Here is a 71398-nt window from a genome sequence, read left to right on the forward strand (position 1 = left end):
CGGAACAGCCATCGCCTGAGCACACAGCGAACATTATCACATGAGTAAGACCATTAATTTATAACGTCACTATGGAACTGCTTTAAATTACGTTCACACTTAAGGCTCTTGATGAGTCAGGGCTGTAGCGTTTTAGTGCTCATGGTCAAAAATTACCAAGAAGAGATTTGCAGGGGAGAACCGAATCCTTCCCCCCATCTCGGCCAAGAGAAAGCCAGGCTCCCGGGGGGGCAGGGAAGGGGCGAGGGGAGTGCGGCACCTACTTGAAGAGCAATTAAGCTTCCTGGTCAGGCGGGTGCTATCGCCGCTGCCGGCAGCCCCAGAGATGTACACATCTCTGGAACAGGTTTGCTCCTTGTCCTGCAGATTGCACCTCGTGGCCCTGCCTGAGCCTCCCAAGTCCAGAGCGGAATGGGAAAATTCTGAATGCTCCTCCTGTACGTTCCAAAAGCATCCTTCAAAATGGAATAAACGGGCTCTCAGAGGAACCTGACCGAGGTAGGCATCCAAACCCCACTGAAAATTCATTAAGAGTTGGGCTTCCTTAAGCTCTTCTGAAGAGCCCGATGCACGTAAGTGATTTCTGAAGCGAGGAAAGCGATGCCCAGAAGTTCTGCAATACTGCCAAGAGTGGAGCATACTGCCAGTTTTTCACGCCTGCTTCAAGCTCTGGCAATCAAAAGGGACAGGTAATGTTGTTACAGCGAGATTAGTTACAAATTTAAAATTACTTCCCCTCCCCCATTCTTTTGGCCACAGTTTGTTTTGAAAGAGAAGGCTCTTTGAGCTTGAGTGTATAAATTCCTAAGGACTCACCTCAAATGCCCACAATTTGAATTTCAACGCTTTAAGACAGATGGCAAGTTTAGTTTGTTCATAAATTGTACGTGGAATCCTTCTATCCAATTTCCTGTTGTTTACTGAAATGTATGGAGAAAGGTCGATGCAAAGCTGAGTAGATAATTATTGGAATGGTTGGCCATTGGCTGAGGCACAACGCGGCAGAGAACGCGCGCACCCGCGCTGCCCAGGCTGCATAGCGATTCACATCAGTTAATCTTTCAAAGGAAAAATCAGTATAATCTATTTAAGGGAAAATGAATTGTGGTTTGGAGTTGTACGTGTGTCAAAGAATGATCAAAACTAAAAAAATGGTGCAAAGCGTGCAGAAGACGTACTCATCTTCAGCCTTCGGGTACTTATGTGACTGGATGCCGTCCGGGCCACTGTTCCTCACCGTCTCCCCACCAAAGGTCTCTGTCCTGGCAGGTGGGAGCTAGAGGGGCTGTGAAACCGCGTGTTAGCGTGCTTCAGAGCGTGACCCGAGTCAGCTCAGGTAACCCAGAGGAGTTCCCTATGTAAAGATTTTATAAAGTTGTAATACAAGGATGGAAGTTTCAGCAAATGGTTTGTTAAGGGTTATGGAGTACGCGGGTTGCGCAGTGTCTTAGGAACTCTCTGGCGCTACAATTTATGGTAACTTAAAGCCTTTTACTTAGTGCCTTTTACCACCCAAATGCACATATTATTAATATCCATTTAACATTTTTAATGTGTTGTAAACTACTTATTGAAAGATTGTTAACATTAAGTGAGATAGATGAGTCTGGCCACAAATAATGACAAAGGTAAATTTGAATGAATCTAACATTTAAATATCAGTAAGGAAACAAAGGCGCTGCTGACAAGGCTGGTTAATGTTGGGCAGTGCATGTTTCTCAAGTTGTCTTTGTTGGTTTTGTTTCTGAATGAGCGCTCTTTGTATATTTATGCCTTTGCTTTTCTCCTCCTCTCTGTTCCTGCTAATCAGTGTGTATATCCACCCTTTAGGACAACTGATGAGTCCCCGGAGCCAGCTGAGCCTTGGCAAGCAAAGTCACCTGTGTTAATGAATACTCATTTGAAATAATTTACATGAGAGATGCAATTTACAATATTTTCTGTGTAAATTGCATGAAAATCAAGGATAATTGGGCGTTAAGTCATTCTTCTCAGTTCCTCAGGGAAGTAGCTGCATGAGAAAGGTCTGTAAATGCCACCCAATGCAGCCAGATGTTCAATTTATGGCAGCTTTGTTAGAAAACTTGTTAAACTTTGGGTAACAGTAAACAAATATTTTTACTGATGCATTCTACAGTCAGAAACCCTGACTTTTTTGCATTGCTTCTGAGTGACCTGACATAAAGTTGAAATTAACCCTTTGGCAAACTTTCCCCGTCTTAGACAATCTATGCCTGTGCTGTATCCTGGTCCTCAAAATATTTAACAGCAGCAATATTTACAGCCCTTGGGAGGCGTAAGCACGTGGAATGAATTCTCATGCTATGGCTGACCAAGCCCCTGGGAAATCTCAGAAATCATTCAGTCTTTGCGACTCCATTCCCGTTTATATACCAGAATTGCTGGCGCAGGTTAGCAAGAGACGAGGAAGCACTGTGGCTGAACTCAGACACGTCCCCTTGAATCTTCAGGAAGACTTTAACTCCGTCATCAGTGCAGATGCAATTAATAAGTGGTGTCTCACAACGAAAGGTCACAAGTGATTCAATTTAAGGTAGCTGCAGTTGCTGGGCACTTTGCAGAAGTTTACAAAATCTATATTCTACACAGAGCCTTTGGTACGTGGTGTTACGGAGTCGTGCAAACAGCTCTCATCACTTCTTGAGCATTTGCGTTTTACCACTCTGAAAGTGTTCATAATATTTTTATTTCAATACTGAAATATCAATTCCAGATCTGTTTGCGTGCCAGAAAAAGAATGACTTACTGTCCTGGTGTCTGTCTTACTTGAGTTAGTCTTTGTTTTATAATGGCTGTTTTGAATTTCCACCTTCAAAGTTAGCAAAGAACATCTGTAAATTTAGGCTGCCTTTTCAAGAAAGTGACACGCAGGTTTTCACGTGTGAAGCGAATGTTTCCAATTGCATGTGCAGGAGGGTGATTGATGCAGGCTTTTAGAGCTGATGTCTCAGCTCCAGTTAAGGAGGGTCAGAAGGTACATCTTTGTCCTTGGCTATCTTTTCTGATACTCTGGTGTGAAGGTACTGTGATTCAGTCATCATTCTTTCCTAGTAATTTGTCTTGCTTCTAAAGGGAAATAACTTGCTTTAGCCTTTTAGTGCATTGCAAAGCACAACTCCTCTTGCATCACCTCCATGCAAAGGGATTGATATGGTGGGAGAACGACACGGAGAACAAAATCCACCCTTCCCGCCTCCCCTGTGCAATAGCTCCAGGGCGCTGCCAGAGCTTTGGCTTTGCCTACCTGCAAGTCACGCTGCAATGGGGAACGGTGTTTGTTTTCATATTCATCCGTTGATTCAGGTGCCCAGTTCTGGTAAATGCTTATGGAAATTTAACCTTGCAACTGCACAATGAAATGCTAAAAACCGGCCCCCAAATCTACTGATTATACAAGGCAGCACATAATATCCAGCTCTGCGTTGTAAACTGACATTATTTGTTATCTTTACCAAATGCCATCTGCAAATACTATAATTAGAATATATACTTTTTTCTAACTCATTTAACAGCAACAAAAAGATCAGAAAACTTTCAGGCATAAATTTTCAGTAGACATGCAGCAATAAATGCTTAAATATGCACGGAGTCAAGATAAGAATTTGCCTTGTAGACGTATTGTTAACACAGACATCAAATTAGCTTGGCATTGGCTCAGTAATGAGTATTTAGGGCAAAACAACGGAAAATAAATTTCACTGGAATCAACCGGTATTGGGATATCTATAAATATTGAACATTGAACATGATATCTATAAATATTAGACATTGAAGTCTAATTTAGAAACAGCCACTCACATTTAAAATTGTGATATAATGTAAAGAAGCTTCTGTTTGAATTCTCTAGTGAAACCCTTACTTAACATTTGGGTTTCAACTGAAACTTAGCTGGTGCTTTTCTTGCAGTGTGATAATAGTAAATTATTTATTTAAATACGCTGTAATAGCAACCGGCATCCTGTTACAGCGCTGATGCGGCACACCGCAGCCTGCTGCTAGCAGTAACCCCACACCCTCTTCCGAGACACCGCTACCAGAGACAACGCTTAGGTTCCTACAGAAAGTCCTTAAAAATTTCAGATACCATTAAATATAAGCCCTGGCTTCAATATTTCCCTGGGTACCATTAATACTTTCCCAGTCAAGTTCCTTTGTGAGCGTTCAATGGGCAAAATGTCCGTTTATGATATGATTTCTACACCTTTCCTGCTAAATCTCACAGCTCGGCGTTGGCAATTCGAGCCCCGAGATGCCCTTTAGCAGGCGTGTCTTCCCTTCCTCGGAAAGTGCTGCCTTCTCCCACAGGATACTGGTTTTACCACCAGTGGTGGCAGGTCCCGTTTTGAAGGCTCTCTTGGAGGAATGAGTCAACGTGCCATGGGGTTTGGCTGGGCCAGCTCGGTGGCAACCACGCAGGCCCTGCAGTGAAATCCGCCCCCACAAGCAACACGGTTACGCCCAAACACACGGGCAAACGTGAATGAGTCTCTCCTGTGCACATGGCGTGATCCGAATTCAGCTGTCGCTGAGGTCTGAGCCTTTGGCGCGGCTGCACTGCCCACTCACGGCTCGGTACAGACTACAGCCGCAGATTTTGGGACCGACTCTGAGATTAACGTTCTCGTGCTGGCTCGGACGGGAAATATCAAACAGGCAGTCGGGGAAACGGCAGTTGCGCGGGCTGGATCCCTCCAGCTCTGCCACGGCCAAAGATCGGGGGCAGCTGCCGGTCCCAGGGCTGCGCTTTGATACACTGCAGGCTCTGATAAATTACCTACAGGAGAAGGGAGGATGGATGGTGACCTTGTGACCCGCTACTCAGTCCCGCTTCATCCTTCCAGCCGTGTTGTGCAGATTCAGGCAGGTCCCTTGATGTACGTCTTCAGGAGAGCGAGGATGAAAAAGTTGCTTAAATGCTTGTAACTGTCACCGAAATACAAAGCAAGCAAAATGAATGTTGGGTTTTTCAATAGCTAATATTACCCTGGATTCACTTTGCTTGCAGATTCACTCAGCATATATTTATTTCTATCTTAACATTCGCTGTGTTGACAGTAATTTTGTTAGGGACAAAGTATTACAATCAGAACCAGAGTTTCCCGTAAAAGGATGCATTTCATTTGCTGCTTCCCCCCGCCCTCCGCTATCTTCTCTGCCTCTCACCACCTTGGTCTACACGCAGCAAAATTAGTCGAATGAATTGTGCAGAGGCGAGGTAATTTCAGTGCCCGATACTGCAATATTACTGTGCAAAATGACACGTTAGCCTGGTTAATAGATTATTTATTTTCATTAAATATTGACTATCAGTGGCTTATGCTGGCAGGCGCTTTCCTGTTTACTGTGCAAGTAGCTATATACCTACATTCGGTTATGGTAGGGCTTTTGTTTTTTTAAGTTAACTGTTCAGTCTCATGAATTTGCATGTTTTGGCACTGACCGACATCTGTGTTGTAATTCTGCCAAGAAGTTATGTGTGCATTTCACTAATGCGATTTTATACCTAATGTATTCAAAAATCCCTGGAGCGAATGAGGATGTTTTAACCAAGGGTCCTGCCCTCACTTCACCAGGGAAGCCTCCTTTAAAGGCTAGCCCAAATTTTAGGAAGGTGCCCCAAATTCCGTGACGCAACACGCTGCTGCTCTGCCTGACGGCTGGCAGCGCTGGCCATTGCGCTGGCCATTGCGCCGGCAGCCTCACTGGCGTACTGGAAATGGCCAGAAGAAGATGGAACAGCAGAGAGAAGTATCCGAGAAATCATTTCTGCAGAATTCATTCACTCAAAATCAATTAGCACAACGGTACGTAAAAGGAAGAGAATTGCTGAGCAGTTTTGTACTGTGGATCGGGTGTATGGTTTTGCATTAGCACCAGCGGCCGCAATTATAAGGCAAAACTAATCAAACCTCTGCATTGTGAAAGACGTAAATTCAGAATAGACTTTTTTTCTTTTTCCAAAATTAAATATGGCTGGCCTAATGATCCGAGGCAGCACTATAAGTTTGGCTTTGCAAAAAGGAGAGTAAGGGATTTCAAGGTTTGCCATAGTATAGGAAAAAAACCCCACTTTTTAAAAAAGAATGACACTCTTATTTTTGCTCATTATCTGCTGCATTTCTTTGCAGCTAGAACTAGTCCAAATTCAGAATTTCCATTGCAAAAATCAGAATGAAATGTGAAAAATGTATCTCACACCAAAACAAAATTAGACATAGGAATGCCAAAAAAGCTTTTCATGGAGATACTGTGTTTGAAATACTGCATTCCAGTAACCTCAAAGTACTTGATAAGGTCAGAACACTTCACTGTTACGTTATCATTTCTGAACTACTCTGAAAAAAATCAAAACAATAGTGGAAAAATGTTGTCATCTTGACCTTATGGGAACGAAACGTTATGGGAGCTTTTCATAAAAAACATATTGATGCATGTTATACATTTCCAGAAAATCATTTCAGGGTGATCAAATGAGAAACTTTTTTGTCAGGAGATGCTTGACTAGTACCAGCTCCATCTGTTCAAGGAAATAGCTTCCCCAGAAAATATCGCTTCCTTAAAATGGCCTCTGCCTTTTTCTTAGTCTTTAACTTGGTAAGTCTCAGAGATGTTTGTCAAATTTTGCCTTTGGACTGTGATGAAATAATATCACGGACACAGGGGATGACATGCTGCAAACATAACAAGGTGAACGGAACTTGTTTTTAAAATGTCAGGTTGGCATTTCGACAAAAACTGATACCTTCATTTTCAGTTATAATGAATAACAGTGATTTCTGTTTCCAGAGCCCTAAAAGCAAACGAGCTCATTGTAGGGCAACACAATGATAGTTATTATGAGATTAGAATATAACAATAATCCACTTAAATTATTAACAGCAGGCTAGTACTTCAAAGTGACCCTTGACTCTTATCTTCATAAGAAATAATAGCAATCACATTGTCATTAAAAGGAAAAGAATTTGCATTTCAATGAAAGCTTATTAAAAAGGTTTTATACAGTTTTGAATATAGATAAACATGTGCAGCATTTCCTTATGGGGAGTGCAAATGGTCAGCAGACCCCTGGGGAAATGAAAGGAGGACTCCTGTCAAAACAATGAGAGCACACATTTGCATCGGTATTGAAAACCTGGTAAACAAGGGTTTTTTTCTAGTGATAGTATTGGGTTGAAAACCTGAACAATGAGATTTTCTGGCACATTCTTGGAACATATTGCACACATGGGAATTAAAATGCATTTTCTCTTTGAACCATAGCGTGTGTAAGGGATTTATGTTGTTCAAAGTAAAAACGTAAGTGGACACTAATATCCTAATTCATCAAAGAATAAGCCCAGGCTTAAATCCACCTTTACTTAGCAAAGCTCTTCGGAATGTGTTTACCTGCAAGAATATGCTAGTGGCTAATGAAACCGTCTGTATGTGTTTGCAGGTACTGGAAGGGATTAGAAGAAACGTCTAAACTTGTTGAGAAGACATCTAAAGTGGCTCTGTAATTTGTTTCCTGCTACAAATGCCTTTGAAACCAAAATAAGTGCTGGGTTTTTTTTCAGGGTTTAGAATATACTTGATGCTTCCAGCATTAGTATTTTTATGGTGCTTGAGGTAGATTGTGAAATATATTTCCGCGCTGAACGCACACCTCTACACAAGATGAAGCAGGCTGGGTGCTTTAACTTTTCTAGCTTTCGACCAGCGGTGAAATCTAACGAAGGGTACTACGGAACCGATGTTAACAGTGTTCTTGGGGCTGTACAGTATATTTAACAAAAATGCATTACTCGGCAATTTTGCAGTGAGGAACCTATGCTTTGTAATATGCAACTTCTGTTTTGATTTAGGGTCCCATTATCTTAGAGGACGGACTTGTCTCAGAATATTCTTCTCATTTCTGGCATATTTTGGTGCACGGGTATGGAAGTTTTTGTTGTTTCTAGCTGAAGCTGTTCTATTTTATGCATTCTGTAACATAGTTCGGTGAAAAGGAGAGGGGAGTGTAAAATAATAAAGTAGATTGAGGTAAGGACTGCAGACTTGTCTCCTTCATCCTAAGTGAATTAGCCCTTCAGCTAGAGAGTCTCACACTCTATCTCTGTAATCCGCTCCATCAATTAGTATTTCGTAAAGCCTTGCAAAGCCTAATCACCACTTCAAGCAAGAACTGAACGCACCACGCTGTTACCACAGCAGAGCAGCCACCATCATTTTTGGCTGCTCCTAAAATGAAGGAGCAGCTACATATTTACACCAGAAAGGGGCGGCTTTTACCATAGGTGAGTTTTGTAGTCGTTGAACGGGTAAATAAAAATGGGCATCGCTTCCCCGTCGCCCTGCGCTCAGCACAGCTGCGAGGAGCCCTTTCTCTGCTCTGCCTTCCTCCCTGCTACCCCGCTTGTAATTTCCGTGGCAGGATAATTCTCAAAGTCATCTATCTGGCTGACCTCCTCCTCAGACTGTCTATATTTGTAATGCTATTAAAAGGCGTTATGAAGAGATGAACGGTCCCTCTTTCCAGGACGTAGTATTTATAGCGTACCACTAACAGGTAACCCGTGTAGAGCAAGCGGAGTTGCTGGAGCCCCTCTCTCCTGGGCTCGATGCGTACTTGGCAATATTTGCATGTTCTTGGAAGAGGAGAACTCAGGGGACGCAGAAGGCAACCCCGGGGCCCAGTGCCAGGCAAAGTCTTTCCTTGCTGCAACCGCGCATTGCCTAGAAAATGCGGCATATGCGCCTGTGACATTTCCACGACGTGAAGTGCCCCATCGGACAACAGCTCAGGTTACCCGTCTTCAGAAGGAGATGCTTCTGGAGCTGCGCCACTTGGCAGACTCTCAGGCACCTGAAAGACTTTCTGGCAAACCCGCCTTCCTGGAGCAAACCACAGGTCAGAGCCTCAGCGCCACACGGGGCAGATCTGATTATTCCCAGCTGAGCCACCTGCAGCTGGAGGAAATTTATGTGCTTGGTCCGACGCGGGGAGGCTTAGACCATTTAGGCGGCTCCCGGCAGAGCCCGCGATGCTGCGCCCCGGGGGCGAAACTCAGCGGTTTGCTCCCCAAAACTGACTTTTGGGGAGCGAGGGCGGTCGGTGTCCCTGTCCCCCCCCTCGGGGCCGGCGGTGGCTGGCAGGAGGGCCTCCCCCCGGGGCGGCGCGGGGGTGTCGGAGGGAGGGCGCGGGGCGGGCGCTGCCGGTCGGTCCGTCCCACCGCCGCGGGGTCGGGGCGCTCCGCGGGGCGGTGCGGAGCGGGGCGCGGCTGCGGAGGCTGCGGAGCGCCATGCGGGCTGGCTGAGCGGCGCCGGCCGCCTCCAACTTTCCCCGGGAAAGGATGGCCTCCAATTTCAACGACATCGTGAAGCAGGGCTACGTGCGCATCCGGAGCCGGCGGCTGGGGGTGAGTGCCGGCCCCCTCCGGGGCTCGCCCCACGGCACCTGCCTTCGGGGTTTTATTTATTTTTATTATTCTTTTATTTTTTTTTTTCCTTCCCCTCCTTTGTCCTCCTCTTTTTGCCAACTGAGCTCAGCGGGTGACAGGAAACAAAAAAGAAATGGGGGGAGGGGGAGAAGAAGAAAGGCACCTGAAGGCGTGTGTGTATATATATATATATATATATGCATTATATAGATATGTGTGTGTCTATATGTATTTCTCTCTCCCGTTGGGAGATGGGGTCGCTGCCCGCCGGGAAGGCGGTGCTGCCTCCACCTCCCGGCTCTGCCCTTCGCAGGCAGCGCCCGGGGCCGGGCAGCCGCCGCCAACTTTGGGCTCCGAGCGCGGCCAGGCGGGGGGGGCCGGGGGTAGCCGTGGCCATGCCCTCGGGGCTGAGGGACCGGGGGTGCGGGGGGACTTCGGGCAGGGGCGAGGGCTGGGAGCGCTCCGCAGCTGCTGAAGTCCCGGGGTTCCTGGGGAGGGGGCTGCTGCGAATCGGGGCTTTCGGGTGCTGAGTGGGACAGGTGAAGACCTTTATGGTATCATCAGGGCTTTTAAGTTCATTGCATTCGAGTTGCACAAAATGAAAATCCCCAAAGCCCCCTTTAGCTCCTTATTTAAACTTATTTTAAGTCTGTTCTTTTACGCCACGGTGCGTTCCTAGTTTTGGTTGTAGGTACTAGATAGGCAGCAGCGGTGGGGCAGTGTTCTGCGGTCCCTGGTTTGGCGTGTGCCCTCCTGAAGGACGGTGTGCGCCTGCGGTGCGGGGGCTGCCGGTGCCCGCTGCCCTGAGCAGCCCACCAGGGACGGGACCAGTGGGCTCCCCACCTCCTGTCTCCCTTCGTGAGCCAGCCTGGCTTAAGGGGGACGCAAACTGGAGGGAGGCTTTGTGTATATAAAGCGCTTTAATTGATGTATCTGCCTCTCGGGACAGGAACACAACCCATTTTTTTGTGTGTTTACTGGGAAGTGGTGGGTTGGCAATTCTGAATTGTTCATAGCATGAGTTTTGCATCAAGGCTTATTATGAGGGGGTGGGCATGGCTTTTGCTGCCTCATTGCAATTATAGTTTCATTCTCTTGCTGTATCCGTGTTCAATGGCTTCTCTATAGTTTCGGTAACTTGCATCTCCCTGACTTGTTTGGAAACTGGAAAGCATTTTAAAGTATTCCAGCAGGCTATTTTTCTTTAAGAACAGCATGATTCTGTGACAGATGGAGATAACGTCATCATGAGAGAACTTGTAGTAAATTTGGCAGAATTAGTGTATCATAACTATTCTTTCATTGCTGAATGTGTGTTAGTATTCAGTTTGCTCCAGTATAAATGAAGAGTAGAATAAAAAAAAAGCCAACACTTTAACGCATCTTTCCATACTGTAACAGTGAAGCCCAACGGGCGTGTGAATAAGGCGCATCTAACCGTGAGATAGGTGTAAATTCTGTTAGTGCCTGTGCCTTTCCTTTATGGAGGCTTTCCAAAGCACTTTGAGGGTGGTGGTGAGGAAGTGTTCGGTGCCCTCTCAGCAGAAGTGCATTTGACAGCTGAATGCAAAAATAGAGGGAGGCATGGAGAATGGCACCGAGTCCGTGGAAATGGAACAAATGTTAAATGTTTTCTTTGAAAAGACAGTTTCTTTATGTGATCTCATTCCTTCTAATTCCAAAGGTTTGTATCATCATCACTGGCTGGAAAGTGTGAAGTGGTGTTGTGAAGAAGTCTGAGCAAAGACCCGGAGGGTTCCCGTGGCTGTAGATTTGTTAAAATGAAGAGCCCTGAGTTTGTGGCCCGAAGCTGCCCTTGGCTCCGGGCGTGCTGTCCCATCACCTTTCCAGTGCTGCGGAGAACACTCGGAGGGAAGCTGGTAGCTGCTGAGATGTGGCTGTCGCTGCTCTAGGTCTGGTGACAGAGGCCTGTGCTGTGAGGGAGAGGTGACCTATTCGGATCTTGCTGCTCCGTTTGTTTGGAAATAAGTAGTTCCATCAGCAGTAATGCTTTTCTCTCCTTGTAGTTTTCAGTTTAGAGTATTGGCCCACTACTGAAGAACAGACGGTTGAAACACGGCTGCAGATTTCTTCCTGTAACTTGCATTTTCTATAAGCTGCTTAAAAGCCCGGCGCCCTGATTTACGACACCCCAGTAGAAGTGGCTCATTACGATTAACGCCCGTTCTATAAGAGCAGGACGAACTGGCGTTGCTTGCGGCGGCAGTGGCGCTGCCGGCGCCCACGTCCCAGTGCGCAGCCCCAGCTAAAGCGTGTCCGTTCCGCCCGGCACGCTTCCCTGCTTGCCGCCGGCGCGTGTGTGCGTGCCGGGGGCTGGAGCTGGCCGAGCACCGGGGACTGCCGCCTGGCGTCGGCGAGAGCTTGACTTCAGCCTTACTCAGCGGCTGATGGGAGCTTGGCTTCTTCGGAGGGGAAGGAGCGATGCAAAGAGCTTGTTTTCCGGTAGCTGCGTTGGGGAGGGCTGTTGGACAGCCAGGAGCTGGAGGTGGCAAGGGCAAAAATACTTTAGACCTTAAAATACTAACTTTCCAACAACTTTCCCATAGCCTGAAAACATTAGGAAGGACAAGGCTGCTCCAGCACTGTGTAGGACTCCTGTTTGATTGAGAAGGATTTCAGTCCTGTGTTTGTGGTGAGATGCAAGTGGGAGTTATTAAAATACGTTCCAATATTATGGTGGCACAGCTGTAATCAGTGCATTGTCTTTTCCGGCTGAATTCAGCTCCTGGGTTTGTCTCTGTAATGCTATGGTAATTCCATCACCAAGGGAACTAGGAGCAGAGCTTGTATGTACAAATTATCTCAAGAAATTACTTTTCTGAATAACTGGGGTGCAGATTTGGAAAGAAAGGGGTGCAGAAAAGCAGCTTGCTCAAAACCAGACCTCTTTTAGAAGAAAAATGATAATTCTGATGGGCCCTACTTTGTAATCTCAAGATTTAATTCAGGGTAATTAGTTTTGTACCTGGACTAGTTTTGTGCACTTTAAATATGTAAATTTAATTTAATATTATTTAATAGAATAGTTTCCATAGCAACATTTGTATCACATGTGTCTTCTGCAGAGCCAAATATATTCAGGAGAAAGCGCACTCTTCCCGATTATTTCTGTCTTTATAGGGAGAAAAATAATTCCCTGCACTAATGGTCTCCCTCTGTCATGTCATTAGCAGTGACACTGAGGAGGTTGTGTGCTAGAAAACTGCTGACAGCGTAAAAGCACCACCTTCCTGAGTTCCTTAAAACAAACAACAAAAAAAAATGGCTTTGCTCTGTGGGCAGTGCTTCCACCAGTGACCACTAGTGACCACTGGACCTATGTTTTGGGAAAGAAGATACTCTATTGCTCCAAGTGCTTTTGTTTGCAGTCATCTTTCATCTGATTAAGTGCTTTAGATCTATATATGAAACCGGGGAGTCGTTTTATGGCCTCTGTACTAGAAGAGGGGTTTTTGTGACTATGATTTTCAAATAATGTCTTGCGATACAGACGTGACCTTTCTGAGGGGGAATATATTATGAGGATGTTTCCTCTCCTTAATGAGAAGGCCAGTTCTTGTGTCTTCATTTTAAGGACGAGTGCTCCGTTTTAAGGACGAGTGGACGTGCACTGCTCGTGAACGCACTTGGGCCTCATTGTAGGTTGGGCTGACTCCACTGGGTGTTCACATAGCGATTAAAAATCAAAACAGGGGCAAATCTTTGAAATAGAGGGCCTTTGGTGAGCCTGAAGAGCTTTAAAAGGAAAGGGACACTGGATACTCTTCCCCCTGCTGGGGTGGGGGCTCCCAGCAGCGTGTGTCGGTTGTGGTCTGACACTTCTGTTGAACTCCCCGTTGTTAAGGTTCACCTTACCCTGCCGGCGCCTGCACCTAAACTCAGGTTTGCTGGAAGCCGCGTTTCAATCCGAGCAAGAATTATGCAGCACAGGAGCTGCTCTAAGGGTTTCCGCTAATGCTGTTGTTGAGGTGGAGGCAGAAGTAAGTGCTGGAGGCTCAAAGCGAAGGTGGGTGATGCTCCTGAAGCCTGTTCCTCGGGGTACAGGCGGCAGTGGTGGGACTGCTGGTGCTGTGGCACTGGGAGGGTGCTGGGCTCCCCTCCTGTGCAGGGCTTTGAAGACGATGCTGTTCTCCTCGCGAGACCCCGCGGAGTTTGCGGGCGTCTGGGCTGTCCCCGCCTCTTGATGTATGGGAGACTGCTGGAGCAGGATGCCATGGGGTTAGCTGTCAGCCCCTGGTTTCTGGTATGCCGCTAACACCCTTGGAGTGTCTTGTTGCATCAAGTGATGAGGTACTGTTAGTGTCAGAGGGAAACGATCTCTTCGATGAAGAGCAACTGCCTCGAGCTGTCTGCAGCTGAAAGCAGAATAGTGCTGATCAAACAGAAGTGCCTCAAAGAACCAGCTGAGATGTGCTGGTGGTGAGCAGAGACGTCTCTACTGAGGAGCTGTACGTACTCACAGCTATGTAAAGCCTTGCAGAGTCTGCTTTGGCTCTGCACAATACTTGACTGACTAGAAAACATTGGCTTCCAAAAACATTCTCTCTGGCTTGCTTGGAAACTAGGTATCCTCTTCCCAATAGAGGGTTTGGCTCTGGTGGCGTGCGCGTTGCTGCTTTCCAGGAGGGGTAGAATACATTTCTGAGCACACCTTAAGATGATGCAAATATGACTGCACTCTTTCTCCCAAGCTTTGTCAAGCATGAATGCATCTGGCTCCTGTGCGAGTACTTCCATTGTAACCCCATTTCTCAGACAGCATCGCCTTTAAACTCATTAATATAACCAGTACATCAAAATGTGAGCTTCGTTCTGTGTGCTGGGGTGCTCGACCTGCTGTGGTACGAGGTGGGTGAAAGCTCTGTGCGGGCAATGTGAGGAGACTGTGTTACTGAACAATCTTCCAGGGCAAATCCCACAGCAAGGATAGACAGCATCTCTTAAATTTTTAAGGCGTAAAAATAGATGTGGAGCCATCTACAGTAGTTTGTGCTCTCATGTCCTCTTCCCTCTGGCACAAACTTCTCAATGCCGAAGCAATCTTTATCTGTCCTGCTAATAAAGCTCTTAAAACGTCTTTGTTCTGGAACAACTCTTCATATAAGAGGTCTATGCCCTAACCCAATATAAACCCAGGTTGAAATAAGGAATGAATTATGGTTAAAAAAAAATGTGTACACTTGTTTGCATACTTACTTCTTTCACTATAAAGCAAAGAAAGTGTAACAGTTGCGATACTTTCTGCTTCAGCAAACTTCTCTTTAACAAGGAAACTATTTCTGTTCCCTGACCCGGACATGTTACTTCAGGTTCTCTGTCTCTTAATTTCATGGTGAAGGTGCAAGAATTTGAGCTGTGAAACAACTTTGGCACTCAGAGGCATAGAAGTAGCCTTCCCAAGCTTAAGCATGTGTTTTCACAAAGGGTTCAAGAAAACGCGAAAGATCCTATGTATCTAAAAGCAGAATAGGAAATGCTGAAATAATTTGCATATGAAAATTAAGGTGACCTGTATTCTCGAAGAGGATGAGGTTTTTTTCCTTTATAAAAGGCAAGGTTATTAAAACTAGAAAAGTGTAGGACAGCATATGCTGCTGAATTAATATACATGGATTACTGCTTCTGCATGACAGAAGTACTTAAAACAAATAGTCCTGGCAATTTGTTGTTTGTTAGAGAAGCCTTACAAAGTACTTATCTTTCTAGAAGGTATACTATTGCTAACTAGGTACACTGGATGTTTACAACCCAGAAAAACAACCTGGACCCTAGAAATAACGTGTAGAACTCTCAAAGTTGGACATTCTTAACAGGCAGCCTGATTTATTTCGTTACTGCCCTGATTTTATGAAGGTATTTCCTGCATGTGGAGGTCTGGGAGGCCGCTTCACAAGTTTGTATTACTATCAAATTATTACAAGCTATTAAAAGTACTCATTTGGGAGGATCCACTGACTTTAATGGAGCTGTGCGAACAGCTAAGTTTCTGTTCCTAAAAATGCAGCTCTCTGCAGAGACTTCTGTGTCTGTTTGCCAGAGAATAAAGCTCACGGAGAGGAGGAGAGGGGTAAAGCGGCATTTTTTTACCTAGCAATCTGTTTCTTGTACCTCTGTCTGGCAAAGGAAACGCCGCTAACAGATTTCTGCAGAATCCTGTCTCATGAGGTATCTTCCACTTTGCACTTAGGAGGTGAGGCACAGAACTGTTCTTGCAGTCCTATCTGTTTAACAACACTTCTAATTAAATCCGCAGCCTGCACGGCCTCCTCTTGGGGTTGTCTGTAACCCCATCTGTTGGAGGCACCTCCTCGTTATGCAAGGAATGATCAGCCTCATCTCTCTCTATTAGAGTGGGTCCTCCACGGAAATTTGGGCTGGATCCAAGATCTGAGCACCCAATGTGAGGGTTAGCGGGGTTTTAGCAGCTGAAGCCCAAAAGTGCCATTCTGATACCACTTGTGTTTGTCCATGGGAGTTTCCTCAGGACACGGAGATCAGCCGGTGTCCTCCAGGGTCTCGGCCATGGCAAGCCCCGGCTTGCCCAGCGTCTGGCGTGTTTCTGCAGTCCCGCCTGGGGGTTCTGTTGTTATCCTCTGATGGGGCCAGATCCTTTGGGAACAAACTTGTAGAATGCAGTTTTGGATGACGGCTTTCACCACCTTTGTTAAAGATGGAGAAACTTCTGCCCGTACATCCAGCAACGAGGTTATTGGAAGCGCTGAAGATGAACTAAACTCAGCCCAGACCTCTCCCTTCCAACCGCTCCTTTTGCAGGGCCCGTTCCTGGCTGTCCTGGGGGCAGCGTGGGATTCAGTCTCTCCTCCTCGGTGGCCTTGCCCTCACCGACGGAGCAGCATAATTTGATTTTTTGCATTTCTCCAAATCAAGTTGGGCACGATTAACTGATTTCTCATTACAAGGATGGCCTTAAGCAAGTGCTAAATGGCACTGGAAAGGTGGCTGCTAAGTAGGACCTGACTTCTTGGAGTCGGGGGAAGGAGAAAAAGCAGAAATTGTACTTCTGAAAGCAGCTGAGTTGATACTATTGATCTCACTGGTGCGGGGATCACATTAACATATAGTAGAAAAAGTTTGTGTGGGTGCTGTTGTTCTGAACATGGTTTAACGCTGATCTGAAACAGTTTAACCAAATGCAGTAAAGTCTTGATAGTAGTGAAATTGGGGAAGTAAAAAAGAGTAGGTAACAGTAACTGGGTCTCTTCTGAAAGATGCGTCTGCTGGAACTACAACAGGAGACTTGTTCCCTCTGTAGTATTAACCTCGTTGAGGACAGACACTGGATCTGTGCGTGTCAATTTTCTTTGCTTGATGGGTCTGACAAGCCCAAAACCTCTTAATCACATCAGTGTGAAGGAATGCGGTGTAAGTGGTGTCCTCCAGTGCAGAACTAGACCTCTCCTGGCCAACCCCCAGTAGGAATTTGTAGTAGTTCAGTCTTCAGTTTGTGGCAGAGGAGGGAGCTGACTTCTTCACAGCTGTGTAACTAGTTGCTTGTTTCTAGGAAATGCTTGCTTAAGTGGAGTAATGTGAGCAGTACTCAAATATTTCTGGATTAATTTAAAAAATGAATGAAAAAAAAATCCTTTTGGGTTTCTGGACTGCCTGCTTTTTTGATTAATGCTTTACTGGCAATATTAAACATTCGCCTAAATTAGGAGGGTGTTGATCTCGTGTGTATTTGAGTATAGCGTGAGAACTTACGTGTTGGACAGTGGCCATATGCTAGACCAAAGTGGGAAAATACAATTTTGTGCTATAGACTTTTCCTCACAAAGTATAGCATTAACGTTTACCGTATACACTTGTTTTAGGACTAGATGGGAAAACTTCTGTTTCATGCTTAGAAGATTGGAAAAACTTGTGTAAAGTTTTGGACTTGTCCACTTCAGCCTTTTATTTATTTATTTATTTATTTATTTTATTTTATTTTTAAACTCAGTGGAAAATTTTGATTGTCAAAAGCTGAAAAGAGATGAAGCTTTCAGGGTTTTCTGTTCTTGATTTTAATTAAGCTGACTTCTGTAGAAACTTCATTGAGAAGACTGGTGTTGAACGTTTAAAATGACATGTACTTTTACAAGTTTTGCATAGCACTGTTTCTGTGAAACCTTGTGGGAGGAGAGGTAAAATGGGGGGAGAGGCAATCTGCAGGACTAGAACCATATGGTTAAAGAGATTGGTGCTTGAATAAGCGTGCCAGAAAGTTAATATGGGGATTTTAGAGTATGAGCTGTGAAAACTGGAAACAAGACTGATGTAAGGCTGGGGGGGGTGGGGGTGGGGGGGCAAGGAGAAGGAAAAGTTGTCTGCCTGTATCTACGTTTGAGGCAGCTTTATTAATAAAACTCTTGTGTTCAACTGTACAACTCTTTTCAGTCTGGAAGCATTGAGGCAGGGAAAAACTGAACAGATTTCTTATGTACTGACTTCAACCTGCAAGATATTAAGCCCATTGGATATTCATATTTTTAGAAAACTGTTAAATAAGGTGTTGGAACATATTCACAGATATTAAGATTTCTTACTGCTTGGAACTTGTCAGTGGCAGCAGGGATAGGATCCAGGACGTTGCTTAGAAAGGTTGAGCTTTTATCCTTGAGCTGATAAGGGGAGGAATAGCAGTAAATGCCGTTCAAGACCTAATGCAGGTCCACCTGGCTGCTGGCATCGGGTCTTGCCCGTGAGCAAGTCCCCTTTGGATTTCCTCTGGCACGAAGTTAATGGGGTTTGGGTCCAAGTCAGTAGGTGTCGTGATGGGTTTACCTCTGGAATTGTAGCAGAGATCCTGGAAGCAAAGAAGTTGAGTTGGAGAAAAGTGAGCGGCGTTTGTCATTAGGGAGCTGCTCACCTCACATCATCTATGTGTTAGAGGACCAGGCTGCTTAGCACTGTATTCCGGATGAGTTAAAAGGAGGCTTTGCAACTCACATGGTGGAATTACATTTTGTTTCTTCTCTTAAGGTATCTTCATTTTTGCCTTGTGAAAACAGGATGGAGGAGCAAGGGTCTGATGTCTTTCCCATGGTCCCCCACTGTTCATCGCACCACTTTTCATATCTGAGTTTCATTTTGGGGCGGCATCCGAGTTTGTTTTGGGTATCACTCATAGCCCAAGCTGTGATTCTAAACTGAGCTGGGAAATCTGGAGGTTTCTGTATCTTAAAAATAAGCAAATCTGATCTTTAGGGTTGTGTGCAGAGAAACAAAAGAGAGCCTAATTTGGTTCCACAAAACCCCACCAAAATCCCCAAAAGCAAGCCCAAGAACTGTTCCAGTTTTTCTCCAAGTGGTAGAGGATGGGAGATCATGCAGATAATGATTTGGAGTACGAAATTCCTTTTTCGATGGTGGCCCTTTTTAGGAGCAGGAACAGCTTTTCTCGTGCTTTCCAGCAGATGTTTTCTGGTAAATTACCTTCCGCGTTCTTCTTTGGAAGATGGGCTTAGTTTGTGAAGCAAAACAGCGAGTTCACTAGTAAACAAGTGGTTCTTATGCTTTTGCTATCTTTTCTGAAGATGGACTTTTCATTTTAACAAGTCTAATGCAAACCTGACCACAACACGGTTTGTCTTCTGGTTTTGTCTCAAACGCTTCCCTCATCTCCTGCCGGTTGTGGGTCCCGCTTCTGCGTTTTCACTAATTACTCTTCCTTCGTTAGACAGAGGTCTGTACGGTTTGCGGAGGTGACTGCAGTAGCTGCTCTGCATAGGGAAAGGTGTGCCCAGAGTGATTGTAAAGGCAGCGAAAGAAAAAGAAAACCCAGTTATAAACAGGTGAAGTTTAGTCTTTGGTGATTTTGATGCCTTTTCATCATCAATTCACTGCAGAGTGTGAAGGTAATTCTCCTGCTGGGGTATGTGGGCGTTGCCCTGGAGTTAGATCAGGGATAAATTAACATTTTGCAGTGTTTGTGGAAACACTTGAAAGAAAGTAACAGATGTAAGGTCTGCACCTGAGACTGACATATTAATTTGATGTTTCTGTAGTTTTAGGTATACCGTGGAAGTTGATGGACTGTTCCTATTATCTTCTTGTCTGACTTCATCAAGTGCTGTCAGAAAAACCAGTGAAAGTTCAAGCTATTGGAATGAATAGTGTGGGCTTGTTTTTTTGGTTTTTTTTTTTTTTTGGTTTTTTTTTTTTTTCCCCTTTACTGAAAATAATGTAGCTTGTTTCAATTCAAAATATCAATACGGTAAAATGAGAGGTATTTCTCCCCGGTAACATTAATGTAGGAGATTAATTTGTCCCTTTACTTCCCAAGTAATGTTTGTCTGGGGAACTATCAATGCCCTGTGGTCGGCAAAGGAAAAATTCCTCTTAACGCTGTCGCTAATGTCTCCACAGCAGTGAGGATGGATGTTAGCTGATTGCGCTGAATTAACTGCATGCTATTGAGTGGCGAACTCTTGGCACAGTGCTTGTGGTGAAATACAAGTGGCTATTCTCTGTTAAATGGAGTACTGCAAATTAAGACAGTATTCTGCTAAGCTTTCATAGACGTTTTTAATGCAGCACTCATACTTTCTTGAGGATGGAGTCTACCTAAATGTGAATGAACTCTTGAACTCTTTCTTTAATTAGTACTGCACAGCTGGGACATGGGAAATTAATAGAATTTGGGTTTGTCCATTTGAACTAACGTGTAGATTAGCCTGAGCGAATGCAAGAGGACTGCAAGAGCCAGTGGAAAGCTGAAGTCTACCAGGGAAATGTTGGCTCTGGAATCCTCATTTTAATCAGTGTTTCTTTAAGTCGGTATTAGTCTGTCCCCTGCAGAGTGAAATAAAAGGAAAAAAACCCCAACCCAATAAACAAAGAAAATGCTCCCCCCAGCCTCAGTTGCACCTTTACTAGAAAACTGTCTGAATTTTGTTTTTAAAACAATGGACAAACTGGTGATGTGTGTCATCTGGTCGGTAGCTTCAAGAGTTCTGGCAGACCACCGGAGCTCTTACGTGCGGGACCATGGGCTTATACCCGGGATGGAGTCCATCTGCTGACCACAGGCGCCGTGGGCTCTCTGCTCCGACTTGCATCCCTCGGATCCCTTTGTGCACACGCCTTCAGTAACGCAGGATACGCCGAAGGTTATCACTCCAAAGCCGGTGCAGCAAAGTGCTTGAAAAGGGCTGTGGGTTTGGGCTGCCGTGGGCTTCTCCCCACAGCAGCTTGGAGCAGAGCACCAGTCCGTCTGGCAGTCTGGGCAGGTGACTTCCATTACATGCGCAATCCTGGAAGGCGATGCTGAAGTGCTTGTTACTATGGCTTAATGGGCTGTAATTCTGTCACTCTTAACAAAGCACTGTGTTTTGGTGAGGTCCAGCTTGCAGTGACTCACTTGGCAGCATCATTTGCTCTTTCGTGCGGATTCACTTTGATTGTAAAAGGGAGCCGAGCTCCAGAAGGGCTGGGGGAACGACCCGTGACTGCACAGCTTTGGCGTCGGGATCGAAAGAAAAAAGTGGAAGGAATAAGATAAGTTTGCCTTGTGTTGGGACAGTATGATGGACTAACCTCGAGACTGACTTGAGGTGTCTGTGGGGATGGGCGGTAATGTATTTGTTACAGGAAACCTGTGATGCTTTCTGAAGCTTGCAGTTAAATTAATTGGTGAATGGCGAAGAATGACAGCAGGCCAGAAGTGTGCAGTTATACCCATCTGTTGGTTACGGGCTTGCAGGGCATTTGTCATCCTTGGCTCTCCAAGCAGCCCGTAGCCAAGCATCATTAGCTGCATTTAACAGGTGGGCAAGTGGCAACAGGTACAGCTGAACCATTCGAGTCGTACACTGAAGACCGAGAAACTACAGCTCTTTTCCCATGTCTGGCTTTGGATGCTGGCAGCTTGCTGCTGAAGAATTTGCTGAGATAAAGGCCAAATTCACGTGCGCTCTCTGCCCTTTCTGTGTCTCATCATGTGTAGTCTTAAAATTGCGAGTCCAACTCTGAAATACAAATCTGACAAGTGGTCGTATGCTCTGGGGGGCTGAAACAAGGCCGGTCGCTGGGAGTTTGTGAGCAGGTATGGTTCATCTCCAGCTGTGGAATGAGTCCCTTCCGACAGCTGGGTTGAGGAGAGCATCCCCCTACCACGGCTTTAGCAGGTGAGCTTGTGTTCTTGTTAGAGCTGTGGGCGGCTCTTACCACGGGTTAGCACATGTGTGCTCTGCTGCCTCTTTGCATCTGATGTACTAATTAGCGAGCTCCATGAACTTTTAATGAGCTGTATCAATGCCATTTTCCCCCTATAGCCCATGTAATTAAAGTAACCAAGTCAGATACTTAGTGACAAAAAAGAATAATTCCAAACCATAATTCATCACAGTCATTTCAAGTTATTCAGCAGTTACCTAATTCTGACACAGTACTAAACTGTGTTAATTTGCTGGAGACCGCGCTAATGGCCTGACCCAGCAGGACAGCACATCCCACCGCGCTCTGCAGAGCTCGGCCAGCGTGAGCCGGCTGCACAGAGTCCGTTTTCAGTCTGCATTAAACCCTTTACTATTTTTTTTTCCCCCTTCAGTAGTTAGAGTCCTAGGCTGATTTTTCTCCTCTCCAGTTTCATGCCTAGAATTAACTGCGCCCATATCTGAAGCTTAGCAGATGTTCAAGGAACCAAATCAGACACTTAGCTCCAGTCTGACTTTTTTTTTTTTTTAAACCGTCACTAGCAAGAGAGGGTTTCTGCTGTAAATGCTTTTTGGCACTTGGAGGCACTCTCGTCTAATGGCCTTACACAGCCCAGAATAATAACCTTTTTTATAATCTATGACTTAAAAAAAAAAAAAAAAAAAAAACAAACCCACAACAATCCCTATACTTGAAAAGCTATAAGTCCATAAAGAAGGGCCTGAAAGTGAAAGGATATTTCAGGTAATTCTCTCTTTCTAATGGTACCGCAACCAACTCATCATTTTTGCAGGGAGAACAGTCTGGAAGTTGAAGTCTTGCTTTTAATGTCTGAAATCCTGAAATTCTAGATGGTCACTAGAGAAACTAAAAAATGGAGGCAAGTTCTATATTGCCCTCCATCACATCAAACAGCATGACTGCTTATCCCTTGCATCTCATGCGCAGTTTATTACGCAATGTAATTTATTTACCCATTAGTTTATCAACAAGTCTCCTGTGAGTTGCATGTAAGCAGCACCTGCCAAGGCCAATTCAAGGCACCGTGCGCTGAGTAGGGACGGGAAAGAAATGACTCCTTTGCACAACAGTTACGAAACTTATGTGGGATAAACAAGTCCTAAATCCTAGCCCTGTCTTCTTAATGACATTTTGCATTAGCAGCTATCCCTGTTCTGTTCCAGGTGCCAACCTCCTGGGTGCCCTGGAGCCCTTTTTCTTCCTTTCGAGGTCCAGAATGCTGTTTTAGGTGTCACCCCAAGTCTTGTGGCTCCTCTGCCCTGTCTGGACTGAACCATAGCAACCTTCCAAAGCCCGCAAAAGATTGTATGTCAGAGAGCTTTCACTGGTAATGTGCTTCATCACCTGGTCAGGATCTGTAATTAAGATGTCTCTGAACGCTAGACCCCCAGCTGCTGAGGGCATCAACGATTTGAAGGAATACATAGCTTCTAAACTACTTCATTGACAGTTGCAGTGATTCACTGTAAAGGGCACTCATAAGCTCCTGGGTATCCCTTTAAAAATTAAAAAAAAAAAAAAAATAAATCTTCTACCAGGTTGGAACGTATCAGCAAATCCCTTCGTGTCTTTCAGTGAGCCCATTCCACCTCGAAGTCTGCCAGAGGTGACCTGTGCCAGCAGCAGCAGCATTTTTGTTGAGCATTTTTTTTCCCCCCTTTGTCTGAACCAGTGACTAATACACACCAGTTACAGGCAAAACCTGTAAAATGCTGCTCGTGTTTCCCTGTCAACGGCCATTGTGACAGGGCGTAGTATAGGCACAAAATAAAAGCAAGGCTTCGTAACTGGCTGTTAGGTAATCTTGGGTGAGCCCTTCTACTGTCTGTGCTAAGGTTATGCTCCTCGCCACCCCACCGTGGCTCGGACGGTGTACCCTAGATCCCAGCACGCCGACTTCCAGTTGCTGAGGGTGTTTTGGCAGTAGGTAAATCTTGCCTGTGGAATGAATCCCACGTAATCGTGAAGGACCAAAAAAAAAAACCAACCCCAAGATTTAGAACGAAGTTGCTTTCTAATTAGTGTGCCAAGTGGGAATGCATCTGTCGGCTCAAATCCAGCTGTTCGGTGTTTTAAACTAAGGCTGGAGGAAGGGCTTTGGGTTCTGAGCCTGAACCCTTACAGAAATCCCACTTCTGGTTGATGCAATTCTGGTTGGGAGGGAAGGGGTAGAAAGGAAGAGGTTTTTGAAGAGGAAAGACTGATTAAAATGCCTCATATTTTAGAGCAGTAGGCGTCTGTTGTGACTTGCATTAATAAGTGTAAGAATAAAAGAAGGTGTATAGATTCAAAAAGATCTGCCAAGCATTTTTTCATGCACTGGTTTTATAGCAAGTTCTGGCCAGTGCCAGAGCTGGATTTTGTAACTGGGTGAAAAAACTTTGCAATACTGAGCAATATTGTGCATTCTGAACAGGCACAGAGACAAGATTACAGCTTCATTCCCTATTAGCAGCTATGGATGACTTCTTGGTGTAAAATACTGTTTCTGAGGATATGTACTCAATGAGAGGAAGGAGTGAGGTTTATGTCTCCACAAATGTGTTTCTCAGGGGAAGGAGAAATCTAGATCATTTTCTTTAGTCCCCCAGAGAAGATGATAGCTTGATGTAAACCAACTTTGATTTATGTAGTCATTATAACCTGATCACAATGAATAATGCAATATCGCTTACTCATAACACGCTCGCATTAAATGGGTATTCTGGGAAAGTGCAATTGTCTTGTTGCCAAGCGCAGCGATACATTTACAGGCAACGTGTGGACAACTTTGCTGCTTATTTTACAAAGCCGGTGAACCAGTGTATGTTTCTATGCACCATTTAAGTCATGCTAAACACATTTCAGTACTAGTTAAATATGTTTACAGCTATGACATTCTTTCTAGTAATCCATCTACTCGTAATTGTTTTGTAATTACATTGTGTTTTTTCGGAGTGAAATAAAGCTGAACGCAGCTGCCAATATGGGGATGAAGTGGGCAAGGGACAAAGCTGGGTTGGAAAAGAGGCAAGACATAACCATACGGAAGAAATACATTCAAATTAAGTACTTGCATTTTTTGAAGTCATGGAAAGATCGTGGGCTCTTCGCTACAACCACGCAGTCCCATTCAACACGATACGTAAGGCGTTCTCTTGCTTGCTGATATCTACACCTCTTTACTAGAAAGCATTCCTCTGCTTTTTCATAAGGAAACAGCTTTATAATGGAGTTCTACTGCCTCAGACGTGTCTGAGGAGTGAATATAATTAAATAAACGTGCTGCAGTCTCTCTTTGGCAGTATTTAATTTTTCTAGCTGCAAAGCAAAATTTTAGATCCAGTCTCCTCACCAATTTCCTTCTGGCTGGGAATTCCATGTCAGGGTTTGCTATCGCTTTTTGAATCAGCAGTGACATATTAATGCGTTTTTTTTTATTTTTAAATACAGGAATTAATATCCAAACACGTCACACTAGCTGGCTAATTTCCTGCCTGCGCAGCTCCCTGTTGGAGGGGCCCTTGTACCCGGACCTCCAGTCCACTGGAGACTCCCTGGCAAAGCTCAGCAAAAGCACTCAAACAATTTTCCATGTGCAGCTGAGGTACTGCAGCGGGTGAGCCATCTAGCAGTCTTGGATAAAGCGGCAGCAGTTTTCTTCCTACAAAAAAAAAAAAAGTTTAGAACATCCTGTGAGAAATTTCTCACGCTGTTGTGCTGTGCCTTTACTAGATTATCTGTTTCTAGAGGTTATCGGAGTCACAAATGGCACGTTCCTGGCAATAGCCCAGGATTGCTGGTAGTCATCCCAAGATACACGATGGTACTTTCAGCTACTGCTTTCAAAAAAGCAAAGTTTGTGTTTATTTGACAGCGAGGTCAGCGTCCCTGTAAATGCAGCTCATTGGAATTCTTTGTTTTAGGGCAGAGAGCAGAAAAACACAATGCGGGAATAAAATAGGGCAGCTTTCCCTGAAGCTTCATTTGTTCGCGAAGGAGAAATTTGCCACAGGAGACTTTGTGCTGCTGTCTCTGACTGCTATATCCCTCTTAAACAGCAAACAAATATGGGGTGGGATTGTTCAGTCCTGCAGTAGACTGAGCTTGCTTTGCCGTACTGCAGTGGAAGTACATGTCTTCAGTTCGAAAGCCAGCCAGTTTTAAACTCCCTGCCCCGAGATAAGAAAAATTGCCCCCCCCCTCCAATTTCTAAATATTTGGCTATTTCCAGATGCTTTTTTAGATCAGTTGGTGAGCAAAAGCGCTGAGGGGTGGGGTAAACTTGCTTTGGGCTGAAATGCAGGTTTCAGTTTCTAAATTCAAATATTTGTTTCTTGTGGGGAATAGTTTGTGCTTCGTGTGTAAAGAATGACATTTTGGGCACTCAAAAATCTAGCTCTTCGTTATCTTGCTTTTCTGATCAGTTGGGAGGCGCTGAGGACTGACGGGTCTCCCTCCCCGTCCCCAGGGGGTTGGGCCGTCACATAGGACAGCAAGCCGCCGGTTTCGGTTTCCCTCGCTGCATGAGGCTGTTCTCAAAGCACAACCAAACCGTGAAACCCGGGAAAGTCAAAAGACGTTTTTCCACTTTACTCAGCCAGATGCTGACCAGGTCCAGCTGAGATTAATAGCTCCTTTGCTTCACAGTGTATTTCCAGCATCAGAAGGAGCGTGGGGATGGCTGAGCAATCCTGCCTGGTTCCTAAGGCACAGCACTGCCAGCAGGAATCCAAATACTCAGCTTGCGTCATTCCTTTGAAGTCACTCCTCCTTTGACTTCAGTTGTGGTAATGATTTATATCAGCTGATCTTTACAGCCAAAAATAGAAATGTTTTGACTTGACCTTGGACATGCACATTGGGTCACCTGTCTGGGTTTTGGATGATCCACTTCATAAACAGTTGTATTATCTCCCTCGCGTTTTACATTGTTACCTGCTGGATGGGCTGCTAGAAGCTGAAATTTTCAGGAGAGACCATAGGAAGTAGATGCTAATTTTTGATACTCAAATTAAATTTTGAGCGAGGCTTTCTCGGGAGATCGCACAGGGAGAGCTCGGTAAGTTTTCGGTGTTATGCAAATGACAGCTATTACTGTTCTCTCTCAGCACATCAGATCCTGATTTGCTGTTTGGATTATCTAATCACTGTCAGCCCAAGTGTTTGGAGTGGAAGTAATTACAGCAGTACTTTCAACTAATTCCTATTCATGGAGTAGTAGCGAAAATGTTCATCTGAGGGATAGCATTCATGACGGAAGAGGCACCTAAGAGCATTTGGGGCTGGTTCTTGTTGCTGCTGTCAAAACGGCTGTAACAATGTAAACGGTTCACGTGCTGTCTTCAACTTGAAGAAATACTGACTCATCTCAGACACGTACTAGAGCATGATGGCATCAAAGACCGAATTACTTGCCCTGTGTTGTAGCTCATAACAGGGTCCGTGATTCGCTCTCTGTCTTGGGCATGTCATCTCTCCTGTGCCTTGAAAGGCTTTCAGCACTCCTGGGCAGATGCTGCCAAACTGCTTATTTGTAGAATCGTAGAATGGTTTGGGTTGGAAGGGACCTTTAAAGATGGTCTAGTCCAACCCCCTTTTTTTTTTATTGCTTATTGCTAGAGGTTTAGCATATAAGGGTTTATGCTCAGTTAAGGTGGTGCTGGATGTTAACCTGTGAGATAATGTGTGGTGGGAGCATAGAAGTGTAACTGATAATAGCACCCGTTCTTGATGGCTCCATTATCTCATTTTTGAAGGTGCTAAATAGGTCTCAAGTGAGGGGATGTATCTTCTTTTTGAGTTTGTTTATATAAGCTCAGCAGAGAGGAGTTAACCATCAGATCAGTAACACTAAGGGGATTTTGAACTGCATATTCAGGCAAAAACTTGCTCATTGTCTCTTAGTCAAAAGAAAATACTTTATTCTTTAAACTACTATTGCAGTAGAATCTCTCTGCCTAGAGATTCTGTAAGAGGAGGGAGCTGGCTAGTTCCTACAGAAGGAGGAGGAAGTTCAGGGGAGGGACCTTCATGACCTGACTTTCCTCCACTTTGCTCAAGTTATCATCGTGAATGCCATTTGTTCTTTATAGGTGTAGCTACTTGGGTCATGATGATGTTGTCCTGAGGCACTGTCATAACGTATTCCAACCCTGGGGCTCTTTTGTTTAAGAATTATTGTAATATGGGAGCAGAACCAAAACTCAAAGACCAGTATTTATATTGTAGGCTTTTGCATCCTTGGAGGTACCTACATGTAACAGGTTTGGGGTTTGGTTTTTTTTTTCTTTTTTTTTTTTTTTTTTTTCCCCAGCTGTGCCCTGATTCTGATCTAAATCCAAGAATTAGTTTTGGATTAGTCATTGTTGAACTACAGTAATACATTCCAGTAGCACCAATTTATCATCTACCATGCTTGACTGGAATTGACTGTCAATAGTACTTATTCTCCTAGTGGCGAGAAGGAAGGAAGAGCAATAACCGTCCTGGATCTATGCCCCGCTGGAGGCAGAGCAAAACTTTATTGCCTTATCTGAATTAAATTATTATTCTCCTGTTCTGCCCCTGGTTCTGTGTGCTGCGGAGCTCACTGTTGCCGCTACAGCTTTGAGATGCTTGCTGACCCAGAGGTGGTTCTGAGTGCAAATGGTCTGCGTAGGACATCATCATGTTGTAATTGTTGTCCCCATGTGTGTTGTACAATGGCAAATGCATTACTAAAGGATAGGTTTTTGAAAAGCAAAAGGACTGAATACTCAAACTTTTGACAATCTCTTTAGGGTGGGATTTTGGAGAGTTGTTCTTGTCAGGTGTCATGTGGTTATCTGGGCCCAGCAAACAAGATTCTCAGAAGGCAAATGTAGAAAGTCTCTTCCAGTATAAGTGGGTGCATATCTAAATTGCTTTTTTGGTGGCAAGCCCTCATTTTGGTCAGTGCGTAGTCATTCTTGACCAATTCAATTCAAACTCTTTCATGAAACAGAGCAGGTTGAGTGGCCAATAAGCTGGAAAATTGGAAGAAAATGTTGATGGGTTCAGCCAGTGCCTGGCGTCAGAGCAGCCTGACCATATGCTAAATGCTTCTGCAGCCAAGTGGGCCGGGGGACGAGTGCCCACGTGCGAGGCGGAATAATAAAGCCGGGGGGAATAATGTGATTCCCTGAACATCTCTACAGAAATAGCTAAAAGCTGGTGAAAGAAACACAGCTAGTCAACTGACAGTCATTTTTGGGCAGAGAAATAAAGTTATAGCTACTTTTCACGGATGTAATTGTTTTGTGCTGAATACACTGTTTAGAAACCCATCAAGGGTTCAAAGGATGGAGGTACCCTGCCTGCTGGTTACCTGTTGGGTGCGGGCTTAGCTGGAGGCAGTGAGATGGTTCGCTGGGTCTCATCACTCCAGTGAATTTGTGCTGCGCTGGAGCTCTGCCAGAGCTGTGAACTACTTGATAATGGCTGATCAGATTTTCTTCTTTGAAATCACACTTATTTTGGTGGCGGGTTTGTTTTATTTCTAACTTACCAGGTGTTACTTTGGAATAACTGATTAAATGTGGGCTGTGAACAGTTGGCAAGGCTTATAATTCTTTCCTTCTATACAGCCGGTATGTTATCTAAGCTGAGAGCTATGGTTTTGAGTGTAAGAGGATGGTAGAAAGTGCACCACAGTTAAAGAACAGGTGGGAAGATTGCAAGAAATGGGGGCAGAAGTTTGGGAGATGAAGTGGCTTAATGCTGCAGATGGAAAGGTATTTCTTTCAACCACTCTGCAAAGACAGTGTCTGCTCCAAGTGACTTGAATTTAAATTCATCTGGACCTTGAAAGCAAAACGCCACTTGTCAGAGTGGTCCTGGGTTCTACTGTTCAATGATCTGCCTTTCCATTACCCAGTAATTCAGTTCCTTCTCCCTTATGTATCCTCATTTACCCTTATGCGGAGGGTATAGACTCACAGTTTTATCTCTTACTTGTGTGACAGAAGTTCCATTCCTACCTGTTTGCTCAAGGTTTCTTCATGTCTGTCTTAAGCATGCAAGACTGGAACCAGTAACAAATCCACATGGAAAAGTGTGTAATTTTATTTTAAAAAAGCTGTTTCCTAGAAAGCCCTACATTTGCAAGCCTAAGTACAGCTCCTTCTTCCTAGCACCTTTCATGCACGCATGCACTGTCTTCGTAAGAATTCCTGATTGTATCATAATTCAAAAGAAATAGGCTGTAACTATCCATTAACTTGATTTTTATTTTTTGTCTAATCTACAGAGAGCCGTTAATTGTAGCTCCAGAGCAACAACTGATTTATGAGTTTAAGTTCTGTGCAAATATTAGTGATATTCAAGTCATTGCAGATGCCAAGTTTATTCTCTTGTGTTTCTAGATTTACCAGAGATGCTGGTTAGTATTCAAAAAAGCTTCAAGCAAAGGGCCAAAGAGGCTGGAGAAATTCTCAGATGAACGAGCTGCTTACTTTAGGTGCTATCACAAGGTAAGACTTGGTAATATGGTTGTTTCTCAAACTTGCTTCTACAAACAATCAAGAATGAAGTCTGAAGTTGTCATGTATTAATTGACCTGAAAACTGGAACTTTTTTTTGTTATCGAGGTCCCGACGCCACTTGTATGTTTCTTCATTCAGTAAAGTAGAGGCAGAGTGAGTGTTCCATTTTCTGCTTTGTAGCAAACATCTTGCTAAGCTAATGGAAAATGACTTTATTTTTAGAGAAGATCTCCTTTGTTCTCCTCAGCCCTTTAAAATCAGAGCTGAAATACTTTGCAATGACTACTACTCTTCATAATTACAGTAGCAAACATCCAAGGTGACATGTGAATTCAAAAAGCTGAGTACTTAGAGGTTGCCATTTCGCTAGGATTTTGCACCTATGGGAGACAGTAGACAGCTACAGAAGGGCAACATGCAAATTTTTTGTGCAATGGTGATGTGAAAACCTTTGATAAATTCACCGGTATTAAAAGAATGAAGTTTTTCCCTCTAATCACTTCTCTGGAGTTATATGCGCATTTCATATTCATCTGAGAATTTACATGTGTAATTCTCCTGGGCATGGAGATGAAAATAAGAAACTCTTTAATTTATAATCATTGTTGGCAAAAGCTTAATATATGAGAAGATTAGGAATTATGTGCATAAATTGCTGGGAGTTGGCGAGCACAGCTGAGCTTGAGGCTGATCTGCACTTACTCACTCTGACATATATTTAGGAGGAAATCTTGAGGGAATACTGAATCTGAATTCAGACTTGTCTGTCTACACGCCATGTAATTTGTAACTCCTTGGTCATAAAACCTGTGGCCATTTGTAGTAAGTCATGCCCAGAAATAGTTCATTGAAATTTATGTTAAGCAACTTTCAAAAGTGATGAGAAGTGCATTTTTTTTCATTTGATGTGTGTAAGGGTTGCACAGTGTGTATAAGACAATTTCCAGCTTTATGTGAAATGTTGTGTTTGTATTAGAATGACTCTGTCAATTATTGATGCAAATCTGTATTTCTCCCATTGCATTAATGGAATATATATCAGCAGCACACACTGACTTGAAGTTCAGATTAAGTAATGGGTGTGAAATCCACGGGGAATCTAAATGAGGCTGGATTTTTTCTCTTCTTTCGGGAAAATCTGTAGGTTAGCACTTACTTGCCACGTACGTAACCTAACAGCAGGTTCCTACACCTGGCTCTGCAGACTAAAGCGCCGTAGAACGTCCCGCTAGCTTTGAGGGGTTTTTCCGCTTTAAGCCAGGCTTAGTCTATAATTAACAGTTACTTAATGTTAAACTATTGCTTCTTCTGTAAATTTAGTATCTGGATTTTTCTGGTAGCTTATTTGACAGGAATAAACAGTGGTCAAACTCCACAATCATTCACTTTTGGAAGAGTAAACCAAGCTTGAACGCAGGTCGCTTGAATGTAGTGTGCGCTGCCGAAAGCACTGCTTCCAGCTGGAGGGAACGGGTAGGTCGCATCCTAACTCTCCTTTCCAGGAACTGGAGGGTGCTGCCCTGGGGGTCGGAGTCTTACACTGAGTATACCTGAGATCAGTCTGAGCTTCTCTGGGGTTTTTTGCTGCCTTGGACCTGCTGAGCTGCACTGCCAGCTCCGGTGCTCTGAGCCCTTCCCCTCAACGTCTGTCTGCTTCGGGTCCCAGGAGCGTAGCCCCAGATTATGGGATGCAGGTTTCAGCCAGAGGGCCTGCAGTGCTCCTGTGTAAAATGGAGAGATCTCTGTCGTGGTTTAGGCCAAATCCTCCACTGGGGGCCTGAGGGACCCCAGATGGGACCGACAGATGCTCCCCTCTACCCCTCTTCAAAGAGAGAGGCAGAGGAGGAAAAAGAGACTTATGAGTTTAGAAGGAACTAAACTACTTCAATGAAATGTTATTTCTTTTTATTTTATTATTAATGAAATATATATACAAAACCATATCAAGCTCCCGAGATGACAATCACGTCACCGGCTGGCACTGGGGCAGTCCCAGGCTGGACTCAGTGACGGAACTGGATTCCGGATCTGGATTGGGATCACAGGCAGACGAACAGAGTCCTCCTCAGACATCGGCCATTGAAGGAAGAGCCCGTGACCCTTTGATCCCTCAGCTTTTATACTGAGCATGAGGCAGATGGGATGGAATACGCTGTTGGTCAGTTTTGGGTCACCTGTCCTGTCCGCTCCTCCCCGCAGGTGGGACCCCACTATGCTTTTCCGCTTCCGACCCTCCAACGGGGCACATAACAGAGTCGGTTGGCCGTGGGGGTTGGAGCAATGAGTATAAGCAGAGCCCCTCTGCATCCCACGCCCGGGCATCGGCTGTGAGCGTTGGTCTGATCGCTCTGAGAGAGCGAACGCTCTCCGCACAATATGCGGTTAATTTCAGTAGTTAGAAGAGGCCCCGCGAAGAAGCCACGTTACTGAACAAAATTGGTTCTGTTTTACCTCAAACCAGGACAATCTCTCTTCCCAGCACTGCACAAGCCTGGACACTGGGAGAGCTTTCTACGTCGGGGCGCAGGCGGGCGGGACAGCCGGGGAGCCTTCTCGCTCCATTTGTGGGAGCCACGCTGAGAACATTGCCGTCAGCCTTTGTTCTCCACGTTTATCCCTCCTCTGTGCCACGCTGTAAACGAAGCAGTGCTAACCAGGAGTTAGTTTAAGCGTGATTGCCCAGGACAGTGGGTTGTCACTTAGGCAGCGTTGCTGTTTGGCAGTGGGGCTCTTCAGTGTCCCCATTTTTCCACTGTGATGGTAAATGAGGTGGTCCTCTAGTTCTAGAGTCGTCAGCTGTACAAGTTGACGGGTCCTGTTTATTTTTAACAAACTTTACTGAAAGGAAGCTAATGAATATGCAATAGCATTTTCTGGCTAGATTGTGTTAACTTACAAAGAGCACAGGTGGATAAAAATTAGTTTCTTTTTCTAAATAAGCTTTGTGCATGTGTGAAATTCTAAGGTGGTGAATGATGCAGCTTCGAGCAGTATTAAATACGAGGTGTCGAAGAAGGAGAACATGTCACTGCTGCTCTATACTGCTCTATATTTGAACTGGTTCTGATAAAAACCATAGCTGATCGTAAATAAAAAATTTAATATGGCAGAGTCTTCAGCTAACACTACTTGTCACCTGGGTTTGATGTATAACGTTAACGGGACTTTGGTACTCGAGGCATCGGGTCAGAGGTGTGGGATAGTCATTGCTGTTGTCTTGATGTTCGCTCGGTCAGCGAGAGCAGCAGCAGGAACAGCAGCCTGGTGGTGCGCAGAGGCTTTTCTGCGACTGTCCTAATCCTGTCACTCCTGGGCAGAAGGCTGCTTCTCGCTGCCTCTGACAATAAAGTTAATCCTACAAATGAGAAGCCCGGCCAGTCCTGTTAACGTGTCGGGTGGCACCGTGTCAAAAGCTTGTGCTAACGAATCTGAGGACGAATGCAGTTTGGCCTGACGGATGATACCGTGAGGGGGAAACCTCGCTTACAGATTGCCAGTGCTTCAGAAATGTGGTCGTTTACTTTCTGCCTGGGTTCTGAAGTGATTCTCGAATGCTGTTGAAAGCAGCATCAAATCTGGAAAACTGAGGAGCCCCCACTCACCCCATCAATCTCACGAAAGGTTTAATCCATCATAAAACTGTAAAGGGTAGAAAAAGAAAAACGATGAATGGAGCTAATTTTTCAATAGCACCTTCCTCCTTCACGGAAGCGTTAAATTGTTTCATTCTGTTGCTTTTTTTTTTTCTTCTTTTCTGTGATGAATTAAAGTGTAAATGTTTCTTCGCTTTATTAGTGGAAAGAGTCTGTCCAGAGCATTTGTTCTCGCGGTACCACGGTGGTACCGGCCACCGAAGCTGGGCTGCTGTGCTCTGAGATGGTACAGCATCTCCTTGGCACCTTTGTGCGGTCAAGGTCTCTCCTTCAGTCATCTGAAGGCACTGTAGGGTCACAGGTGGTTTTTCTGAGGTGTGTTGGTGTGATTCTGTCGTATTAGGGGGTCCGATTTGTTCACATTTGAATGTGTGATGTACACGTCCTCTTCTGCAGCCCTGCACCAGGGGCTGAGTTTTGACATCCTCCCCACTCAAAGTCGAAAACAACAAAAGAAATAAGTTTGTTTTGGTTTTGTTTTTATAATATTGACCTTTAAATACTTTCTCATCTTGTTCTATTTTTTTTTAAACATGGAAAGGTTAAAGTGTCCTAAAATACAGGTCATCAGAGAACAGTCATCTGTTCCATCCAGCGAACTGGAAATCTGCATACACAAAGCAAATTGCCCACTTAATTCATTTGGTCCCACAAGGGAGAGAAAATAATTAGGATCCAGCCTACAAAATCTAGGCAGAGAACTGCCTTTCAGGTAGCTGTCTAGTTTTCACTTGGTAAATGTAAATAATCAACCACAAATTACCATATGCTTTAACAAAATAATATTGGAGGAAGGAAAAAGTTCTCATTTCTCCAAGTGACTTTTGACTTTGCAGTGTGCCAGAAGAATCCTTAATATTCCAATACAAAACCAACTAATTGCATACTGCTGACGGGAATATACCGATTCCTCGAGGGGATCTAAGTTTTAATCCGATTGTATTAATCTTGCCCTGAAACAGCAGAAGTAATTTAAATGGTCTTTCTGTCTAGTTATGGAATAATCCATTTGGAAAATTGAATTGTGTAATTTGTAATTGTTTTCCAGGCTTGCTAATGCAAAACTGTATCGGTAGCAAATGAAATGTTTAAAGTATGACCACTCTGCTAATAACTGACCGTTAAACGTTTATTTTAATGAATACTATCGCTTACTATGAATGAAATGTCTAGTTTGAGGCTTTAAAAAAATTGAAGTAACTTGTCAGGACACTTTGGTGTCTTCGCTATAATGCCGTACGGTGAAGCTCTCTGCGGGGCAGGAACGTGTCTTTCCATGTGGAAGGAGATATCTCGTGCATGGCTCCACGGATCCTGTGAGCGAAGGAGCAGCCTCTGAGAGGGATGGTCAAAACTGAACCTCTAAATCCGGTAGTTGTTCCTGGCTTTAATTTCTTTGAATAAGGCAGCGTTGGACTCCAGTGGGGTTATGGCCAGTGTGTGCCATTCTGTACCTGAGCAAGTGAAAATTAGCAGCTGGTGATTTCTCCCACTGAAGAAAGGGAGATGTAGGCATGGATGTAATTTTTTTTTTTTTAAATACACGTATATAAATATATAAAAAAAGCTAGATAAAATTTTAGTATGGTATGTATACTTGGCAAAATAGACAAGTACAGGCAATTCTTACAAGCAGGACTGGCTGGAATTGCAGCAGCAGCATTTTCCATTAAATATTCCCCTGTCTTGTCCTGGGGAGCGTTCTACCTGAACTCATCATGGGGTGAGTTTTCAGGAAGCCAAGACAGAAGCATAAAGTTCTTAATTTAGATTAAAACACAAAATACTTAAAACCATTGAACGTGGCAGTTGTGTCGACAAGAAATATACTTCCTTTTGTTGCGGTCTGAAAGGCTACCCATATTTGAGAATTATGTGCTAATTCGGACAATAATTTGAATGCTAAAGCCCATTTTTAGTAAACTGTATGTCTGGCTTGGTTTTGGAGGGAATGGGAGAGATGGAAGAGTTTTTGCCTGAGCGGATGTGGTCGGGGTGACGCTCTGTCTGCTTGGGCTGTCGGTTGGGAAAGGGGTGATTAATCCCTGTTCCTGGTTCAGAACTCTCCCACCACACACCTCGGCGAGTATTTTAGTTTTTCATCTAATGAAATGTATTTCGGTTATACGCATTGTCATCTTAATATAAAGGAGGCTTGAAAGGAAAGGGGAGGGGAGTAGTATGCAAAAGGAGGTCTTTAACCCCTAAAAAAATATCAGTCTTGTGGTTTCTCTGTTAATACTGTCTTAGGTCTGACATTTGGGGTTTACCCACCTTTGTAGAGTTAAGTTTATATACGTACATTACTTATTAATCTCAGATAAATAAAACATACGCAAATGAAACTAACCATGAAAACGCTGTTTTGCAAGAGCCTGGCAGGAGGAGAGTTATTTAAAAATGCAAAAAAAAAAAAAAAGAAAAAAAAAAAAAAAAAGAAAACTTCAGCCTCAAATATTTGCAGGTGTTTGGTGTCTGCTCCTGACTCCCTTCCAAAAGCGCGGCGGAGGGGATGTTAGCAGCCTGCCACTTCTGCCGTGTGAATGCCGTGCATATGTGCCAGACGATTTGAACCATCTGTTGCATGAGGGTGAGCAAGAGGAAGGCTGTTCAGGCACCTGGGATAGCGACGGCGTTTTGAAGCACCTCGCTGGGCGACACAGCAGGGCAAATATCAAGTGATCTTTAGACAGCGTGTCCCGCAGGAGTGCAGGTGTGCTGTTGAGCCTTGGCAGCGGGAACAGCTTCTTGGCCAAAGCTGGATCTCGCCAGAAGGGGCTGGTACTGTACTGGAGTACCTCTGAACCCCTGAGAGGTGAAGGCAACTTCAGCGGCTCGGTCCCAAAAGGGAAGAGAGGTCAGCCGCTCATTGAGCGTATCGACCGGGTGATCTCCAGAGGTCCCTTCCGACCCCGCCATTCTGTGATATTCACAATCAGGTGCCGCCGGTTGTGTCCGGGACAGAAGGCACACGTGAGCTGAAAGACTAAATTCAAGTGACTGTTCTGCATGCTATCACTCGTGCCACTGACTTCAGAAAGAGTCCCAGAGTGCCGGATTTTGGCCATCTGTCATTCTCCCTGTGTCTGCGAGGTCTGGTACTGAAGAAAAGCTTACTCTGAAACCAGCTGGGAAGGGACTGCAGTGTGTGCGTATCACTGTGGCCGTTTGGACCTGGGTCAGAGTTCGGAACCGGGGGCTACCTGTCCGTCACCCTTCCAAGGGAGATGCTTTGGGTGACAGCTTGTGCAGCTCAGCAGAAGCAAATGCCACCAGGAAATCTTCAGATGCGTGTGAAGACTTTCAGACCGTGCTCTGTGAAATGCCATTATACAAGAGCTCTCAAGCAGTCAGTGCAGCACAAAATAACCCAGGAGCTGCCAAATACTGTAGCTAGCATTTCTCCAAATATAAATACCCTTTTTTTCCCAGTTCAGAGCTACAATATGAGTTACAAAGGATTTGATGATCAGTGAAATTAATGGCACAATACTATTGATGTCAGTATTTCTTTGAGATTTTTTCAGCCAAGAGGTGAAATCGCCTGCAATTTTATTTGACCAGGATGTGAGTCAGGGCTCTTGGAGTGTGTTTTTGGTCCGTGGCCGCTGTGCTTTGCGGTGCAGGCAGTCGGCATTCACACAGCTGTAGTGGTTTAACCCCAGCTGGCGATGAGGACCATGCAGCCACTCGCTCACTCCCCCCCCGCCCCGTTGGGATGGGGAAGAGAATCAGAAGGATAAAAGTGAGAAAAAACTTGTGGGTTGAGATAAAGACAGTTTAATGGGTAGAGCAAGAGCCACACGCAAAGCAAGGAACTCATTCACCACTTCCCATGGGCAGGTGGGTGTTCAGCCATCCCCAGGACAGTGGGGCTCCATCACGGGTAACTGTTACTTGGGAAGACGAATGCCATCATTCTGAACGTCACCCTTTCCTTCTTCCCTCAGCTTTATATACCAAGCGTGACTTTCTATGGTATGGAATATCCTTTGGACCCAGTTGGGGTCAGCTGTCCCAGCTGTGTCTCCTCCTGTGCTGATAGGATGGTGTGAGGACCATAAATGGCCTTGACTGCTTCACAACAGCCAACACCACCAGTCTGCTATCAACACTATTTCACATCCCAAGTCCAAACCATAGCACTACACCCGCTGCTAGTAAGAAAGTTAACTCCATCCCAGCTGAAACCGTGACAGTGGGGTGTAAGGTGATTCCTGGAAACGCCTGACCTACTGCACACTGCTGCAGTGTGTGGGCTTATATTGGGTCCCTGTCCGCTCCCTTCTCCCAGCATATAGCACTTGGAGGTAGAGCCAAAGTGATGAGGAAAGGGGTTAGGATAGAGCTCTAGAAACACATTAAAAAAAAAAAAAATCATCTCCATATAATTAAGTTGTTCCTGTTCACCCCATCTGTACCCCCTTTCCCTTCCTCCCTTCCCTGTGCACCCACCCTGCAGACCTCGGGAAAAGCCCGTCAGTCTGAGTTGCCCTCGCACTAAAACCCAGTCAGTGGCACACGCGTGTGCTCTCTATCTTCATCCTCTACTCTTATGTTGACTTAAGGAGAGTTTTCGCTTAGAGAGATGAATTAACTGTTGGTTGATACGCCAGAAAAGCAAAATAGACCACTGTCAATTCTGCGAAGGCAACCGATAAGAGATAAATAATGCCTTAGATAATCTGCATTGTTCTCTTCATAACGCAGTACGTTTAGATGGAGTACAGTAATAAAAAGCACGTGTAGGAGAAGGCATATTGAAATGAAAACAAATTTTTCTCTTCAGACAGATGAACTTTGGGATCTCAAGCATGAGCCGGTTCTTGTAAAATCTGTATTGGAATATATTATTCCGCATTTGAGATTACAAGGAAGTACTTTACTGCAGTAGCTAACTGGCTTTTGAGAGGAATTTATGCTAAGAAGGAAAAAATATTGCTATTCTCAGCTCCAAAATGATGATGCCATTGTATTCATGCTTTTTTTGGTATTTCATTGTTTCTAAAGAGGAATGCAGGAGTTGTGAGTTATGCTGTCATGAGGTCAGGTGACGCAGCCACCATGCTTCTGGATACCTTGAGTTTTGCACAACTCCATAGCGGTCCACTGAAGTGACAGTAGCATAAAGCGGCTGTCCTCACTCGGGGGGAGCAGAAGGGAGATTGCTGTGCTGGGCCATAGGATGGAGGAGGAGCTGCTGCTGAAGTTTCAACTCTTGGTGAAACTCTTCTTGACTGGGAGACCTAAAGAAAGAAAATTCTTGGTTGCAAGGCATGTCTGGGGCTTCTGTCCTGTGTGCTGGGTAGATCTTGTTGGAGTGACCAACTGCTTCTGATGTGAAGCCCTAGACTGGAGCGAGACCGCAGTTACCTGAGATACTGGCAGAAGCAAAACTCAGTCCCCATGGCTGGGTTCAGCCACGATGCGGTCCTTGAGCTGCAATGTGGATATGACATACAAGCAACACTGTGCAAGGCTGGAAGCCTTGTGTGGGTAGGGGTGAGCTGGAGACTGGAGTGCGGAGACTGGAAAGTAGAGAATGTCTCTAGTAGTACAGAAAAGAGAGGAAATGGGTGATGGATGCTCTGTGCCAGGGATGCAGAGGCTGCAGGAGCTCACGTAGGGAGGTGTGACAGCAGTTGCAGCTTGCAAGCCCTAATGAGATTAAAACACAACAACTTGGGGGGTAAAATGTGATCTTCGGGATGCTGGGAGCGGTGAAGGTAAGATGTGCAAGGTTGGAGTCATAGTAAAAGAAACAGTGATCAGAGCAAACGTTTTAATCTTGTCCTTCTCGCATTCCCAGCAGTGTTATGAACATCTGCTCCCATCTGGCCCAGAGGTGCATGACTCAGTCTGACCGCAGGGTCATCAGTGATACCATTCATTGTGGTGTTTGGTTTTTCTTTCCCATCCCTGTGCAGTAGCTCGCAGCTCCCCAAGCGGTCAAGCGTCCTTTGCCTCCCTCGCTAGGATGGAGGGGTCTCCCTGCCAGGGGCTGAGGCGAGGTGTGCTGCCCATCAGCAGGGGCTGAGGTGGGGCACGGGCAGCCGCTGCCCGGTTGGAACTGCTGAGCCTCCGAACTGCTGAAAGTGCTTTTGGCTCCTGAGCCAGCGTGGGGAGGCGGTGTGCTGTTCCCTGCCTCCTATAAACCTTTCGTGATCTCACCGAGCCCTGTCACAGCATCCTCAGGATTCATCGCGCTAGAGACAATTATGCAGTAGGATATGCAGTAGGAGCGCGACATGCCTGATTTTAAGAAATGAGCTTTCCATTAGGACAAATCCTAGATAGCTAAATGATTCATTACCAAAATGTACAGCTACGTTCTGCTTCTGCTAACTTTGGTACTCGTAGGTACAAAACTTCATTAGCACGTTCGCTTGGAGACAATATGAATGTGCTCAGCGTAAATGTCAGGGTGGCGGCTGTCCTGAATGAAAAAGTCTAGCTCTTTTTTTCCTCTTGCATTTGAATCCTTTCTTGGCATGCGAGAAAAATATGAGAGTCGAACTTGGCAGCTGGCAATTTGTGCTTGACCTGTCATGTGCTGAGCATGATGGGAATAGGTTATGACAGATTTGTCATACTTAACGTTGAGTTTGTCGGTGTCTTGTTAGCACTGGGGGATGTGCTTCCATCACAGGATTTCCTGGAAGAGTGAAAAACGCTCATGCAAAATGAAGTGCAATTAGGAAGTCTCGGTTTTGACACTTCTCAAAATCTTGAACCTGGAGGCTATGAAAACCTGAGTTCTAAATTTGGCAGCTGTCAGGTTTGGTGTGTTCCCCATGGGATGTTCCTTGCGTTATTCCTTCTGCTTCTACCCACAGAGTGAGTTTCTGGACGTTGGATGTGTTGCCTGTTTATATTTTGGGGTGACACTGCTCGCCAACTGCTCTTTGTTCCTTCCCTTCACAGTCAGATTACCTTTTCAGGGGTCTTGCTTGCCAAGGTGGTTTCGGCTGTCTGTTCTCCCCTGCTGGAAGGGAACGGGCAATAAATTGACTCCAAGAAGAAAGTGACTTAGGGCGAAGGGAGCGAGAGAGGCAGTGGGTGTGCTGGTGAGCCCAAGGTGCTCAAGAGGAGCATTTCTGTTGCTGGACCCTACAACACTGACAACTCGTTATACTCCCTGAGTCTTATCTGTAAGACAATTACTGCATTTCTTAGTTTACAGTTGACACAGTTTGATATGAGGCTATTCCCCAGGACTAATGAGACCAAAGCAGTGAAGTTGTGTTGTACAGCTTTGGGAACTTACTGTTAATTTCCCCCTCTTTCTCCGTCTCTCCAACCCCCACCATGTAAAAGAATCAGTGAAATGTTTTCTGCAAATGAATATTTAAATATAACTTCCTGATTCCCTGTCTGGGTGTTAGCCTTTATATTAAAAGGAATTCAAATAATGAAGAATTCCTCCTCAGTCATACTTAGGAGTGTTACTTATGGTTGTGAGGGTGAAAAGTGGATGTTAGAAATATGAAGCAACTGTAGTATGTATTTACTAAAGCTGTATACAAGGTAACAGATGCATGTTTATTTTTTTTGGTGTGAAAGCTATTTTTCCAATCAGTTTTTGGCAACCAAGCAACAGAAATCTGTGTTTACAAGTCTGTGAATCTTTAAAGCTAAAAAGCTTTCTAATAGCTAAAACTGTGATTTAATTTTTTTTTTTTTTAAGTGGACTATTCTAACAAATCCTCAACTTTCCATCAAAAAATAATTTAGAGAGCAGCTTTTTGCCATTCTTACAGCTTTGTCCTCCACGATGGGAGCTGTACTGGAACTGGACTTGCTCCTGCAAATGGGTGAATCCTTTAGATTTTTATCTTCGCCTCTCTTTGCTTCTGCTGCATCAGGTTGGTCTTTCTCATGTCCTTCATGTCCTTCATTTCTCAAACTGGAGTGAGCTTTGATTCTACCCACCTCTTGCCTAAAATCCTGTTTGGATGGTGTTGCACTGAAGCTCACGTACAGACAAGAGAGAACTGGAGGACGTGGCTGCTTCATCATCCAGGGTCTTCAAGTTGATTGTCTAAGGTGATTCATGTCAAGGCTGCATTTCTTTAAGAGCAATCATAGGCATGTTCATGCTCTTTCTCCTTTTCTCTGTCCTTTGCAACACGTTATAATTCTTTTCTCTCCTTCTCCAGTCAATAATGGATGTATATCTTTTCAAGCTCCTAATTAAAACTCCAAATTGTGCTTTTCCAGGTCACAGAGCTCAATAACGTGAAGAATATATTGCGAATGCCAAAAAGCACAAAGAAGCATGCTGTTGGGATTTATTTTAATGATGACACCTCCAAAACCTTTGCTTGTGAGTCAGGTGGGTAAAATGGCAACGCACGTTAGAAAGCATAAGAGCATTAATTGTGAAATCATAAATGTATTATACCTACACACAGATTTTCTGGGCATTTATACAGAACTTGAGGCAGATGAGTGGTGCAAGGTGCTGCAGATGGAGTGCCTTGGAACGCGGATTAACGACATTAGCCTTGGAGAGCCTGACTTGTTGGCATCTGGAGTGGAGAGGGAGCAGAGCGGTAGGTACATAACCGTTACCTATTAAATCTTTATTTGCGTTATTTTCAAGCCTTTTGGACTGTGCATGTGAATATCAGAAATAAATCGGTGCAAAATTGTTCTTTCAAGCCCTCCTCCCTGTTTTGGGGGAAGGGGTCTGTTTGTCCGGGGTTTATTTTTGGCTTTTGCTTTTTTTAATTGCTACCAGAGATAATAAGTAAGGTAACTAGAATTATTTTGGAATAGCACTTTTCTTTCTCAGACAAGTTAGTTGCTCTTGGAGATGGGGACGTTGTGTGTTTTCTTGTATGATGTCTGTACAACGGTTTCAGTCTGTGACTGAGGCTCTTTGGCAGCATTGTAAAGCAAATAATAAATAATAGTAATTGCATGCAAAACCTGAGCCCATGGCTACTTCACTTTCATAAGCAAATTAACTAGTTACACGCACAAATGCAATTTGAATGTATTTATTCATGCACACAATTTTATTAATTGTTTGCAAATATCAGGATTACGATGGTGCAGTTCTCTTCCGTATCTGAATGCACACACGAATGTTTGACGCCCTTTGAGTGCAGCATTCTGACTGCCCAAAACACAGAGTTTATTGAATTACTGGAAGGAATTGAATTTTTGGTTTTGAATTAATTGTTCTAAGTGGAAATAAGATCTTGTAATAGAGGTGGAAAATAGGAAATTCCTTTAATGACTTGCACATTTAATGAGCAGGGATTTTAGACTAACCTTTTGTTTTTCTCCCAGAGAGATTCAATGTGTATTTGATGCCATCCCCTAATTTAGATGTGCATGGGGAATGTACCTTGCAGATAACATTTGAGAATATCTGTCTTTGGGACATCCAGAATCCCAGAGTAAAACTCATCTCTTGGCCATTAAGTGCCCTCCGACGCTACGGGCGGGACCCATCTTGGTTCACGTTTGAAGCGGGGAGGTAGGTGTGACTGCGTTGCTCTCCTCGGTGGTGCTGGGTGGTGCTCTGGACCACTTCCAAAGGTTGTTGAAGGAGACGAGAGTATAACTTCAGACAGTGGCTAGTCTGTACCCTCTGCTAAAAAATAAAGAAATAAAAAAAAGGAAAAAATATAAAAACGAACAAAAAACCTCTTAATCCCGGGTTGCGGCTTGAATGGAAGCAGTTGCCAAATAAAAGTGCCTGAGGATGGGAGTGGGAGAGCTGAGGTATCCCAGGGGACCGCAGGGTGGAGGCTGACAGCGCTGTATATTACTGTATGGGATTGTTCTTAAATAAAGCTGTGTACAAGGCAGAGAATTGGATGGACAGAACTGGGAAGAAGGGGTGAACATCATTCCAGAATTTGCACAGGGTGAGCCTTTGGGCCCGGAGTTACGGGTTCTGTACTAGAAGTGGGGTCTGAAGGTGAGAGCAGTGAGTGCCAAGTTGTTTCCCAAAAGCAAACTAAAGTAATGGAGAAGGGACTCCTGTTTTCCGTGGATTGTGTTCCTGTTGTCCATCTATTTGTCAAATGGATTTATAAGAAATTTGAATGTAATCCCTTGTTTTAGAGATGTTGTTCTGTATTGCTTCCTGCAGCTCAGTCTTAATGAGCTGGTGTTCGTGTGGCTGAAGTTGGACCACTTCTTTATTGAACTAAACTATCAAATCCTTTCTAAGGGATATGGAGGCATTATTTTAGATAAGCACATTAAAGAATTACAATAGTAAACCAGAAACAAATCATCCAATTGACTTATCTGGAAAGGGAAGAGGCATTTAAATGTCTATCCTCCTTATTACTGCAGAATTCAGTTCTCGGGAGGGGATGGGGGGGATGCATTTTTATTTAACTGATCATGCATTGGCCATGATAGGACAATGCAGTTGGGATGCTGAGGATATGTATTTATTGTTTCCAGTAGAAGACAAAACTCTGCAAAACTCATTATGGGCAGTGTTAAAAGTCTGAACGGGGGAGACAAATTAATCCTACCTGGCACAGATTCTAAATAGGGTCTAAATATTAAAAGTCTGGGTCTTGTGCATGAACTCTCTAGAGTTTAAGCCCTTATGATAGATCAGTGGTACTTAGCTGAGTCCCTGTTTCGTGAGAGCAATACAAATATGGGCTAAAATAGTGAGATTGGACCGGGGCTGGTAAGACCCATATGCAAAGACTTTTATATAACTTCCTTCCATATTTCAACAACTTTTGTTTTCTTACTGCTTGTGCGATAGCGCTTTTAGAGCAGCAGGGTAAAGTTTTGCTTGTTCATGGTAATCTGTAAACTGAAGTCTCACTCTTGGATCCCATCTGTTCTTGCTTTGGCAGGATGTGTGACACAGGAGAAGGACTATTCATATTTCAGACCAGAGATGGGGAAGCGATCTATCAGAAGGTGCACTCGGCTGCTTTGGCCATAGCAGAACAACACGAGCGCTTGTTGCAGAGTGTGAAAAATTCAATGGTACGGCTGCTCATTGTGCTTGGTATTTCGCACTGGGCAACAATGAACAATATGTTTCACCGATGTGATTTTTAAGTTTTGATTCACAGATAGTAAGCAGTCTGATTATTGCTCTTATTAAATTCTGTTTGATTTTAATATTTAGGGCAGTGTACATAACTGGGTTCCTTTCCAAGTATCAAAGCAGGGAAACTTAGAGTCCTTGATTTTTGTGTTTGCAAAGCTATCAATAAGTGTGAATTAATACAGAGATGATAAGCTCCTGTCAGTGCACATTCTCATTAGGTTCATTTGATTAATCAGCATCATGAGCTTGTTTGGAAGCATTTCTCATCAATCTATTTGCAAAATGTTGTGGCTCATGCTCAGTTTCCCATTTGCTAATTGATGTCTACACTCCAAGGATGATTTGGAAAGAGTCATATGGTTCAGATTAAACTATGGGGGAGGACTAGATGTTTGTCTGATGTCTCAGTGGCTGTCTCTTTTCCACAAGTGCTTTTTGTGTCTAAAACTTGTTTTATGGTGCAGGTGACCAGTGGGAAACATAGATGTGTAAGATGCAAAACTAGCATTGAGAACAGATAGTGGGGCATCTCCAAAAGCATTATGTCAAAGAAAAGCAGTTTTATGGCACTTGCACCTAATGTGGTTCAGGATCTTTCTAACTTTAATTTTTTTGTTTTTTTTTTTTTTTATGAAACCTGTGGAGTGAAAAGGGATGTTCTGTTTATCCCATATCACAATTGGTCTGTGTACCCCAGACTTTGACAGTAAAATTAGTATCCTGAAGATAACAGGCTTTCTGGAATGTATAAAATGCCCAGAATGGACAACTGTGGAAGAGCCTGGCTGCAAAAACTCTCTCTATTCCAGGCAGCAGTAATCGGTTTATGTAATCTGCAACGAGACTTGGGTTTTTCTCTTATTGTGAACATAAGCACTGCTGTTATCCCCAGCCATGGCTAATCCTTTCAGTAATTCTACTAACGTCTTGGTTTCAGAGATAAGTTGTAGTGATGAATTATCCCAGTATTAACTGGATGACCCATCTGGGATGAAACAGAAAATGCTGTTACTACTTGTGGAAACTTAAGAAGAGAATGGGATTGAGGAAACAGGGAAGTGAACAAATTGTCTTAAGTACTTGTGTTTCTTTTGTTCTTCCACTTTTTTGGACTTGAGACAGAATGGAAGCCAAGTGCATGATGGGAAAGTTATTTCTCTTAATAACAGTCCAATGAGGTGGACCAAAAGAGGAGAGGAGGAGCAATAGGGAACTTTTTCCTGACCGGTCTTGTGGACTGGATAACATTGCTTCAGCCGAGCACACAGGCAAATGGGTAATTCTGTCATCTGTAGAGCAGGTGGGGTCACTGAAATGGGAAAGTGAGGAAAATTCAAGTCTATTCCTAGGCGATGTGGGTCATGAGATGTTTTTACTTTCAATAGGAAAGAGACTGGTTAGTGTTTTATATATATTGCTTTTTATATATATTTCACGCTATATATAGTGTGACATCCCAGTTTTCAGTTGATGCTACTCTGCTGACTTCTAGCTGGTGTCATTACAACGTAATTTACATCTCTAAAGCCCATGGGAGCGCGCTGTGTCCGAGAGGCTGAAGTACTAACGTGGAGCCTTTCTGTGACAGCCTCTGCCCTGTGTCCGTTTAGACCACCTGCTTTTCCCAGCACTTCCCGGTTCACTGGGAGGAGCTTGACGCTTTAGCTTGCTGTCTTTCGAAAATGTTAGAAATAGCAGGTGAACTCTGCAGCCAGCTGCACTGGTATTTTTCCCTTTCCCACTAAAGTATCACCTAACATCATCTTTGCTGGTTTTGACCTTTGTTTAAAACAAAAAACTTTATAGTTCTAGTCAGCAAAGGGAGTTTTTGTTCAAAAATATCCAAAATTATCTAAGTTGAGACAGATGGGTAGATGATACAAGTACTCAACAGTAACTAAATTAAGCAGATTAAAATCAAGCTGGGCTAAGTCAGCATAACTAGTGCCATTCGTAGCCCACCAGGATCAGAAGCGATTGAGTAACCTGTTCAGAGCACAACTTCATTTTCAAAAAACAGGAATAAGTTCCTTAACGATAGTGCATAAGCTTATGGGCAATTTCATGTTTGGTGATTTTACATTTACATAATAGCATCTTTAATAGATGATGTCTGATGCTGTGCTGTAAAATTTCCATCTTGCAAGTGCCAATAGACTCAACAGATGCACAGTTGCTGTAGATTTCACTGGAGAGCAGCTGCACAACCTCTAAAAGCTTTTCCATGAACGCTGGGTCCAACCACAACCCCTAAATCTAATTTTATAGACCCTTAGAGTGCTAAGTGGGGGATAAGAACATATTCCTGGCGAACTGAAAGTCTTGTAATTTAGTAGTGGAATATAATTAATTGTTTCAGTTGAGTCTGTATTTCCCTGAATATGAGTTTCACAGAAATGTTGTCTGGTTCTGAAATAGTAAGACCTGTTGGCTTCTCTGGGGTTAAAGGATAGTCAGATTTAGAAGTTTAGGCAGAGAATTATGATACCAGTGTAGAACTCAGGCGACTTATTTTGCTGATTACAAAATATTTGTAAAGTACATATTTGTGCAGATCGATTGATTTCACCTGTATTTTTCTTCTGCTTTTGAACGCTTCAACAGGGAGTTCATTTTCAATGCTCGCACTTTGTGCTCGGCTGTCTAGATTGTTTCTGTCCCCAAGGATTATTTACCCTGAGTGAGTTTCTGTATTAGTAAAGCTTGAGCTATTGTTTACAGAAAGGGTAAATAAAAGTAGAAAGTAGGACATACTGATGGTGAGAAATTAAGTCAACACTGAATGTCTTCTGTTTGCTCCTGGAATCCTGACCACTGCTACGTCAGTGATGTGATTATCCAAGACGGAGGCGAAGATGGTATTAAGTGACCTGAGGGCTCCTGGAGCCTGTGCAAAAAAAAACCCAACCGGGGAGTTGAACGTCCCCATGCTGATAGAGCGAAATAAAGCTGCCAAGTACTGCTGAGGATGTGGGCTATAATGCGTCTGTCACCTCCCTAGCAGTCGCTCTTTTTGTACTACCGTATGCTGGTTCGGTTCGTGACTATAACTGGCTCAGGCTCTCGAAATGCACGTGGAAAATTGAGGCGATAGCGGTTCCTCAGCTGGGAACCTCACCCCGACACTTTCTGTTAATGTGCCGTTGCTTTCTGGTGAGGTCTGAGCATGTGCTGACCAGAGCCTGTGACACTTTCACAAGTGGATTTCATTTATTTTCCTTTCCAGTGAATTCAAGATCTCTCCCTTTTCTCTTTTAAAGGGAAGAAAGAGCTGGCTTTTCTTAGCGATGCGTGAAGCCATTCTGGTCATTTGGTAACTCATCTCATCCAACTGTTTCTTTCCTTTCACTTCTGCGTTGCCAGACAATGGAAAGAGAATATCTATTCAAGTTATATTTTCATAAGTATTTGGTTGCCATGAAAACTGAAGGGAGTAGTGCTGTGACTTGACTGCTGTCATTTATGCCTCCTCTTGGTTCAGGTTGCTTGAAAAAAGACATTGCAACTTGACATCTCACTAAAATAATAACGGTGAACTTACCAGTTTTGGCAGCTAAAGCTCGGTGCTTCATAGAAAGATATTACGAGCCAGTTTACTGGCAGCCTTCCCTGACTCTGCTTCCCTCCCAGCAGCTCCGGAGTGCGCTTTGCACTTGATCCATCTGATGCCTGAGTGCATCTGCCCGGCTGGAGCCTGCTATTATTTCTGGCCATTTCCTCAGAGATTGATAATTAAGAGGGGAAATGGTGCTCGCTAACTTCTGAAATAGGAGAAGAATACTGACTATTAGTGTAAGATGGATAGTAGTCAAGACGGCAGCAATTTGTTAACTTCTGAAGTTGTTTTTATTAGTTTACCATTCTGTAGTTTTGCTGTAATGAATTTAGCAAATGTTTCTTCAGCAATTATCATTCTAATTGATTTTGATCGATGACAGAACTTTACTTTACTAGGAAGAAAATCCCCTCAAAACCATAATGACTGCAAACTTCTCCGATTGGGGATCCCAAGATGGATGAAGGTTTACCTTGTGCGAGTTGTTCTGCAAAATCTTTGAAAATTGCAGCCCAACCAAATCTAAAATTCTTAAATCATCTTTCTTTTCTTTCCTTTTGGAGCCACGCTCACAGCTAGCTTGAGAGAATGTTGGGGTGGGGGCTTTTGTTTTTCTTTTTTTTTTGTTGTTTGGTTGGATTGGTGTTTTGTTTTATTTTTTTAGCAGACAGTGGTTTTGCCTCTCATACAAGTTTTGCTGATTATTAAGGTGGGATCCAAGAAAGAAAACACTTAATCTCTCCTCCGTGAACCCCCAGGGCTCCTGGGAAGCAGCCGCACCCCGTGTTTGGCCCAGAGCGGAGCGTTGTCCCCGCCAACCGCCTTAGCGCAGCTCCCTACGCCTCCCGCCCGGGTGAGAGGCGGTGGCACAGCGGCTCCCCCGCCGCCCTCGGCACTGCCTGCTGATGGCTCCCGGTGCTGCTTCTCCAGCCCCTGCCCCGGCGGATCTCTCGGAGCCACCGGAGCTGCGGGGTGGCTTTGCGTTGTCCCCCACCACTTCTCACGTCTTTGCCGCTTCTTGGGTTTAAGGGTGACTTAACATCACTCGATCCCTGCCGCGTCTGCAGGGACCGGCGCGTGAACCGCTCCGGGGATCCCGCTCTCCTTTCAGGTTTCCGCATTCTCCGTCTCCCTTGGGCAAAAGAGAGCGGGAGGCTACGGATTAGGTGCCCTCCGGTTGACAGATTATTTGTTGTGTTAACGACACGTGGAGTCGCGCGTGCCGCCCGGCGCTCTGCTCGCAGCCTTTGCTCACGCGTGTTCCGGCATCTGCGTTCCGGCGGGCTTTGACCCGCGCGCGGTGCCGCTGCTTCCGCAGCACGGAGTCAGGTCATCAGCAAGTTATTCCTGCTCCTTCTGTTGCCACAGAGATACAGTAGGTTAATTGTGAGAATGAAACCAGTCATCGTTAAAGCTGCCTTTGCTCACGGTGCGAGGTGTTTCGATGAAACACTGCGTATTCAGGACATAGCACCCTTATTCTTATCTCCAGCTGGGGGAGGGGGTTGAATTTTTTCCCCTGCTGATTGAGTTCGGGAGGGGCACCCCTTCTGGCCCTTTTCTGTGTCTTTATCTAACCTTTCTCTAGCTGTGTCCCTTTTTTTCTCCCGAGATAGCCTGTTCGTTTTTTGCACTCCTCCTAACAGCCAAACTGTAGCTCCAGCTGCCGTGGCTTGCCCTCCGACTCACCGATAAATGGAACCGCCGCAAAAGTATCTCCAGCCAGGAAAAGCCATCCTCGCGATGCTCTGCTAATTTTTATCCCTGGGAAAAGATGCACCGTTGTTTGTTTCCATGGTGCTGAGATGTGTGTGGTGACACTGCCAAGGGTGGCGGGGCGTCGGTGCAGGAGCTGTGATAAATACGCTGTAGGATGTAGGTGGAACGTTGCACGGTGTGGTGATTCACATCCAGCTGATGTGGAGGTGGGTGTTTTAAGAGCAGGAGTTGATCTGGGGTTTGGTTTGGTTTGTCTTACCGTCATAGCACAGGCACAGCGTCCACCGTACGGAGAGGGGGTTGAAGGTAGATGGCACCTCTAATTAACTTGGAAATGGGTCTTTTCGGATACAGCCAGCCCTCGCCTCTTTTCTGTGCTCGTTTTGCCTGTTTGGTTTTGCTCCAAAATATACCGATCTTCTAAAAGGTTCTTTCACCGCAGGGTTTGTGAAACTAAAATGTAAAAGCTTCCTTTTCTGTAAAAGCTATCTTTATAAATTAGAAAAGTCAAGCGCAGTCTCGGTGTGTTTGAACTGACGTTTTCCTGAGCTTTGGGAGAATTTTAGCTGTACTGTGAAGCTTATGATAAAATCCAATTATTTTTATCAGCTTGCACATACATCTTATTAAATTCACGGAAAAAAAATACCTTAAAGTAGTCAGTTCTCATGTATTTTTGTGTCAGGCATAGCTTAACTAAGGAGGGGCTGCGATTATGCAAGAAAATGTAGCTGAAGGCCCCGTATGGAGGGGGCAGTGTGAGACGGGGCTTCCAGCAACGCACTGCAGCCCACGTGCTCTCCTCTCCGCGTACCTGGACGTGCTGTTCGTTCAGGAATTTAGCTGAAGGATGCAGTTATCTCCTGCGTTGAGCTCCTGTGCCATCCAGCTGGCGCGTGCCTCGGCTGTAGGAGAGAACAGAAAATGCTTCAAAACCAACAAGAACAACTTGTCCTCACCTGTGTGAAACATCTCCAGTCAAGTTCTCGGTGTGCTGAGGCTGTATTTAGCTTTGGGAAGTTGCTTGCGTAGCTGGGAAGACCCTCGGATGGCTTTGCCGCTAAAGGGGGAGCGTGCCGACGCTTTCCTGTCTTCCACTGACCCTCGGTTTCTGTTTCAGCTGCTTGAGTTAAAACTCCCCTCAGGGGAAGCAGTGCTAGCCCAGGACCAGGGGAGCACCAAGGTGAGCTCTGGTGTGCAACAGCAGCGTGGCCTCCGAACCCGGGAGGTGTGTGCCCGTGGAGGCTGACCCCCGAGAGCTGCCTCTGCTCGGGTAGGGTGGGCAGAGGGAGGGAGAGGCTGTGCTGGCAGTATTGTTAGAAGTCCTCGCAGCTGGTGGTTGTGCTGTTCTCGGAGGGTTTGCAATAGACACGATTGTCTCCTTCACATCGGTTTTCTGCTTTGCAGCTTCAGATGAAAATGAGCGAGCGAGCCGTGTCCCTCAGCACCATGGTGCCCTTGCCCCGCAGTGCCTACTGGCAGCACATCACGCGACAGCACAGCACTGGCCAGCTCTACGGTCTGCAAGGTAAGGGGCGGGGGTGGAAGGAGTCCGTGCACAAATCAGATCAGGAAAATGTTGAATCACTTCACTATCTGCCCATTTCACTGAAGGGTGATGTCCGGTCTAAGCCGGTTTGCCACTGCTGTCTGGTTGATGGAGAGAAGGGCCCATCCCACCTTAAGATGGACATCTTAGCAGAGGGGTTGTCGTCTGGAGGTGCTCTTCTTACTTCTCATTGGAGAGAGATCCTTCATTCGACAAGTTTTCTGAGCATTTTTTAGGTAAACGAGGAGAAATTACTGTTACAGGATGGCCAGTTATCAGGGTTGCCCGATCCTTCCTGTTACCAAACTCTTTTAATGGCACCTGCGTTTTTGTCAGACTGACAACCGTTTGGATCCCCTCTCCTTTGGATGGCTGCCTCATGCTAAGAGTGATGCCGTCTTCATTATTCGTTTTGTGTACTTGCTAACATTCAACCTAAACAACTGCATCCTCAAAACCAGCTGAATTAGGGAAAATAAAAGGAAATGGCCACAATACGTAGTTCTAGAAAACTGTTTCTTGAGCAGCTGCAATGCTGCCACCGTGCACTGCAGTGTGGCATGATGATGGGCGCCTGTCTTCTCCACATCCCCTCCTTGCTGTCAGCCCGAGGGGCAGCCCAGCTCAGCCCCCTCCTGCCTGGGAACCTCCCCAGGCTGCGGAGAGGGAGGAATGGCTCCCCGGGGAGGTCTCTGCACCCAGTTGTCCCTCCGTGGTCACCAAGGGACATCTAGTGGTTCCTGAGTGCACGGATGGGGAGGAGGAAAGGAAGCCCACCCACCTGCAGGACGGATGGATGGGTAAGAGCAGTGCTGACGTGAGCCATCTCTGCCCGAGGATTTCGGAGCATGTTTCAACACTGAGCTTTAATCTCCTGAGATAAAAGGAAAACCGGAGCCCCTGTCACACACTGTTGTTGCTTTGTGCCAGTTGCCCCAGAGGCACCTCTGGAGCAGCAGCTGCAGGTGCTTGGTACCTCTGAGGAGCTGGTCCACAGTCAGCATCTTGTGGTCACGTGTATTTTTAGAATTAAAACAAACAAACAAACAAACAAAAAACACCCCCATTGTATTTCAAAACACACTCTTCCACTCTAAGCCGCGTGGACAGGTGGAGTTAGCGTTTGCACAGTCATTGATGAGTTGTGAAGTCGGGATCAGGGCGTTACTCAGAACAGCCGGCAGAAAACAGACTGAACGCTCAACAGAAGTGCGAGAGCCTGGAGTATTAAATGGAAGGAGCCAACACCTGCCGTAACTTTATTTTCACACTGTATGGAATGAAGGCTGAGCTTAATTAAACATTTGGATGACAAAGATGGACTGAAGCAGTTTCCCTTCCCCATGGGGGCATTGGAAAGTGAAGCTCAGCTTGGTCATCGGGCTACGGGTTGTTTCTCTGTCATCCCCGAAGGTCAGGGCTGGCGTGTGCTGCACCAAGGGGCAGCCCTGCCCCACGTGCCTCATCCTGCTGCGAAAAAACACCACAGGTAAACCTGCGTTTAGCAGAAAACCTCAGGAGCTGGCAGGGCTTTCTAGTACTAACATGGAGATATCATTTGCCAACATCAAGCATTCAGAAATCACTAAACAGATATTTTAAAACCTTCTCGTTTGGAAAACTTGTCAAGTCTTTTTTTTTGTTGTTGTTGTTTCTGTTTTTCCTCCTCTCAGATACTAGGGGTTTCTCAAGGAATAACGAGTGATAGATATTTATTTTACTTTTTTTTAATAAAGCAGGAGATTGTAGAGGTTAGCACCTCCAGAACACAGAACATCACAAGCTGTGATTAAAAATTACAAGCGCTGGCAGCCCTGACATATATAGCTATATTCTATTCTGATCCTCAGCAAATTTTTCAGCAAACCATAGAAGCTGATATTTTTCCTTTTTCCAACACTAGAGGGGGCAGGCAGCACACAAAAAGCCCCAGCTAAACCCCGCAAACGTTCCAGAGGCGGGATGAATAATAAAAGCATCGCTTACATGCCTGTTCAAATTTGTTCAATAAATTAGGGCATGGGAAGATGACCTGCTGGTGGCAGCCTGTGGCACACGAGAAAAGACTGCTTGCAGCACTCTGACACGATCAGTGGATTGGGCTTACTGTGCCTTACTACAGAGTCCTTTATTAAAACAATAATTCAGCATTGAGTTGACACAAGATAAATAGACTGTATGGGTACAAACCACTTGTTTTATATTTAGAAAAATAGCTTGCTTGTTAAACTGGAGAAAAAAAAAAAAGGATCCTAGGATATTGTCGTCGTGAGAATGGGGTAAAAGTCTTTGTGCAACAAGGAAGGCATGCAGCCAGCATTGTAATTAGCAAAGACACTGAAGTCTTTGTCTTGCTCAGCAGTCAGGGCTACTACTTCAGTGGTAACCCCAAGCACCTCTAATTAGATTAGGCTGCCAAAATCTTGAAATGCTTCAATTACTATTGGAAAAAGAAATGTGAAATAATTGTTACACTGAGTTGTATAATTCCCTATGTGTGAAGCAGTGTTTCACTCGCTCAATGGTAGAGGCACCTGAAACCTTGTATGCAAAAACTTTCTTCCACCAAAGTTGGAAGTTATGATTTCTGAACTGGCTCTTGTCCTCTTTTCTAATGTACAGAAAAGAACTGATGCTAATATTGTGAGCTAAAGTGCAGTTTTTCATTTAAAATGCAAAGTCAGAACTTTAAAAAAATTTATTTGCTTCTTACAACTTACAGTTCTTAAGGAACTGGGAAAGCAAATCTGAGTGGAGTAGCAGATTAAGCAGGGATAGGTTTAATTGAAAGGCTGTAATCTGTAATTCATGTAGTCCTTTATAAAATGCTGAATAAGGTGCCTGTGTCTTACTGAGTGTTGTTCTGTTTTTTTTTTTTTCCATCGGACTTGGTGCAGATGTTTCTAGCCCAGTGAAGCTTCATCGCACGGACACTTTTCCAACCTACAGGTCAGACCATCGGTAAAGGACTGTAAAGAACTTTACAAACTCTTTGTCTTCTGATAAACTGGCCCAGTGGATGCCAGCGATGATGATAAGCAAGGATGGAAAAATGGAAGAGTTCAGGTTGGATGACAAATTCTTGCAATACAAAGTTTTTTTTAAACTTTGCGAAAAGTTAAAACTATTCTGTAGATATTGGGGAGGGCAACAAAATCAACAAACCCTCCAGTGTTTCTTTTATATCTTACAGCTGGACAGAGAAGAAACCACTCCCTCAATATTTCCAAATGGTTTTGTATGATAGGTATGTTGTAAATATAGGAGACTTCCCCGTTGTAGTGTGGTTCCATTTGGTCTCTTACAGCTGTGCGTTTACTGATGTCAGCGCTGTCGTCCTTGTTTGTTGCAGTGCCTATCTTTAGTTATTTACATTATTGTTCAGCCTAATCCTTGACCTTTGAAACGTGGCCAGTTTTAAGCAGCTGTTGGATACAATTTTTCCTGTTTGAAGCCCGATGAAGACTTGATTGATTTCTTTCGAAAGCACCCTCTCTATCTTCTATTTCCTGTATTTATTTCCATCTCTGTAAATGTTTAAAATAAAAAAAACAAAAATCCCACTTAATTTGTGGTACAGTGTTTTTTGTCATCCCTTTCGGTGTCATGAACAGAGCTGGTGTGGAGCCGCTAGGAGACGAGAAGCGAGGATGGAGGGGGACGGTGGTTTGCTTTGGGTGCCCCTTCCACATCTAAAGCAGCACAACCACTCCCCGGGTGTCCCTAGTGAAGCAGAGTAGTAGATTCACCAGGGATCTCCCAATGCCACAAGCCATTTTTCTGTTTTGTGACGGCATCCATGTTATGCGCTACTTCCATGGATTGGCACCAGCATCTCAAGTGAACAGCACGCAGACTTTTCAAAAATAGCATGGTTGACTACTGAGCGCTATGCCAAATGGTCAGAAAGGTATAACAGCTGTGGACAGAAAGCTATGGTTGTCCCGAATGCGAGCGAAGCGCTGCCTTTAGCGAGGTGTAGTTAAATCACGTTGTTAACAAGCTCTGAGTAAGAGCGCCTTGTCGGGTTACAGGTCAGACCGATCATCTCTAACCATGTAACTCCTGCTCAGGGAGGAGAGGAAGGAAGGAAATTCCTGCTTCGGGAGCTTAAGGACCAGGTCTTATTTTGATTGTGCCAGTGGGGAATATGGTCTCTGCATATTTCTAATTGAAAAAAATATGGGATACCTTTCTAATGATGATTGCATTTATCTAGGCAACATACAATGTTAGCAGCTAATTTTTCAGCAGATATCCTGGAAGAAAAGTAACAGAATGCAATGGCCGCGGTAGGTTTGTAGAGAATGAGCTACATTTCTTCATGTTTGTAGAGGATGAGCTACATTTCTTCATGTTTGTAGAGAGCGAGTTAGCACCGGCTAATTTTCTCATATGACAGAGGTAACGGTCTTATGGTTTGAGTAAAAATAGCGGATATCTTAAGCTTGGCTTTTAATTCTAAATATGAAATTTCCAAGCAGACTCGGAGGGCACGATGTTGATCATGACCCACGTGATGCCTAGAAGTAGATTTCAAAACTACTCACAGTTTCAGTGAGGTATGCTCCGAGATGCTGTCGGTGTTGGGTGCTGGAGGAGGGTATCCAGAGTGGCGCGTGGTTCCGTGTCTGCTGCCAGCCCTAGTTAATCACTTGGACAAAGCAGTAGGGAGTGTGCTTATTAAAACTGCAGATCTATAAAATAGGAAGGAAGGACACAGGAATACAAGATTAGAATACAAAATGATGTGGACAAATTGAAGAAATTCAATAGGGACAAGTGCTTCTAAGCAAGGCTAATTGACTACACAAATACGTAATGGGAAGAGAAGCGAGACAGCAGCCCTTTAGAAGGGGGTGTAAGGGTTATAGCAGATTACAAGTGGAGCAGGAGGCAACAGGGCTGTGTTGCTGCAAAACAACTAAATGTCATAAGGGAACGTAAAAGCATTTGGCTTTCGAGACAGCTGAAGTAATTCTGCTCTGCTTACGGCTGTCATGGTCTCAGCTGGAGTCCCGTACGGTGGCCGATCCCAAGCTAACGTGCTCAGCTCCTACAGAGAGCTGTGCCCTCTTACGGTGCTGACACGTCGGGAGAGTTCAGCTCTTGAATTGTGCTCTACGCTGTATAATGTCTTTACCTTCCTTTATTAAACAGACTTTCTCTCCAGGAATAAGGAAGGATCAGATGTTTCCAAGTCAGTTGAGCCTTTCTCTTTGTTATGGTGTCCTGAAGTAACCAGTCACTCCAGTAAGATCTTTTTTTTTTAACTGATTTGGTCTTAGGATCTGTGTGTCAGTTTATTAAACACATTATCAATTGTGAAGTAAAAAACTGGGAAAATGGATGTTGGGTTTCTACATCCAAAAGGATTGTACCAACAGAACTGGAGGTGAGAGGGGCTTTCAGGGAAGCAAACCAATGAGTGTGGTGAAGGTAAATGTGTTTCTGAAGGAAAAAAATCAATATGCCATCATTGTTTAAGATACACCATAGTACAAAGATAAGCTTAATTTATTGTAAATAAGGATTATGTTCACTTTATTTCAAAGCTGAACTGCTAACTTAAATAAGTGATTGAAAGGCATGTTATGACTAATAGGTCTTTATCTTTCAGGTTTACTTCTGCTAATGTATTCCCTTTAGAGCTGATGGCATCTGTTGTTTTATCGTGGATATGACGGTTCAGTAAATGCTTTTATTCACCTTTCACTCATGCAGTGATTGATACAGTAAGACTATCTGTGGTTGAACAGTCCAATTACAAAGATGCCAAATAAAGCCACTCTAACCTTGGCCTTTAAATGAAGGGTCATTAAATCAACTAGCTCTGACATTATTCTTTCAGTGAAACTGTCTGCAAAGGATGGAAAAAAGGCCTAAGAGTAAGTTTGATTTGAATTACTGTGTGTGTGTGTGACACAATATCAAGAAGTTGCTTTGTTTTAATTTATGGTACCAACTGATTAAGTCACTTAATCTTTGCACCATTGCTGACTCGCCTAGTTAGCGAGGTCATCAGCTGAAGGAAGTGAGAGGGTTTGCCACTCCTACAGTTACCGGCTTTATGGCGAAGGAAAGGTCTTCCCTGTATTTGGAGCTGGGGTGTTTAGACTGGGCAGCAGCCTGCGTGTGTACACCATCCATATGGTGATGCCATTTGCTGTGCCAGTTGGGTGCTGGTGGTACCTGATACGCCGGTGAAGACAGATGCAGAACTGGGGTGGAAGTTCTTCAGGTACCTGAGCTGCGCTCTGTCTGAAGAGATGTACTTCAGAAAATATGCTGCAGGGGTTACCATGGGATTCAAGGATCTGTGCGTGACAAATCCTTGAGAACTATGTTTCTCCAGTCTCTGCCCTACACGCAGGCCCTCCACATTAACAGGACTTCACGAGGGTTTTTCTGAGCTTGTCCTGTATGTAAAAAGGAGTATAACAGTTTTATGGACTAGTTTCAATTGCTCCACCACATTCCAGCACAGCCTTTTATATTCTTCAACCTTGTTCCTTCTCGAATGTCCACAGATCTTCCTAGATAACTTTTATAAAGGCAGGAAAGTGTTCTGCAAAGTCATCCACATGAGCAGGTTTTTGGCTTTGTGTAACCTCTCCCATTCATACGGCTCTAAGTAACGCTGTGCCATTTCTCAGGCAGCTGCTCCTCAAAGACCGAACAGAAATGTCGTACCCTCTGGTCCCTTTCATCCCACAAAAGACCGGTGGCCAACCTGCAAGTCATAATAGTGGAGAAGGACGAATATGTTTCAAGGGTAAAAGAAGAAGGGATCGGAAGAGAAAGCGTAGAGTTGCTTACCCCACTTTCCGAACCCATGCTAAGAAAAGTTGTTCTATCTTTTGAGCAGGTATGAACCAGCAAACTGGTAATAGCACAGTGGGTAGATGGAGACGGTCCAAACTGCAGCAGAACTCGGCAGGTAATGATCTTAAATGGCTAATCTTGGAATCAAGTACATTAGGGGAAAAAAAATCATAATGTCGAGACTTCAAATTACATTTCTTTCTCTTAGACTTTTTTAGTACAGGTTACAGAATGCAAATGCCATTATCTAAAATAGCATAGAGGGCAACGTAACTACCGTAAATCATTGTGCTGCTGAGAGAAATGGGATAGATGACATCCTCTCCATTTCTGTTTTGGAGAGTGAGATGGAGTCACACAAGGACTTGCAAAAAGTCGCTCAAGACCTCAAGGTATTTTCAACATACTTCAAAACTTTTTTTTTTCTTCTTTTTAATAAAGAACATCTTGCATTTTTTGCTTGACCAAGATTTAACAAAACAATTTTTGCTTCCTTGAGGGAGGGAGAGTGGGTAGCGGTTTAAGTGGGTTGTTTCAGAATTTGTCTGAGTGAAACGGCTTTATTTTCCATGCTTGCACTGTTGTTAATATTTATTCTTAAAATTGTTCGTATTTAGTTCTGCTTTCCCTTCTTACAACTTACAGCAGAAAAGTATCATTAATATTTAAGCAGATGAACATCTCTTGAAGTTTGTGACTTGCAGCCAGAATGTCATTAATTTAAATAATCACACAGATAAAATTAATGCAATAAGAGCTGTATCTGAGTCCCGTTGCTGAGCAATTCTGGCGAGCGCATAATAATACTGCTGCCTCAGGCATTGAGATCAGGGGTCATGATGTGATATTTCTGCGTATTCATTAACTTTCACAAGGGAAGATTGATCTTCTGTTTCCATGAACACTAATGAACCATTTCCTTATTTTTAAGGAATATTGTATTGCTACCACTAGCCACGTAATGTTTAAAGAAAAGCTGTTTTCAAATAGAAGGCTCTAATTAGAACTTGGGCCTCAGCTATATTGATTGCACTACACTTTCTCAGTGGATTTACAAATGCCAGCAAATAAACTTGCCAGGAGAAAGTTCATTGTAGTGGTTTTCTCTTTAGTATTTAGCCTGTGCGTTGTTCTGTTTCTTTACAAGCATAAAAAAGGGAATTAGGTGCTGAGACATTCAGAATGGTTGGGCTTGCATATGAGTACTTTCCCAGCTGTATCTGTCTCTTGAATACTCTGGCAATCTTAGAAATAAAAGGTGTGAGGTGTTCATCTTACTCTAAGCCACCTAAAAAAAGTTACAGCCTCTCTGGTGAAATTAATTGCTGGTCTTCCCGCCGTACGAATATGAGAAAATATAGAAAGGAATAACCAAAAATAGCTCAGAGTGTGCTGGGCTCTTGCCTCGGCAGGTCTGCATCTCCCCAGCGCCCCGCAGATGCTGGAAGTCGCTTTAAGCGGCGGCGCGATCTCTGCCTCGGCCGGCGGGTGCCAGCCTTGCCCTGGGAAAGGGAACGAGGGCGCCGGCTCCTTCCCTGCAGCGCTGCCTGCTTGGCTCTCTCATCTCCCGCTAAACTGGGGCTTACAGCTAATAACATCAAAATATCTCATGCTTTTTTTGTTGTTGTTGTTGTCTTCATCTGTCTGGTGGTGCCTTCCATCATTTCTGCCGTATTTCGCTCCGTCGCTTCCCTTGCTTGTATAGCGGTAGAAACAAAGTGAAACGTTTGGGTTGTTCTAAAAGGGATCTCGATGGCTAAACCTTATAGAGCCACAACGGAAGTGTAAATGTTTTGGAGAACTATAAGTTTCATTTGTACAAGCAATAAATGTGTAGGAAAAAATGCTTTCCTATGCGCTACTGGTGCCGCTTTTGCACCGTATGAAGAGGGTTGCGGGGGCAGCAGCGGGAGCCCACCGTCGGCAGGTTGCCGCTGAGCGAGCAGGTTTTGCCCAGGGAAAGGAGGGATGGCAGATGTAGCTGGCAAACAACTGGATTTGCACAGATTTCTCCTGCCTCTTGCGTCAATTTGAGAAACCAAAGCGGGTAAATGAGCCCTGGCCCTCTGCGTTCAGCCCCTGCCGCGTCCCGCCCAAGGTGTCTGAGCTGGCACCGCGCAGCCCAGCCACGGCTGCTCCGCCGGGTGATGGAGAGAGGCAGGCTGCGAGGGTTGCCCGAAGGAAGGTGGTTCATTTGTTTGCTTGGGGTTTTTTATTAAATTATTCCAGCTTCCAAACATTAGGTCGCAGTCACCCAACTGCAGCGGGTCATCTTTAAAGCTTCCCGAAAGCCATCTCCTAGCAAAAGGAGCGGTGTACTCCTGAGCCAATTCATCGCAGCAGAGAAGAGAAAATGAGGGATGCGGATGATTTATGCTGCCCCTGCGTTTCTGCTGCAGGTCACAACCTAAGTGAAGGGTTTTGTATCCTCAGGTCAGGAAACTAACGATGTCTAGATGGGCTCATTTTTTGGCTCAGGCTCTGCTTCCCATCAAGCCTGGGATTCTCACTTGATTTTCCACATCTTAAAAATGGGAATGGCGTGTCCACGGGCAGGTGTCCCCAGGATAAACGCATAGTAACAGTCCTGCCATTTTCAGAAAAAATACAGTAAGGACCACATAAAGTAGTGTGAAGAAGACCTCTGGTCCTATCGGACAAATTATATTTTAAAGGACACATAAAAATGAGACTGTAATTACCTGTGCTCGTTAAGGTGCTTTTAGTATTTTTTTTTTTTATAAAGTGGATTGCACCCTAGCCACACTTAAACTCCAGCAACTGCCTGAATTTTGTCTCTCAATTTTTGAGGTTGAATTTCCCTAACCTCCTGTCCTATACTTTTATATTCTGCTGTGAACTTAAAAAATCTGGCATACTTCACTGCAGAGATGGACACGCTGTTTATGTATAGGATATGAAATCATGCTTGGATGAAATTACAGCTTCTAATCAGATATTGTCTGTATTTTGAGATGACTGCATAAAAGACATTACAAAATGACTAAGAGAAATGAATAAGAGAAATTCACTTGCTAATATAATTTATTATATCTTTCTGACTGAACAAAGGGTGCTTAATTTTACATAATGAGATAAACTGTATACGGCCCAAACGATATAGAAAACCCTTTGTGCTGAAGGCAATGCATCCTTTCAGAATATATTGTCCATAAAACTGAAGTAAATAGTTGCATAAATACTTATTTCTCCATAAACATGTAATGACTCAGCTGAAAGCCAGACAGTATTAATGATGTATGATCTCTATTTTTGGCATATTTAGTAAAATGAAAGTGTACCTACATTTAGCATAAATGAAACACATAAATGCTGTTCTGCAGCGTAGGAAGGGAAAAGGTAGCAAAATTGGATTTATAGCTCCTCTGCCAGCTGTGAAAGAGAAGGAGTTGGAGGGACCTATCCCAGCTAGAGCTGCTCGGGAGCTCTGCTCTGGGCTCCCCTTGGCGCCCTTGAGTAACTGGTCCTTTTCTTCATGTATTTGTCTCAAAATGAAGACCAGGCCAGGCTTTCAAGTGCCTTTTAAATGTATTGGCTAAAGGAAGTCTCTGTATTCAGATACTGGAATCCCCCTAGACGTAGGCAGCATGGAGGAACAGCAGTGGCTATGATGGAGTGATGTCCACATAAAGCCCCAGCAAAGTGACATCCCTTCTTGAGCCAAATGAAGAGGTGGATTGGAAAAAACCAGTTGGTGGTCTCTCCAGATCCACCGCACCTTGCAAACGTGGCAGCCCACAAAAAGGAAGATGTCGCACAGCCCTGCCTTGCGGAGGTGGGTGGCAATGACTTGCTCGGCTCACTCTGCCACGCCGCGGTGCGGCACTGCTCACCGCCTCCAGCTTTCGGCTCTCTTGTGCAGACCCCACAGCTCACAACACAAGTCAAAAGCATCCTGGCAGAGGCTGATCCTTCCCAAGAGAGGACCAGTGGTCATTGATGTGGGGCTGGAAGTGCACTGAGGTGGCTGATTCCTCTTTGGATACAGACTCTCAGTGGAAGTTCTCAAGAAAAAACCTCTCCCTCTCTTTCATCCAAAGGCATCCATCAGTGGGGAATGGGCTGGACTCGCACTCACGGTTGGGTCCCTCCAAGACACAAGCGGCATTCCTGTGGTTGGGAAAGACGATTGATTTGGTGCAATACCCAGGCAGAGATGCTTTACCAGAAATACTGTCAAGTGGCGTGCTTTGACCCGGGCTAACTGCACATTCTTACTATTTCCTTCCCTTTCTTCTTGAGACATTTGGAGTTTTTACCAAAGGCATTTTGACTATCAAAACATAGTAAAAGCAGAATGCATACTTTTAAGAAGGGTTGAGTCATTTTCCTTCCTGAAAGCCATGGTAGGTCTCTAGCGCAGTCTATCCTTTTCTCTGCTCCAGAAAGGTAGCAAATGTTTGCAAGAATAGATGCTTTTGTAGCAGACCTTTGCTGACCTTTTGCAATGAGCCAATAAGGCTCGATCCAGGGCCAGGCTCCACCTAGAGCAGCAATATAGGAAATAAAAATTCCATTTAGCTTTGTTTGCAGGGGGCGGGGGTCTGTTGTTTCTAGCATGTGTTTATCCCATGTATTATTCAATTTACTTGCTTACAGAGTGAAACAAAATCAATTGAAAGTTGCTTTTCCTTTGCCACACATGACTGTCAAATCCTTGTGGAAAATTGCTTAAATTGTGTGATCTATGGTTCAAAGTGAGAACAGAATGCTTAATTAGAGTTTAATTATCTTGGAAGATTTGACGGTCTCTGATTGCTTTTGTTTTATTTCTTTACTTGCTCAGTGGTCTCTGTTGAAGTGTGTCTTCATCTGTAGCAGGACCAGGTGCCCAGGTTGGCACCGCGCAGTTCCCCAGCATGTAACACTATATTTTCTCTTCGGTCTCATGCCAACCGGCCAGGTAGCAAGAAAAATACAACACACCTGTTAACGTGGGTCTGATCCCTAGAACTCAGGACTAAATATCTAAAAAAAACCAACCAACCCAGAATGGCTTATGCAGACCCAGATGTTAATGTTCTATTTCAGTCACTGTTTTTAAGGCCAGAAATAGCGTTTGCTGAAGAACTGTGAATTTTGACGTTGAAAGGCACCACTCGCCCACCAGTGCCTGATCTGGCACCAACTGAACTGGATGAAATTTTTTCCCATCGGGCCACCTAGGTACGTAATGCTCAGCTTCCCGTTGTAACCGGGCTCCTAAGATGCTGATATGCTGCAGGATATTAGGGATACATCATTTCCCTATTCATTCGGGTGGTGGGAAAAGGGAAAAAAACGGGCTGTGCCTTGATTTACAACTCTGTCTTTGGGTCTTTGCTCTGGCACAGCAGGAGTTACTTCTCCGCCAGCAGAAAACTGATCTGCTTAAACTGCACTTGGGTTTGGGGAATGTTTTGTTTGGGTAGGGCTTTTTGTTAGGTCTATTTAACTTGAATTAGTTCCCAGGTTCTCTTCGCTCTGGGGCTGCTGGCACAGAGAGGGGCAGAGCAGAAGCAGGAGCAAATAGAGGGGAGAATTTTGGCATCAGTGCCAAGCTGTGCTGGCTGACAAAGGTCCCCGAGTTGTGGTGTGAAGTTCTGCCTGAATCATAAGTGAAACAAAGGGAAGGCAGGCATGAAAATTCATGGGCAGATTTTGATGCTGAAAATCTTTACACCCGATTCAGTATCAAGAGCACTTTTGGATTTGAGCTTTACTCAAGTTTTGAATTTTTTAAGTTTCACTTTATTTGTGCCAAACAAGGATAAGATTGTTCATTAACTTCTAACCAGTTAGGCTTGTGCTGTGTGATTGTTGACGAAGACTTCTTCATGTCAGATGGGGAGAGTTTGGCTTGGAAACTTGTTACCTGCAAGAAAACCGGAATTAAGAACCCCTTAAGTAGATGGAATTGCAGAAGATTGTTTTTCTCTTTTGTGCGTCTTCTTTCCCCTGCGGAACCTCCTGTGACAGCATGTTGTTTTCCTGAGGAGCCATTATTTAAATAAGAGCATATAGCAGGTTTTATAAGAAAAGGTTGCCTTCGGCGTCTGGGTTCCTCCAGGCTCCCTCCTTGAGCTGCACAGCCCAAAATAAAAGCTGACATTTGAGCAAGCCCAGGTGATGTTTGTGTTATTTGCAATAGTCACCTCGTAATTCAACCTTAAACTGGGAAAGGGAACCACTGGGCCACGGAAGGCGGCAGGAATCCTTTCCGTTGATATTGCTGGGCTTGGATCAGGCAACCCTTTATTAGCACTCTTGGGACTGCAGGAAGTCAGCGTCGAATGACAATGGCATTATTACTGGCTGTCACTGCTAATGCCAATGCGAACGTTAGGTCTGTAACACATAAAATGAGTCAAGAAATCCAAGGCCAGTAGAAATAAAGAGAGAAAATCTAGGAGAGGAAGGCTCACGGTGCTACTTTTAATCTGTTTGAATCTACTAATAGGCTGGTAACAAATCTTTGTATATTATTTGATTATGTTTCTGTGCTAGTTAATTTGTTTGATTATGATTAGGGGATTCTGCAGAATAATGCTAGCTTTTCGTGCTTTATTAGAAGAATCAAGACTGACTCATCGTTATCCCTGAAAGTGCTCCTCCTGCTTTTGACACGCGTTCATTTATCTACCCCAGGAGCTAAGAATACAAAGCCCAGTACTCCAGAAGGTACTTGCAGATGTGGTTTCACCTGCTTTAGAAAGTGCGGGAAGGTTTTGCTGATTTAGAACTCAAAACCCAACCCCCGCTTTTCAGGGAAAACTAGATTTACAGCATCTTCTAATTGTATTGATTTCCAGAGTTGAGCTGGGATGCTACTTCTGTCCCTAGGAGCAATTTCTCATCCAGACCTATTGCAAATGGGAAAGAAGACAAAAATAGACTGGTCAGAAATCATTCAAAACACATCTAAGAAAGCCAGATGTAATCAAGGACTGAAACTTGTATGTAAAGCAATACGAGAAGCTGGAGACAAGTTGTTTTATGATAGTAAAATATGAACGAGCTTTTTTGTTTTGGTAGCTACTCCTGTGGTGGCTCTCCAGTAAAGTTGCCATATGGATCCTTTGGATGCATCTGTCGGTACCCACCACCTCTCTGTGACCTCTGCTCTTTGACTGCTTGGAGTTGTTTGAAGCGGCTGCAGGTTAAATCAACTTTTGGCTTGCTCCGAGTTGGATCAAGCACTGTTTTGCTGAACAAATGTGTGTGGGGTAGGAAATCTGGCTGCTGCTCCTGCGAGCCGGGAAATACCACGCAAACCAGCAGGCAATTGCTGGGAGAGAAAGCCAGGAGCTGAAACGCACAGGCAGAATGTGAGAAGTCACATCCTGCCTCTGTTGTCCATGCAATTTTCTGCAAATTACACTGTTCCTTTTCCATCACCCTAAACTGTGACATCGCCTTGATTTCCCCCTCACTATAGAGAATAGCCCGATCCAAAGCACTTTCTAATGAATGTGATGAGGAAGGAATCACTTAGATGGAGTTTGTTTGTTTGTTTTAACTGCAAGAAGACCTGAACCATCATGGTTCAATCATTCAATAAATCATTACGGTTTATTTCCTTGCATTTTATTTTTCATCAGTTTTGCAGCTTCTGGACAAACCAATGAGCAGTTTCTCACCAAAGATCCCAAATAATATCTCTGACACAGTACGCCAAGCTGCGTTTTCACAGTGGTTCAGTAAAAAACATCTTGACGGGAATTAAAGAGCCCCTCTCCTTCCAGACGTAGCGGTTTGTTATCAGATTTACATGCTTTTATTTTTCCTTTGTGAAAAGCCTGAGTCAAAGAAGTTGGAGAGTTACTCAAACAGATAATTGTGCTGGCTTTCCTGTACAGGCAAGTGTGAGCTCTCTTGCTGCCGAATGAAGCAGAACATACTTTTTGACATTGCAACACATTTGAACTCTGCTCGTTTTGGTTCTTTGTGTGAGGGAACATTTCTTTTATAACTCTCCTGATGCCCTCAAAAAGGGAATCATCAGCTGGAGCTGCAAGTACTTTATTGTCTAAGTGCCAAACTCTGATTAGGCTAAAGAGAAATAGGATAAAAGTAGGTGAACCACATGGCATTATCATTTAAATGACTATCTTGCTAGCTAGGTGTGCCAGCCGTGCCAGTGGCTGAGCTGCAGGATTTTTCGGTGAACTCTCACTTCGCTTTCAGCTTCTGCCATAGGGAGGGAACACTGTCATCCTGGTTTGCATAGCACAGTCTGAATCCCAGCCGAGCAGAGCCTGAAAAAGGCATTCCTTTGCCTTGCAATTCCCAACTCTTGCCTAGCTCACTTCCATAGGAAAGTCATTGCCCTGAGGCAGGCGAGGATGGAAGTGGGAGCTGGTACCCAACAACAGGCATCTCACCAGCCCTCTATGGCTTCGGCAGCGGTGGGAGAGCACTCCTTCCTCTCCTTCGTGCCCTCTCTTCATACAGAACTTAACAAGCCATTTTTTCCCCGTGAAAAATAGTAGAAAGGGGTCTCTCCACACGTTCTGAAGAGCACTAAGTCCATAAGCAGTAAGAATTGTGTTATTTCATAATAACCTGTCAGAATTGAGTTTCTAGCCCTCTCTAGCAAAGTGGGAACTTCCCAGAGAACAAGTTGATCTCAGAGGTGGGCAGCGGGCCAATATGCGATGCCACACATCTGTTGGAAACATGAACTAGAGTGGCAACTCGAACTGTTTCCCTTAAAATAAAGAATTAATCAGTTACCTCTGAGTGAATGAAAGCAAGAAGGTTGTTTTTCTCACCTTGATGATTCTTAGTGGAGTTTTCCAGCTGCATTGCCGCAATATCCCTTGTTTTCCCACCATGTGCTGTCAATTTTCACAAACCGTATTATATTCAAGAAACAGAAGTTCTGGCTAGATTTTATTCTCTTTGTCTCTTATTGGCACCTGGCAGGGCTCTGCTGAAATGCCTTTTTAAGCTGTCCTTTGGTGGTCAATCAGCTGAGCATGTAACAAACACCTATGGAGGTATCTGAAGTGTATAATGAGGCAAAAAATAAACAAGGGTATCAGGATGGATATTTCCACCTAAAATATTGGAATTTTCATCATTCCTTCCATTTTTTTTTTCCCGTACCACAAGCATTTTCTGGAGAACACAGCAATAGTTACATTGTATTATAAGAGATTTTAGATCACAAAGCAATGCGTTGGTGCCCGCCATCAGAATGAAGGAATAAAGTGTTTATGATGTACTGATACCCATCCAGAGATTCGGATTTCCATGGAATCAGACTTTTTTGTCCCTGTAGTAAGCTGTGGCCTTAATAGCCCTTTGGAAAGTGCTGGCTTCATAATTACTTTGTTTTACAAAATTACACTGAATTTCAAAGAGCCTAATCCATTGAAGTTGCTTGCATTATAAATACGGCAGATTAGGGTGCAATTTAAGCCGTGCAGAACTAGCTCAGGGGAGCATTGCAGATCTTCATTTCATTTAGCCGTTACTGATGTGTCGAGAAGAAGAGCTGATTGCTGATTTATATGCCTTGTCTTTCATTATGTTATATTTCTGCTGTGCGGGGGGTCACAACAGAGTCTATTAACAACAACCAAGGCAGAACCAGCTGATGTTCTTACAATCACGTCAGATTCTCTTCAAAATTGCTGTTAGTTGCTTTTTCTCCATTGTTGTCTCCAAAGTTTGCAGTCTGCTTTCCCAGCCATGACCAGAATTTTAATGGCCTTGCAGTCTGTTGTCTATTAGGGTTTTTATTAGTATTAATATGGTCTATTTTTCTAGCTGTCTGTTTCACTGTATTTAATTTCAAAATGTTTCTGAAGTATAGGCTAAAGGGGTGCTCCCAAGGCACCGTTTGCTGAAAGTTCATTTTAAAGCCATTAATATATGCCTCCAGCAAAGCCGCATATTAGGTTATACAGCAAAGGCTCCAGGAGCCAGCTTCTAAGGACACATCTGATCGACTCCCAACTTAGAAGAGATATTTTAAAAAGAACTTGGCACTCAAAATAAAGGATTTGTCAGAACAGAGCATCTCACTGTTCAAACATACCGACTGTCATCTGCATTCGAGTTTACACTGTGGTCACGGTTTCAGACATCATCAGCTTCCTACAAACTTCGTGAAGAGCAGAGGTTTTCTGCGGAGGGAGAGGCTGAGATATGAATTCCCCTTCAGCTGGACACCCAAGAGATCCGCGTAGGCAAAGGTAGGTGCTGCGGAGCTCCTGTCTGGCAGTTCGCTCACAGGACACAGGTCGGTGGGAAGCTGGTCCATGCTATTTCTGTGGCGTGTAAAACTATTTATTCAACCTCTCCAAAAGGCAATTTAAGGAATGAAGAGAGATACGATGCTGGAGCCCATCTGGCTGCCAGCTACCGCAAGAAAGGGAGTTTTCCTGTTGCTTTGATTAAACCACCCTTTTCTTTTGAGCCCAGAGCGCTCTCATTGTCTTTGTCAGGGGCTGCCAGGCGGGCAGAAGTACAGCTGCCACTCTGCTCTGATATAAATCTGTGGAAAGCAGGACTCAGCGAAGACGTGACAGAAACGTGGAGTTCCCACAATGCCTCTTTTAATCTGAAGTGTAAGAAGAAAAAGAGAGAGCTCTGTCGTAACACACTAGTTTCACCAGAGACATCTTTTATACAGAAATGTGCAAAAGTGCACGATATCAAAAAAGTTCCTTTTCCTGAGATAGTGATGCAGGCGCCATGCTTGGGCAGCAATCCTGTCGGTTCCTGGCGTCTTGGGAACATTGTGTGAAACTTTAGCCTTGGCCTCCCTCTTCCCAGTACTGCTTGAGTAACACATACTTATTTAAACAGGGGACTTCATTAATTTTATCTCAGAGCCCAAATACCCCCTTTCTTAAACAACAGTTTCTTATCTCTGTAACATTTGGAACCAGAGCCTGAGATATGAACCTTCTGCCCTAGGTTTGGATGAACTCTCTTGGATTAAAGCAAATCCATGGTCTGCAGAGCGTATGGCATGAAACCAAAACAAAACACAATTGCGTTTGGAAAGAACTGACGTTCTCTGGTGGAAAGCTTTAGTTGCTATCTCTATTTTTGTGATATTTGTCTTCTGCTGTATTTCTTTTAGTTAGCAAAGAATTTTTTCTTTGGCAGAAGCAAGGCAACACGAGAAGTCATCTTTTACAATTTACACACAGGGTGGAAAGCTTTATTTTCTTCCTGGCTTCTCTCACCAGCCCGCAGCAAACATTTATCTTCCCATTCCTCTAATAGGATGTGACTTGTTGTGACATCATATTTTGAAAGGCTGTGATTTAACGGGTGTATTTTATCCCCCCTTCCCCAACACGCATACTTTTTGCAATCATTTAATCATTTAAAATGCAGTGCAACCTCCTGGTGATCGGAATTGCTGCCAGAGGCTTCTCCAGCGCACGTGCTCAGTTGTGACTTTGCACAAGTCTATCACAAACATCCTCTGCGTCAGCCTTGCTCAGGACCACCCACAACTCCCGGGTCCTATGAAAACGCCGGGCACTGTGATGCAGATTGAGGTCCAAGTTGCGGAGACGAAGCCGCGCTGCCTGGACACCTGCACTGAAAGCCACAGAAACAAGAACATTGAGTTCCTCATGTTATTTTACTAGCAGCAAGTATAAAAGTCCACAGCAACACACCGATAACTTAAATATCCATTTCCTCCCCTCGCAGTATAGATCGAAGCAGAATTCATTCCATCAGGGAAGCGCCCTACGGAAATTCTGAGCTGTCAGCTGAAGCAGCGCTGGATATAAAACGTCTCTGGCTCTATTAGTATTTGTGCCATTCCTGATGAGAGTCTTTAATCATCCCCACCTGATTCAGGGGAGACGGGAATATATTGTATTTTCTTTCCTGAATGAACTGTGTAGACATCTGTTTTTTACATTTTTGTTCATTATTTTAAATAAATAGAATTGGCACTGAGCAAACCCTATACAGTTGATTTCAGGTGGATTTTATGAGCTGGGATTGCTCTCTCCGAAAAGAATCCAGCCCCGGAGAAAGGGCTGCTTCAGGGCCAGTGCTTCCCAAGGGGAAGGCTGCCATGTCCTGTCCAGGTGTCCCCTGCTCTGAAAGCCTGGAGGGCTGCAGGGGACACCACCGTGCTGCAGAGGGGAGGCGGTGGCCTTTCTTCAGTCTGTCCTGCTCAACCGCCCCAAGCAGTGAGTGACCCGGCACCATCTCAGCACCCGGGCTTCGCGCTTGAAAGTGATGTTTCTCGGTCAAAAGAGGAGGAGCACGTGATGAAGGCATGAGTATCTCGACCGTCTCTCTCTCAGAGGCAGGCTGAAGCTCCACGGCGTATGGGAGGTGAATGGGTAAGCGTGGGCGCTGAACACGGTGTAGCCACAGCACCACGTGTGGGCAGATGAACAACCCATGTGCTGACATCGCTGTCCTGACATTCATTGGTGTAAATGCCACACACAAGCCTGACTTCTCCCAGCCTCTCTTTTTCATGACATCATTGTGGCGACTCATATTTATTACTTCAGATCAGAATTTCACCCATTTTATTTTTTCTGTTTTCTCAGGCTTTACCTGATTCTTGGCTTCTCCTTTATTCTTTAGATGTAGAAAGACCCAGTGTTTTAAAAAATCCCACTCCTTAAAGTTCAGAAACAGAACGTGTACAGTAGAAGAAGTTGTCCAAGCAGCTCATGAGGGTGAACCTGCAAACCTGTGCAGCTGTCAGGTGCCCCCGGCTTTTGGCTATGGAACAGCTGTTGAGTGGGTTATACGATTAACAAAAGAGCATGTGTAGGTGCCTATGCCATTTCTTAAGAAAATAGAAAGGCATATGCTTTCATGAAGTCTTTGAAATCTAATTGCATAGTAAGACAAGAGCTACGTTACTGCTTTGGCTCAGGTATGAAGATGGAGTTTGGTCAGTGGAGAGCATCTGGGA

General features: G+C 44.4%; 1 protein-coding gene across 4 annotated transcripts; it reads left to right on the forward strand.

Moving 5' to 3' along the window:
• Nucleotides 1-9264: 9264 nt before the first annotated feature.
• DOK5 (docking protein 5) lies at nucleotides 9265-55206 on the forward strand. 4 transcript variants are annotated; one of them, XM_082491021.1, is made up of 9 exons: nucleotides 9265-9419; nucleotides 30002-30109; nucleotides 41995-42109; nucleotides 42189-42329; nucleotides 43075-43264; nucleotides 44622-44757; nucleotides 51220-51282; nucleotides 51507-51627; nucleotides 54546-55206. In XM_082491021.1, the coding sequence occupies exons 1-9, from the start codon at nucleotides 9354-9356 to the stop codon at nucleotides 54611-54613; spliced, it is 1008 nt and encodes a 335-aa protein (XP_082347147.1). In that variant the 5' UTR covers nucleotides 9265-9353; the 3' UTR covers nucleotides 54614-55206. The 4 variants fall into 4 exon arrangements, with proteins under 4 accessions (XP_082347147.1, XP_082347148.1, XP_082347149.1 ...); XM_082491022.1 differs by having other exon boundaries at nucleotides 42210-42329; XM_082491023.1 differs by lacking the exon at nucleotides 51220-51282.
• The last annotated feature ends 16192 nt before the right edge of the window (nucleotides 55207-71398 follow it).

This window comes from Vanellus vanellus, assembly GCF_965231255.1.
Source record: "Vanellus vanellus genome assembly, chromosome: 15".
NCBI classification, from domain to species: Eukaryota; Metazoa; Chordata; class Aves; order Charadriiformes; family Charadriidae; genus Vanellus; species Vanellus vanellus.

Coding starts and splice junctions, on each gene's coding strand:
- DOK5 (XM_082491021.1), top strand. CDS start 9,354: ATGGCCTCCAATTTCAACGACATCGTGAAGCAGGGCTACGTGCGCATC. Junction 42,110..42,188: donor AACCTTTGCTTGTGAGTCAG/GTGGGTAAAATG, acceptor ACCTACACACAG/ATTTTCTGGGCATTTATACA. Junction 43,265..44,621: donor TTCACGTTTGAAGCGGGGAG/GTAGGTGTGACT, acceptor TTGCTTTGGCAG/GATGTGTGACACAGGAGAAG.